Source organism: Dipteris shenzhenensis, chromosome 11, assembly GCF_047967505.1.
Source record: "Dipteris shenzhenensis isolate YYH24624 ecotype China chromosome 11, Dip_SZ_1.0, whole genome shotgun sequence".
Lineage (NCBI taxonomy): Eukaryota > Viridiplantae > Streptophyta > Polypodiopsida > Gleicheniales > Dipteridaceae > Dipteris > Dipteris shenzhenensis.
In genome coordinates, this window is record NC_141606.1 from 10,989,011 (window position 1) to 11,061,099 (window position 72,089).

Sequence of the window (72,089 nt, forward strand, 5' to 3'; positions counted from 1 at the left end):
AGTAAATGTACTATACATCACTTTGGAACGTGGCATAATAGGTATGACATGCCACCACCTATTATTATCCACCATTGGTTGATAGACAACCTAATTCAAACACAAATACAATCATGTTACTTTTCTTGCATCAAATATTTAAAAGCGAGTATTTTTATGTGTGTGCACAGTACCTGTTCACATTGTTGCGGTAGTATTAGTGTGTCCTTCCTACTTTGCCAAAACTTTGTGGAGTCAATAGTTACAAAGCCACTTGCATGGCGTTTGATTGTTGCATTAGGGCCTCTTTCCACCACGTCCTTAAACCACTTTACATTGAAAACATACACAAAGAAGTGTCGAAAGTCAAGCATAATGATATCTTGGATTATGCCACAATAATCATCCATGACTCCATTGGCTCCCTCAAAGCTAGCAATGATGCCGCAATCTTGTGTGTTTCTCTTATCATCAATTCGTTGTGTTCGAAAATGCTTGCCCTCACACCATATAGCATTGAACATAGTGCACTACACCAAGAAAAAATCAATTAAATAAGCAATCTAAATTATAAAAAGCTCCTAACTTATACATAACATTCTATATACCGACCTTGCTCATGCATCCCCTAGCATACTCCCATTCTTCCATTGTGATATGCATCCCCTCGTCTTTCTCTGCTTTCTCCATTTCATCAAGTAGCCAATCCACATGAATATCCTTTGGAAGTGCTCTTAGACGCTGAGGGTATGGCACACGAGATCCGTGGTGTGTACGAAAGAGGGCCCTTTCTTCTTGTCTTCTTGCCTTTGCATCCTCGTATCTTGTCACCCATCTTTTCATCACATCACTATTAAGCACGCAAAATAGGTTGATACTATTACGCAACTCCGTGTCTATTACTTTGTTGTGTCCTTTTCCTTGAGGCACAATAGAGGTCATCCTTAGGTCTTCATCATCTCTCCATAGTCATGGGAGAGAGCTATCCACATCAACAAGAAACTCAGAAATATATACAAGTGACTCTTGTACCAACCAACCCTCGGCCATGCTACCTTCGGGTCTTGCATTTTGTCTCACGAAGCCCTTCAAGGTCTTCATGAAGCGCTCGAGGAAGAACAACCATCGTGCATGTATAGTACCGCATATAGCAATCTTATCCACCAAATGTACTATGAGATGTAGTTGGCTTGTGAGAATAGAACGTGGAAATGTCTCCTCCACTAAACAAACCGCCTCCACCGACATAACTCGAGCATTCTCAAGCGTGGTGGGATCTATTTCCTTTGAGCTCACATACCTCACAAGCTCGCCCATCTTGTAAATACAATCTTTCACGTCCTTTGATGCACTACGTGAAATGCTAGTAGGTAGTATGAACTGAACCCGCGAGGAGGTGGTTGATTAGTTGCTTATAGCTATTCACTCACAAATTTGAAAGGAAAAAGATATTATGCATATAAAATACTTACTTGGAGCATCTTGTGCCAATCATGAGATTTCAAGCCATATAATTGCTCTACACCTCTTTTCTTGCTCTTTGTAAAGGCTCCCTTCAAACACCTCATGCATCCAGTGGGAGTACGAATTGTAGTAATAGCGCCCTTCACCGTCGCCATCTCTAGCTTTGATAACATCCACGGTGCACGAGGTAAAAAAACACGCCCATTTGGTCTCTCTTGAGGCCAAGCTTCACGCATCCTTCCTGTGGTACGTAGATCCTCCCTTATGCCTGCCGAATCTCGTGTCCCATTCAAATGCTCCCAAATGGTAGATGCCACATTCTTGAAGATATGCATGGGATCGAGCAGGTGATTGATCTTGAGGTGGGACCAATATGGTAAACGATAAAAGATGGAGTATCTAAACAAAATATGGTGTTAGCGTGCAATCCTCACTTTCAACCAATATAGCCAATCTTTACTTCCAGCCAATAGTTACAAATCCTTACCGGCTCATGCCAAGTGGTGGAGGAGTCGTGGAACCGTCCCAAATTCTCATCCAATCTCCCGCGGTGAGTGATTGTGGGAGGACTTCATTCCAAGGGGCAACATATCTAGGATGATCAGGTGGGAGAAATCGATGATGATTCTCATAGATGACCTTATTTAATGCGTCTGCCCGTGAGGCAACTAGCGAAGGACCACAAACAGGACATGCATGGTAACCCGATGTAGTGAGACCTGAAACAATAGATGCAATTAAGAGTGGAAGGTGGGTTTAGGGTGCCACATCCTTGCCTATTCATAATTAAAAAATGCAATGCTTACCTGAACACTCGCCATAGCCTGGGAAGTCATGCATCGTCCACATCAAGACTGCTTTGCAGTTGAAGTCTCGTGACGAGGGAGGCCTGCTCACATCATGCACCTCGATACCTCTCCAAAGTATCTCTAGCTCATCAATCAAAGGCTCCAAATAAACATCAGGGTTTTTGACTTTATGCTTCCCTGGAATTAGAAGGGACAGCATGACATGTCCTTTCTTAATAGCCATAGAGGGTGGAAGATTGTAATTCACCAATACCACTGGCCATACACTGTAAGACGTGCTTTTGAGACCAAATGGGTTCACACCGTCCATACCCAATCCAAGTCTCAAGCTCCTAGGTTCTTCCTTGAAGCTTGGCCATGTGTCTTCAATATGCTTCCACGCAGGAGAGTCCGCAGGAGTTCTCCACTTGCCATCGGTTGATCGATGGGAGGAATGCCATGACATGAGCTCTGCAATAGATTTGCACTTGAACATATGTTGGATGCGAGGGATTATGGGAAAATGTCGCAATACCTTACGAGGCACGTCCAAGGTTTTGAGATCTGCTCTATATCTTTCCTCTCCACAAGTAGGACACTCTCTTGCATCCTTATGTAGTCCACGAAACAAAACGCAATCGTTGACACATGCATGGATGCGCTTGTAATCTAATCCTCCAAGAGAGGTCACATGTTGCCTTGCCATATCTCTTGAGGTCGGTAATTTATTCTCCCTTGGAAGCATTTTACACAATAGCCTGCACGTGAAGACCATAAATGAGGAAAAGCATTCGAGTAATTGACCCACGCGCATAATTCACCATGTTTGCAAAATCGACTTTAAAGCTTACTTGAGTAATGCATTCAAACTTGCATTGCTCCATCCATAGATGGTTTGCAAGTTTAGTAACTCAAGGGAGGCACGTAGAACAGAGAATGTGCACCCCTCAAACAGTGGAGTCGATGCTGCGGTAAAAAGATCATCCTGCTCCATGCTATTATCCCTCCCTTGATGGACATATAAATCCCGCACCATATCATCAAACACCTCCTCCTCTACGGCTTCATGAGGTAATGGTGGAGGGCTACTATCACCATCACTCCATGCATCCGTAACGGTCCAACCTGAAGATCCCACCTCATTTCGCCGACGCTTCGCTTCCTCACGACGGGCATAGGGTAACATGTGCGGGTGTGGCACTGCATCCTGTATCAAATTAAAACGGGATCATTATAACTCAAACATATAAACACCCATAGATATCTCAATCAACCTTAACTTACAAATCCTTACCCTGTTTACTGTCACATCCCATTCTCCATACTTTGAGATATGATTGAGCGTAATCCTGCGTGCACGATACATGTTTCCTCGACATCGATCACACAGACATTTGATTTTTTGCTCCAACCACATTTCGCGATGGTGGATACGGAGGGATTCATCCTCACTGGAGCTGCTTGTTGAAGATGGAGACATCCTACAAACAAACAACCCACCAAATTTGCTCTTCTTCAAATGCTTAACTTAAAAAACTCTGTGTTGCGTCTATATTCGCATCTATAGTCGCGTCTAATTCCGCGTCTAAATGCCCGTCTACTCTGTGTATTTTAACGCGCATTTAGACGCGCTAATAGACGCGCCTACTCTGTGTATTCAGACGCGAATATACACGCGCTAATAGACGCGACTATACCCGCGACTTTTAAACATGCTTTTCGGCGCGCCGCTCGCTTTGCTTTTCTTTTAACTACTTAAACTTCGCGAGCGGCTTTCCTTCTTCTTTATTAGCACTTCTATAGATTCGAAGCTCCCATACACAGTTCCAAGCTTTCACTCAAGACAAAAGAGCCGTACATACACAGCTTGCTTCCAAGCCTAAAGAAGAGGAGGAGTACGAACAAGGAGAAGACACAAGCTTGGAAAAGAAAGATCCTTCCATACCTTTTTCCAGGTAAGTCCTTTTGAAGTTGTTATTGCTTGCCTTTTCCAGTTTTGTACTCTTTCGCATCCACGAAACGCAGCATCTAGGTATGAGCGACACGTTGTTTTGTCGGGCGAAACGTCCTTTTCCACTTTTGAGTATTCTCGACTGTCGGAGCGCGTGTATAGAGGCGTCTGAGAGCGCGTCTAAACTGGCGTCTATAGGCGCGTCTATATGCGCGTCTGAGAAAAGCCAGACACTCACAGACGCGAATATAGACGCCTCCACAGACGCCATGTTAAACGAAGTTTTAGACGCGATTTTAGACGCGCTGTGTAACACACTGTTAGACGGATTCTAGAACGGATTGTTAGACGCTTTTTTAAACGGAAAGTTAAACGAAGTGATAGACGCTCTGTTAGACGCGTTTATAGACGTGCAGATCAGACGGGTCTGTAGACGCGCTCTGACAGAGCCTCTTTTTTTTTTTTCCCCCCTTTCTTCTCAGCTCCCAAAGTAATAGATTTGTTTATTTTTTTCCAGTTCAAGATGTGGCCAGGAAGTGCTTCTAGCTCACCTGATCCGCGGGAATCGATATGGAAGGATTTATATAATCTTTTAGGACACCCTCCTAGTCCTGCAGAGTTATACGGGTACATGACGGGTACCCTTAACACTCCCCAGGAGTCGGCAGTACAGACTCCGAGCCACCCCACACCGCCTGAGATCACCCCAGCGGAGTCCGCACAGCCGTCTTATGCCCCGTCTTATGCCCCTTCCCCCGTACCGTCTTATGCCCCTTCCCCCATGCCGTCTTATGTCCCTTCTGCCATCCCGTCTTATGCCCCTTCCCCCATGCCTTCAGGAGGTCCTTCTGCCTCAGCGAGCCGTCGACGTACTCCCCAGCCATCGAGACTCGGTTCTCCAGCTACGAGTGGTCAGCGTAGTCCCGCGCGGTCCCCAGCTACGAGTGGCCAGCGTACGAGCTCGACACGACAGGGTAGCAGGCGTAGTAGCAGGGAGAACGGTGGCGGATGCTGCTTTGGGCCATGTGGCGGTGAGGAGGAGGATGATTCAGATGATTTAGACGTGCCTCTGGGTGATGGTACGATTTATTATGACATCACCCAGACAGGAGGCATCTTGATGGATGCGTGGGGGAAGGACATAATGGCCTTCATGCGCTCTGTAATTGCTAACAATTACAGAGATTGCTTTATCCACTACAAAGACCACCCAAAGAGGTTGGCTGATGAGACCCTCGCTACTGTTCGCGCTAGGTATCCTAACCCCCCCAATCGCCAGTTCACAGATAAATGGGGGAAGTCAAAGATTGTTATGATACTTAGCAATAAAAGATCTTCCCTTAAGAGGCAGGCACTAGCGGAGCTTGCCAGACTTGAGGCAGGTCAACCTCCAAGGGGCCCGCCCCACACCGCTCAGAAGCGTGAGTGGAAGAAGGCAATGAAGTCAGCGAGGGAGGAGCCCAGTCTGCAGCACGTGGAGGCACGGAGGATCCAGATGGAGGAGTATGGGAGCGCGCATTTTGGAGCAGGGGGTGTTGACTCATGGGAGGCCCAATTTGTAAGTATCGATCTCAAATTATATTGCTTATGTAGTTTATTAGGAGGTTGGTTGTTTCTTTGTACTAATTTCTCCACAAAGTGTATCGCGGTCATGCAGCTTGAGATCGTGGGCAGATACCCTACTCCAGTGGAGACAGCCTACCACCGCCACCATCGCAGAGGAGATACATGGAGGCACTTCTATGATGACGGGTTGATTACTGAGGAGCAGTATACCCGAGCTACTGGACAGGCCCCCCAGGTATTTGAAAGTAATTAAATAATGCCAAAATTATAAGTAAAGATTTGATTTTTCATACATTGATATATGTTGTCCCTTGTTTACAGGGCACCCATGCACAAGACGACGAGGAAGACGAGGAAGGAGGTGCAGAAGGCAGCGCAGAAGGCAGCGCAGAAGGGAGCGTGGAAGGCAGCGAGGATTAGCCGTAGAAGTAGTGCTACTATTCTTTTTTGTACTTAAAGCCATTGGCTTGGCTTCGTGCCTCTTGTATATAGACTCCTCATATTTTTTGTACTTGAAGCCACATGACATGGCTTAGCTTCTTTATTCTTTGTACTTGGAGCCACATGACGTGGCTTACCTTTGTGCTATATGTATATACAAGCACTTTTTGAGCTTTCAATTTTATTGCGTAATATTTTATTTGCAATTGTAATAAAAATGCTGTTGGCTGTAAGAATTGAATTACAGAATGTGGATATGGGATTCTTGTAACTATATAGCATACACAACATACACAGTATTCTGTAAATTTTTTTTTTTTTTTTAAAGGCGCGGCTATCAGTTCGCTTAAAAACGCGTTTATATGCGCGTCTGTCTGTTCGAAATGCGTTTATACGTGCGTCTATCACGGCGTTTATAGGCGCGACTATATACGCGTGTATAAGCGCGTCTATACGTGCGTAAGTCTGATATATAGACGCGCTAATAGACGCGGGTCTCCTGACGCGCAAATAGACGCGCACATAGACGCGCCCGTAAGTTTTTTATTTAGTTCATGAAACGCGTCTGTGCGCGCGTCTATGGGTGCTTTGTCTTGTTGTGCTTGTGATACTACCGGTGTAAGTCGTGAAGCTTATACATCTATTTTTAAAATTTTCAAGTCTACTATTTTGGGAAAGTATAAGAAGTCTACAGTGCCCCTACCCACACCTTGGTTTGTGAGACATGCACGGTGAGAAACAAACCAATGTGCAAGAGAAATGCTTGGAGGGTACCATTGCATAAGGGGCACAATGACTTGGAAGAGTAAAAAGAAATCTGGCTTGCAAACCTTTGAGATGAATGCTTTCAACAATGTCTATAAGCTACTTAGATGTTGAGAAACTGCAACAAGAAATGGTCAAATTCTATGGCATGAGAGAAGATGGTATGAGGAAATCCATTATAGCATTGCACTTTACTTAGTTCATTTCGTATATCATGTTTATCCTAACGATTTTTCTCTTTTGTTATACAAATTCCAATGGAAAGCTCATATTTGTCATCAAAATTGGTGAAAGAAAACAAGTTAGAGAGAGTCAGCATCTGCATTATGAATAAAGCCTTAGCCTTTGTTCAAGAGGATGAAGAAGTAGAACAAGATTTCTCAGTGCAATCAGAGAAAGATATATGGTGGCTTGCAGCATTTGAGCCTCCGAAAGAGTGCCATGAGACATTGAAGTGGGTTTTAGATAGAACAGGAGTCCCATCGACCATCCAAAGACAAGAGGAAGGGCAAACATTGATAGTCGATGGCCATGGAACCTTTCAAGTTGAATGGCATCTTGCTGGTGATTTGAAAACCCTCAAGTGCTTGCATGGTTGTGATACAGGGGCAAATGCAATGAACACATGCCTTTATTGCATGTGTTCGCAACGTAAGAAAAAGGCTGGCTTACAATGGAGAATGGCATTTTATCTTGCAGCCAAATGCAAACTCTGAAAGAGTGACAAGAAGGATCCAAAATGGGATCCCGTCTTGCCCATCCCACTTGAGAGAGTACACATATGTACTTAACACGCAGAACTGTGTGTAAATGATAAGTTGTTGTATTTGCATCTTGTTTATGCTTGGAATTTAATTCCGCAAGAAGTATCTACACAGTGCATTGCAGAAGCTGAGAAGAAGTTGTCAGAGATGGGATTCCATGGAGGACATGTCAAACTTAAGGAGGATAAGAAAATGTCTAGGGCAACACAGAATCTTCCTGCAAAATTGTCCATGGGTGGAGGGAAGGCAAAGAGATTCCTGTTGAACCACAATCTCAACAAAGAAAAATGTACATTGTCTCAAGGTAGTTTGGGTTGGGAATACTGGAAAGCATTGTGTGAATTCATGACCAATAAGGCTTCTCATCCTCAAGTAGCAACTTTGAGAGCTAAAGTATGGACAAAGGTAGATGCATTAATAAAATTGTTTTACCAGGTTCAAATCGATGAGATGTATTATGAAAGGTTCAGGATGGCTATGAAAGAGTTTATGCAATTAATGGTGAAAGCATGGGGGGAGTTGCACATTATGCATTACATGGTAATCTTGGCGCCATCGTAATATTTAGCACTTGCTTTATAAATAGTTTTTGTTGCTGACTTTTCTCATCATGTTTGCAGCATATTCTCTATGCACATGGACCATCGTTTGTACAAAATTGGGGTCCCTTGTCAATTTGGAATACACAAGGCATGGAGAAGTCACACTATAGAGCCAAGGTAGCCTACTTCAAGAACTCAAGGCATGGTGGTGGTGTCACTCGCAGCAATGCATTGCATGAGATGTTCGATTGGTTTTTTAGATGTTTACTAGGAAGGACTTTAAAGTCTGAAAAAGCAAAGGCATAAGAACTTGCAAAAGCAGTTCAAATTGTATCAAAGAATAAAAGGCATAGTGCTTGGAAAGCATCCATAGGGAGTCAAGGAGTCACACGTTGGTTGCAAGCTAGAGTGAGAGAAGGGAACAGATGGGTCCAACCACCAACAGAAGCTATGGTGTAATTGTTTACAAATATGAAAGAAATATATTCCTTATTTTGGCCACAATTTCTGTACTCTCTTTAATATCTTGCTTATTTTGACCACAAATTTTGTACTCACATGACGTTGGGGAAAGTGGGGACATGGTGAAGGAGGGGGGAGAGAAGGGAGGGGCGTGGGGTGGGGCAAGGGAAGGGGTGGAGTGGTAGCAAGGGTGGGGTTAGGGGGGAATGGGGGTATGGGGGAGGGCGACGAGTGTGGGCGAGGCAAGTAGGGGGAGGACAAGGGGGGGGAGGGTGATGAAACCCTAAATGTAATTAAAAGGGATGTCAAAACATGATGGGCCCTTATAAAAAGTTAAAAAAAACCCTAACTCTCATTATTCAATGGCAAGAGTGAAGAACACTGCTAGACCCACTGGACGCCGCCTCCACCGTTCCTCCTCTAGCTCCACCACCTCCATGGCATCCACGCACACGAACCTATCCAAGTCCAGTGGTTCCTCCCCTGACTCTCGTGAGTCCTCCCCCAAGTCCTGTGAGCCCAATCCCTAGTCTCTTGAGCCTTCTTCTCCTCCCAAGTCTCATGAGCCCACTCCCCAGCCCCAAGAGCATGAGCCTTTCCCTCAGCCTTCTCCCCAGCCTTAGCTTCCCCTTAGCCTTCCCCTCAGCCTCAGCCTCAACATGACCCTCAAACTTTCCCTCAGCCTGACCCTCAGCCTTCCCCTCAACCTTCCCCTCAACCTTCCCCTTAGCCTTCCCCGAGGCCTTCCCCTCCCCACGATCGAACAAAACGTGCAAGTGGCGCATGATAATACGATGTTGATGTCGTAGTTCTCACTTGCAATGACAATATAACCTCTCCGTAAGCCACTTTGTGCTCCCAAGCATTGGCACATCATCGAACGAGCTTCCACTCGTCCCTTCCATCTGCACTTTTAGCAACTGACCAGCTTCGCTATATAGTGACGCTGTGGGCTAATTAAACCCAAAACCTCGTGACGTGGCACTTTCTTTAGCAATCTCTATTGTAAGAAAAGCAATCTCTCCTCCCACCTCTATTGTGCTCACCTCTATTTTCCACTCTATTCTCCACTCCTCACTACTACTCACCCCTCTCCTAACACTTGTGCTCCCTCTCCACCCTTCTCCCTCTTTGCTTGTGTGAAAAGAAGTTTTTCAAGAAGGTGAGTCTCTTTGAACAATGCAGGCTTGCTTTTTGTAAGATTTCATTTTGTGAGTATAGAAGCATGTTTCTTCTTGTATTGCTAAGGCTATATGCTAGTTTTCATGTTTGATTTTCAAGGATTGAAGACAAAAAATTAGATTTTGTGAAAGAAAGAAGACTCACCTCTTCTAGTCTTTTTTGTATTTCTCTTCCTTCTCTTTCTCCTTGTCTCCTCAATCCAATCCCTTTGAAAAGTTGCTTCTTTAAACTCCTCCTTCCTCTAACTAGTTATTTAAAAAATGGTATGTTTCCTCTCTTTTGTAAGGCCAGTCCACAAAACACCAAGCAAGACTATTCTAGGTAAGAAAGTGCTTTCTCTTTTTTCCTTTTGTTATTTTTGTTATTTGCATGAGCATATGTCTCATTCTCCTATGCTTATGCTTATGCTTATGCATGAGCATGAGCATATGTCTCCTTCTCCTTATCCTCTTTTCCTCTTTCCCCTCTTTGAATCTCTTTTCCTCTTTTCCTCCCTCTTTTCCCTCATCTTTCCCCTCTTTCATGCTCATGCTCTTATGCTCATGCATAAGCATAAGCATAAGCATGAGCATATGTCTTCTTCTCTTATGCTTATGCTTATGCATGAGCATATGTCTCCTCTTATGCATAAGCATAAGCATAAGCATATGTCTTCTTCTCTTATGCTCATGCATAAGCATAAGCATGAGCATATGTCTCCTTCTCTTATGCATAAACATAAGGATAAGCATAAGAGAAGGAGACATATGCTCATGCTTATTCTCTTATGCATGAGCATAAGAGAATAAGCATGAGCATATGTCTCCTTCTCCTTCTCCTTCTCCTTCTCTTTCCCGCTCATGCTCTTATGCTCATGCATAAGCATAAGCATAAGCATGAGCATATGTCTCCTTCTCTTATGCTCATGCATAAGCATGAGCATGAGCATATGTCTCCTTCTCTTATACTCATGCATAAGCATATGCATGAGCATATGAGCATATGCATGAGCATAAGAGAAGGAGACATATGCTCATGCTCATGCTTATGCATGAGCATAAGAGAAGGAGACATATGCTCATGCATAAGCATGAGCATATGTCTCCTTCTCCATCTCCTTCTCCTTCTCCTTCTCTTTCCCCTCTTTCATGCTCATGCTCTTATGCTCATGCATAAGCATGAGCATGAGCATATGTCTCCTTCTCTTATGCTCATGCATGAGCATAAGAGAAGGAGACATATGCTCATGCTTAAGCTTATGCATGAGCATAAGAGAAGGAGACATATGCTCATGCATAAGCATGAGCATATGTCTCCTTCTCCTTCTCCTCTTTTCCTATTTCCCCTCTTTGAATCTCTTTTCCTCTTTTCCTTCCTCTTTTCCCCCCTCTTTCCCCTCTTTCATGCTCATGCATATGCATAAGCATAAGCATGAGCATATGTCTCCTTCTCTTATGCTCATGCATAAGCATAAGCATGAGCATATGTCTCCTTCTCTTATGCTTATGCATGAGCATATGTCTCCCTCTTTCAATCTCTTTTTCACTTTCTCTCCTTCTTTTCCCTCTTTCAATCTTCTCTTTTTCTTCTCTCTTTCCCCCCCTCTTTTCCCTCTTTCAATCTCTCTTTCCTTCTCCTCTTTTCCTCCTTTCCTCTCTCTTTCCCTCCCTCTTTTCCCTCTTTTCCCTCTTTTCCTTCTCTCATGAGCATGTCTCATTTTCCTCTTTCGATCATAAGGATATTGGATTAAGACGCAAAAGAGAGACTACAGAAAGTGAAATTTTGGTGCAGGCTGATAAATGTACATGACGACTTTCCTAACATTGCCCATGATTACCAAAGCACGTAAGTTTAACAAAAATATCAATGCTTTTTGGCAAACTCAAATATACAAAAATAAAGTGAGGTGAGGAGAATGAGACAATATTTAAAATAGTTTTGCCAATATCAATGATGGGATACGCTTCAATCTCATCCTCAATGAGATCAACCCTTGCCAAACTATCTACTTAAAAATCCAAACCAGTGTTGAGATCTACAAATACATTCAACCCACTACTACTTGTGCTACTCATGTGCTCATAGAAATCAGCATCACGCATGGTAGGCTCGTCCTCATGGGTAATGGCCTCAATATCTGTATCTCCTATCTCATGATCATCCTCCTTTCTCATATCACGTTCATCATCACCTCCATGGCCATCATCATCCTCCATATGTCTATTAGATGCGCAAGAAGATGTGCTTTCAGATGCACAAATCAATGCATAGATAGATGTGTATTTAGCATGCTTGCTTTTCTTTAGATACTTTTAATGTTGCATGGCTTGCTTTCCTATTAACAAACACAACTCCGAGAATCCACACTTATCTCCAAGCATCCACACTCATCTCCAAGCTTACACAATCATCCCCAAGCACACAAAAGAAGAGGGTGAATAAGGAGAATAAGAAAGAGAAGCAGAGGGTGAATAAGGAAAAGAAACAACTTTGAAGAAGGACAAGAAGCTTCCATACCACTATCCAAGGTAAGTCTCTTGACAGTTGATCTTCTTTGGAAGCTGCTCTCTTTGGATCGTCCTTTGTCTTATGCAAGTCAAACAGATGTTTTTTGTACTAGTGTGGTCAAACACACGTCTTTTTCAAGTTCTTAGAAAAAGGTGTCTGTTGGAGCACGTCTATAGACGTGTCTAACAACACATCTATAGATGCATCTATTTGGGAAAACAGACAGCCGTGCCTATAGACATGCTCTAATAGTCTTTGTTGTGTTTTCCTTGTCTTTCCCCTTTCTTTTCCTTCTCTTTCCTTCCCCTTCCCCTTCCCCTTCCACTTCCCTTTTCACTTCCAAGAAAAGGATTGCATATTGAATTATGGAAATAAGTGATTGCATGAATGAAGAAAGGGATTGCATGAATGATGGAAAGGGAAAGCATGATTGAAGAAAGCGGTTGCATTCGTGAGAAAATGAAGGATTGCATTCTCTTTTTTCCTCCTTTCTCCTCTCTTTCCTTCTCTTTTCTCCTCTCTTTTCTCTCTTATCTCCTTTCTTTTTTCTCCTCTCTTTTCCTCTCTTATCTCCTCTCTTTCCTTCTCTTTCAATCTCTTTTCTCATCTCTTTCCTTCTCTCTTTTTCTCTATTTCCCTCCTCTCTTTTCTCCTCTCTTTCCTCTCTTTTTCTCTCTTTTTTTCTCCTCTCTTTTCCTCTATTTTCCTCTCTTTTCTTCTCTCTTTTCTCCTCTCTATTTTCCTCTCTTTTATCCCCTCTTTCCTTCACCTTGTCTCTCTTTTTCCTTCTCTCTTTTATCCTCTCTTTCCTTCTCTTTTCGTGGTAATTTTTCTCTCTTATCTCCTCTCTTTTGCTCTCTTTTTTTCTCCTCTCTTTTCCTCTATTTTCCTCTCTTTTCTCATCTCTTCCCTTCTCTCTATTTTCCTCTCTTTTATCCCCTCTTTCTTTCACCTTGTCTCTCTTTTTCCTTCTCTCTTTTATCCTCTCTTTCCTTCTCTTTTCGTGGTAACTTTCCTCTCTTATCTCCTCTCTTTTGCTCTCTTTTTTTCTCCTCTCTTTTTCTCTATTTTCCTCTCTTTTCTCCTCTCTTTCCTTCTCTCTATTTTCCTCTCTCTTATCCCCTCTTTCCTTCACCTTGTCTCTCTTTTTCCTTCTCTCTTTTATCATCTCTTTCCTTCTCTTTTCGTGGTAGTTTTTCTCTCTTATCTCGTCTTTCTTTCTCTTTTCGTCTCTTTTCTCATCTCTTTCCTTCTCTCTTTTTCTCTCTGTCCCTCCTCTCTTTTCTCTCTTATCTCCTTTCTTTTTTCTCCTCTCTTTTCCTCTCTTTTCCTCTTTCCTTCCTCACTTTTCCTCTCCTTTCCCATGTGAAGCTTCAATAGCCTAACATTGAGCAAGCAGATACATACTTCTATCACTCTAATTCAAAGAATGTAGGAGTCTATAAATGCTTGCTCAATGTCAGGCTGTCACTCTATTTTTTTTTTTGCATCTCGTGACAAGGGCATGCTCGATGGTAATCTTCTTGTTTTCTTTTCTTCAGTTCATCATGTGGCCAGGATCTTTAGCCTCACCTGATCTTTGGGATGCCATCTTTTGGGAATTATATAATATTTTGGGGTACCCTCCCACTCTTGCGGAGTTATACACATACATGACAGGTACTACCAACACCCCCCATGAGTCGGCAGTATAGACTCCAACCCACCCCAATCCCACACCAACTGAGTCGAGACAACCCAACTGGCTATAGAGCTGAGCCCCTTCTCCCCCCTGCTGTCAGGTCCTCCTTTTGCCTCGCAGAGCTGTTGACGTACTCCGGCCGTGCCATCGAGAGTCGCTTCTCTAGCTATGAGTGGACAAGGTACTCCCGTGTAGTTGAGAGTCGCTTCTCCAACTACAAGCAGCCAACGTACTAGCTCGACACAATAGGGCAGCAGGCATAGTAGCAAGGAGAGCGGTGAGGGATGCATGGCAGCCTACTTTGGGAGGGGTAGTGGGGTTGGGATGAGGATGATTCAGATGATGCCGACGTGCTAGAGCATGATGGTGTGATTTACTATGACATCACTCAGATAGGAGGCATCTTGATGGATGCACGAGGGAAGGACATTATGGCCTTCATGCACTCTATAATTGCTAACAACTACAGAGATTTCTTTATTCACTACAAAGACCATTAAAAAAACTTGGCTGATGATAACCTCGCTACTGTTTGCTCTAGGTATCCCAATCCCCCCAATTTTCAATTCACAGATAAATGGGCCAAGTGGAAGATTGTTACAATACTTAGCAATAAAAGATCTTCGCTTAAGAGGTAGGCACTAGCTAAGATTGCCAGGATCAAGGGAGGTTAACCACCAAGCTCACAAGCATGAGTGGAAGAAAGCAATGAAGGCAGCGAAGGCGAACCCCAATCTGCAGCACGTGCAGGCACGAAGGATCCAAATGGAGCAATATGAAAGCATGCATTTTGGAGCAGGGGGTGTTGAATCATGGGAGGCTCAATTTGTAAGTATCGATCTCAAATTATAGTGTTTATGTAGTTTATTAGGAGGTGGTTTCTTTGTACAAATCCCTCTGCAAATTATGTCATCTTGCAGCTTGATATCGTGGGTAGGTACCCTACTCTTGTCGAAACAGCCTACCACCGCCACCATCGTAGAGGAGATACATGGAGGCACTTCTATGATGACAGGTTGATTACTGAGGAGAAATATATCTAGGCTACTGGAGCACCCCCCAAGGTATTTGAAAGTAATTAAATAATGTCAATATTGTAAGTAAAGATTTTATTTTTTCATACATTGATACATGTTGTTCCTCGTTTAGAGGACCTTGCAGTTGATCAAGAGGGAGAAGATGAGGAAGAAGGGGGCGAAGAAGGGAGTGAGGATGCGAAGAACTTAGATTAGTCGTAGAAGTAGTGCTAGCTACTCTTTTTTGTACTTGAAGCCACTGGGTTGGCTTCGTGCCTCTCTTGTATATACACTCATTTTATTTTTTGTACTTGAAGCCATAGGACGTGGCTTGGATTTGTGCTATATGTACATAAAAGCACTTTTTGAGCTATGAATTAATATATACTCCTTTTATTTTTTTGGCTTTCAATTTCCTTGTGCAACATTCTATCAATGAATGGCTTGTGAACTAAATGTTTTGGAGTTGTAATGTTTTATTCGGAATTGTAATCATCAGCTATAGAAGTGCTTGCAATTGTGCTTATTAAAATGCGGTTGGTTGTAAGAATTGAATTGCACAATGTGGAAATGGGATTCCTGTAACTACATAGCATACACAACAAACAAAGCATTCTGTTCAACCACACAAAATTTTTCTTTTATTTAAAAAAAAGATTCTGTAGGGTATCTATAAGCACGTTTATAAATGCGTTTATATACGCGTCTCTGAATTTTCTAGCAGAGCGTCTATTTGTGCATCTATATACGCGTCTGTTTGTTTTTTTTAAATTTCTAGTAGGGCGTCTATAATTTATGCGTCTATAGGCGTGTCTATCTGTTATATAGACACCAGTCTGTAGACGTGCCAATAGATGTGCAAATAGACGTGCCTATAACTTTTTTTAAATTAAGGAAGCATGCCTGTGTGCGCGTCTGTAGGTGCTTGGTCTTGTTGTGCTCCTTTCTTTTTTCTCCTCTCTTTTCCTCTATTTTCCTCTCTTTTCTCCTCTCTTTCCTTCTCTCTTTTTCTCTCTTTTATCCCCACTTTTTCTCTCTTTTTCTTCTCTCTTTTCCTCTCCTTTCTCCTCTCTTTCCTTCTCTTTTCTCCTCTCTTTTTCTCTCTTATCTCCTTTCTTTTTTCTCCTCTCTTTTCCTCTATTTTCCTCTCTTTTCTCCTCTCTTTCCTTCTCTCTTTTATCCCCACTTTTTCTCTCTTTTTCTCCTCTCTTTTCCTCTCCTTTCTCCTCTCTTTCCTTCTCTTTTCTTCTCTCTTTTTCTCTCTTAGCTCCTTTCATTTTTCTCCTCTCTTTTCCTCTATTTTCCTCTCTTTTCTTTTCTCTTTCCTTCTCTCTTTTTCTCACTTTTATCCCCACTTTTTTCTCTCTTTTTCTCCTCTCTTTTCCTCTCATTTCTCCTCTCTTTCCTCCTTTCTCCATGTGAAGCTTCAATAGCCTGACATTGAGCAAGCAGATACAGACTTCTGTTACTCTAATTCAAAGCCCGGGGGATTCACTCTTCATTAAAGGGGGACGCCACCTGCATGCATGAACTTCAAGAAAACCCCTATTTAAGATCCACATAGGATGATAAAACACCCCTATTTAAGCTTACAAGATACACCAAAATTCCATTATGTCCTCGCCTTTCCTTAAATCTAAATTCTCTCTCAAGCATTTAGATTACACAATAAGCAAATTTAGGTTACTTTCCCTATGACTATTTAAAACCATACACAAAATCAAATTTGTTTGGACTAGTTACCCAAGGTAACCTATATTATGTCCCCCCTTCTTAAATATGACATGGTCCCTCTAGCTTAAATTCAATATTGGGGAAAAAAAAGGGCCCCCACCCCTAATGTATAAGCTTATGCCTCATTTCAAAAAACCCCCCTATTGTACACTCATGTGATATCATAAGTTTCCCCCTGTGAATCCCTTGAGATTCAAAGAATGCAGGAGTCTATAAATGCTTACTCAATGTCAGGCTGTCAGCCTATTTTTTCTTTTGCATCTTGTGACAAGGACATGCTCAATGGCAATCTTCTTTTCTTTTCTATAGTTCATCATGTGGCTAGAAGCTCTTTAGCCTCACCTGATCTTAATGATGCCATCTTTTGGGAGTTATATAACATTTTGGGGCACCCTCCCACTCTTGCGGAGTTATATACATACATGATGGGTACTTAAAACACCAATCCCACACCAACTAAGATTACCCCAGTGGAGTCGAGACGGCCCAGCCAGAGACGAGCCCCTTCTCCCCCCCTGCGGTCAGGAGGTCCTTCTGCCTCACAGAGCCGTCGGCATACTCCCATGCCATCAAAAGTCGCTTCTCTAAATACGAGTGGCTAGCGTACTCCCATATAGTTGAGAGTCACTTCTCCAGCTATACGAGTGGCCAACATACTAGCTAAACATGACAAGACAATAGGCGTAGTAGCAGGGACAGTGGTGGGGGATGCATGGCACAATGCTTTGCGGGGGTAGTGGTGGGGACGGGGATGATTCAGATGATGCAGACCTGCCAGAGGGTGATGGTACGATCTTCTATGACATCACTCAAACAGGAGGCATCTTGATGGATGCACGGGGGAAGGACATCATGGCCTTCATGTGCTCTGTAATTGATAACAATAACAATTACAGAGATTGCTTTATCCACTACAGAGACCAGCCAAAAAAGTTGGCTGATGAGACCCTCGCTGTTGTTCGCTCTAGGTACTCCAATCCCCCCAATGTTCAGTTCACAGATAAATGGGCCAAGTCAAAGATTGTCATGATACTTGCCAATAAAAGATCTTTGCTTAAGAGACAAGCACTAGCTAACATTTCTAGCAGAGAGGGAGGTCAACCACCAAGGGGCCAGCTCCACACCACTCACAAGCGTGAGTGGAAGAAAGCAATGAAGGCAACAAAGTTGGACCCCAGTCTGCAGCACGTGGAGGCATGAAGGATCCAAATGGAGCAATATGGAAGCGTGCATTTTGGAGCAGGGGGTGTTGAACCATGGGAGGCCCAATTTGTAAGTATCAATCTCAAATTATATTGTTTATGTAGTTTATTAGGAGGTTGTTTCTTTGTACTAACCCCTCCATAAATTGTGTCATCTTGCAGCTTGATATCGTTGGGCAGTACCCTACTCCTGTCGAGATAACCTACCACCACCACCTTCACAGAGGAGATACATGGAGGCACTTCTATAATGACGAGTTGATTACTGAGAAGCAGGATATCTGGGCCACTGGAGTGCCCCCCCAGGTATTTAAAAGTAGTTAAATAATGTCAATATTGTGAGTAAAGATTTGATTTTTCATATATTCATACATGTTGTCCCTTGTTTACAGGGCCCTGTGTCTGATCAGGAGGAAGAAGATGAGGAAGAAGGGACCGAAGAAGGGGGCGAAGAAGGGAGTGAGGATGTGAAGAACTTAGATTAGTCGTAGAAGTAGTGCTAGCTACTTTTTTTTGTACTTGAAGCCACTGGCTTGGCTTTGTGCCTCTCTTGTATATACACTCCTCTTATTTTTTGTAATTGAAGCCACGGAACGTGGCTTGGCTTCGTGCTGCTCATATACATGTACTAGGATAGTGTGTAATAGAGTAAAATTTCCTAAGATGTAGAAAAAAAAGTAAACTAATGTTGTTAGTGGTTTACAATGGTCAATTTCCTTAAGCTTTAAAATAATTTCAAGCAAGGGTATTGCAAACACTATGAATGATTTTGTCGGAGGTGTAGGTCTACAATGTATAGGTCTATAATGTACTTTTTACTCAAGTTATAGGTGTACAATGTACTTTTTATTTGAGGTATGGGTCCACAATGTACTTTTTACATTTTGTTGGATGAGCAAACATGAATAGCTAGAGATCTATTCATGATTAAATGTTGAGAACCCTGATGAAAAATGTGATGCTTGAGAAAAGGAGATTTGAGCATTGTACAAGCCCTAGTATCTTAAGAGACTCAAAAATAAAAATATTTTCTACTACAAAATACCCATTCTCCCAATTGAAATCATGTGGTAGTCTATGCTGCTCACCTAGATCCTCATCATGTGTGGCAAGGAAAAGCAAGTTTGACAACCTAAGGTCTATGTCAAGACTAATGATGTGTGCAAAAGGAGACTACATGAGTGGTACCACATTGAATTGATAGATTGAAAGAGTAAGGATGCAAATTTTGTTTGCCCAAATGTAGTTAGGGTAGCCAACCCTATCATTCTAAAATGGAGGAGCCTTGAATCAGTTGACATTGAAGCTCTTGCTTCCCTGAGGGCTTCTTAAGAACACCCCCCGAAAAGGTGGTCAGTGGCAACAATCTCATTGTTGGATTTTTGTAGGCCCCTTCACACAAAAGGGCTCACCGTTTGGAATGGATATTTATTGGAACCATTTGGGCTAGCACTCTATGTCAAGTGGACTAGCACCAGTACCTTCTTTGGCACCAAAATATGTTGGATCACGAGGGTCTCACACTAGGATAGTCGATGCATATTGGCTAGCCATACATGGATAGTGGTCCCCAACCAAAGCATGGATTCATCTTCCCACAGAGGTAGAGGGAGGGACAAGAGTGCCCCCCTTGATGGGGGAAGAAATGCGGATGCTTGAGACTGACTCTTCCATCCCATATTTTTTTTTGGATGGATTGACAAACCCTATGATCCCCTATGATGGTATGGGAATTTCTCTAATACAAGCGTACCCCTGATGATCTAGAGTATCTGTGATGAGGGCTAAATCCTTCCATTACAGGCATTGTAAAGTGGGGCCATATTAGGTCTCCTCTTGTTAGTGTTTGATAAAAACCCAGAGATACCTAGGGACCTAGACTTGCTTGAGTGGTAGATGATTAGAGTATTATGCAATCTAATTAAGTAGTGGAACATTGACTCATATCACCAGTCATGGTGATATGAGTCATGGCAGTACTAAGTTGATTATGGGAGGGCCATCCCCTTTGAGAGGTGTAGTGAAGGTATAGTGGGATCTGAACAAGTGGTTTTGGTCATCTTGCAAAATAGGGAGCTTGGAAAGATTTTGGAAGGTGTCCTTTTTGGATACATGACATGCATGGATGTTTCTTCCAATAGGAGGAAGCCATTTGGACATGTAAGAGAGAAACATTGCATCAATCAGTGGATGAACCTAAAGGTTATATCCATATTATGGTCACACATCTAGCTAGCTGCCAACCATAAAAGATCTCCTATTTCTTCTATCTAGATTCCCACATGAGGATCTACCCATTGGACCCTAGCTAGAACAAATGCATGCTAATGAGAGATGCTATACTACATAGATGGAGATCTAGAAGCAATCACGTACTATCTCTAGAGCTACCTCATAGCACAAAGGGTATGGCAAGGGGCACTTTGGATAGTGTCTTCATTGCAAAGTTTGGAGATGGATTTTATTTGGGACAAAGAACATTGGGATTGCAAGAGTGAGCATCTTCTTGTTGAGATCAGCACACCTAGTTAGGCAAATGGCTATAGTCAACCTTAGGTGGGAGAAAAAGACCATCCACATTTGGCAATTTTGTTGAGGATAGATATGCTAAAGGTTGAGTGGGAAATCGAGTGTATTGAGTAGAATCTATAGAATTGAGTGCATAGATTCTCGAATAATAGTATATGATGGCCCAAGCAATGCTACATCAATTTCTTCATTTGGCAAACAAGCTCATAATATTTCTTCAAGTAAGCCCAGTCAGACACAACAACACAAAGCACCTACAGATGTGCACATAGATGCGTTTCCTTAACAAAAATGAAAACTTAAGGTGCATCTATATGTGCATCTATCGGCGCATCTACAAAGCCGCGTCTATATAATAGACAAATGCACAAATAGATGCCTTGCTAGAAATTTTTAAAAATAGACAGACGCGTATATAGACGTGTTTATAGATGCTCTTATAAATGCTCTTATAGATGTTCTTATAGATGCTCTACAGAGAGACAAGTATATAAACAAAATTTTGTGTGGTTGAACAGAATGATGTGTATGTTGTGTATGCTGTGTAGTTACAAGAATCCCATTTCCCACATTGTGCAATTCAATTCTTATAGCAACCCCATTTTAACTAGCACGATTGCAAGCACATCTATAGCCGACGATTACAATTCCAAATAAAACATTACAACTCCAAAATGTTTAGTTCACAAGGCATTCATTGATAGAACGTTGCACAAGGAAATTGAATGCCAAAAAAATAAAAGGAGTGTATATTAATTCATATCTCAAAAAGTGCTTGTATGTACATATAGCACAAGCCAAGCCATGTGCTATGGCTTCAAGTACAAAAAATAAAAGGAGTATATATATAAGAGAGGCATGAAGCCAAGCCAATGGCTTCAAGTACAAAAGCGAGTAACTAGCACTACTTCTACGACTAATCTAAGTTCTCCACATCCTCGTTCCCTTCTTTTCCTCCTTCTTTGCCCCCTTCCTCACTCCCTTCTTCCTCATCTTCTCCCTCCTGACCAACCACAGGTCCTATAAACGAGGAACAACATGTATCAAAGTATGAAAAATCAAATCTTTACTTACAATATTGAAATTATTTAATTACTTTCAAATACCTTGGGGGGGGCTCCAGTAGCCCGGATATACTGCTCCTCAGTAATCAACTCGTCATCATAGAAGTGCCTCCATGTATCTCCTCTACCTACAATGGTGGGGTGGTGGTAGGCTATCTCGATAGGAGTAGGGTACTTGCCCACGATATCAAGCTGCAAGATGACACAATTTGTAGAGGGGTTAGTACAAAGAAACAACTTCCTAATAAACTACATAAACAATATACTTTGAGATCGATACTTACAAATTGAGCCTCCCATGATTGAATACCCCCTGCTCCAAAATGCACGCTTTCATATTGCTCCATTTGGATCCTTCGTGCCTCCACGTGCTGCAGACTAGGGTCCGCCTTCATTGCCTTCATTGCTTTCTTCCACTCATGCTTGTGAGCGGTGTGGGGCTGGCCCCTTGGTGGTTGACCTCCCTCGATCTTGGCAATCTGGGCACTGTACATGCACGATGGTTGTTCTTCCTCGAGCTCTTCATGAAGACCCTAAAGGGTTTCTGAGACCAAATGCAATACCCGAAGGTAGCATGGCCGAGGGTTGGTTGGTACAAGTGATGTGGAGAGCTCTCTCTTGCGACTATGGCAAGATGATGAAGACCTAAGGATGACCTCTATTGTGCCTCAAGAGAAAGGATGCAGCAAAGTAGTAATAGACACACAATTGCTTAATAATATCAACCTCTATTGCATGCTTAATAGTGATGTGATTTAAAGATGGGTGACAAGATACAAGGATGCAAATGCAAGAAGACAAGGAGAAATGGCCCTCTTTCGTACACACCACGGATCTCAACATCCAAGAGCACTTCCAAATGATATTCATGTGGATTGGCTACTTGACGAAATGGAGAGAGCAGAGAGATATGAGGGGATGCATATCACAATGGAAGAATGGGAGTATGCTAGGGAATGCATGAGCAAGGTCAGTATATAGAATGTTCCATACCCTCAACATCTAAGAGCACTTCCAAACGATATTCATGTGGATTGGCTACTTGACAAAATGGAGAGAGTAGAGAGATATGAGGGGATGCATATTACAATGGAAGAATGGGAGTATGCTAGGGGATGCATGAGCAAGGTCGGTATATAGAATGTTATGCATAAGTTAGGAGCTTTAATTTCAACAATTTAGATTGCTTATTTAATTGATTTTGTCTTGGTGTAGTGTACTATGTTCAATGCTATATGGTGTGAGGGCAAGCATTTTTGAACACAACTGATTGATGATAAGAGAAACACACAAGATTGCGGCATCATTGCTAGCTTTGAGGGAGCCAATGGAGCCATGGATGATTATTGTGGCATAATCCAAGATATTATTAAGCTTGACTTTCGACGCTTCTTTGTGTATGTTTTGGATGTAAAGTGGTTTAAGGACATGGTGGAAAGAGGCCCTCATGCAACAATCAAATGCCATTCATGTGGCTTTGTAACTATTGACTCCACAAAGTTTTGGCAAAGTAAGAAGGACACACAAGTACTACCGCAACAATGTGAATAGGTATTGTACACACATATAAAAATACTCACTTTTAAATATTGTACTACCTTTGATACAAGGAAAATAACATGATTGTATTTGGGTTTGAATTAGGTTGTCTATCAAGCAATGGTGGATAATAATAGATGGTGGCATGTCATACCTATTACGCCACGCTCCAAAGTGATGTATAGTACATTTGCTAATATGGAGTGTATGGGGGATAAAAATGGCCATGGAGGTGATGACCGTGATACGAGAGGGGAGGAGGATCATGAAATAGGAGATACAGATATTGAGGCCATTACTCGTGAGGACGAGCCTACCATTGGTGATGTTGATTTCGATGAGCACATCAGTAGCACAAGTAGTAATCGGTTGAATATATTTGTAGATCTCAACACTGGTTTGGATTTTCAAGTAGATAGTTTGGCAAGGGTTGATCTCATTGAGGATGAGATTGAATTGTAGCCCATCATTAATATTTGCAAAACTATTTTACATATTGTCTCATTCTCCTCACCTCACTTAATTTTTGTATATGTGAGTTTGCCAAAAAGCATTGATATTTTTGTTAAAATTACGTGATTTGGTAATCATGGCCAATGTTAGGAAAGTAGTGATGTACATTTATCAGCCTACAGCAAAATTTCACTTTTTGTATTCTCTATTTTGCATCTAAATTCACGTCTAAGCCAAAGTGCAAACATGCAAAAAGATGTGCTATTAGACACGCTCGTATTTTTGCTATTCTAGCAATGCCTATAGACACACTCACTATTTTGTGCATCTATCAAGCGCGTCTATAGTTTCTTTATGTTGTTGTGAGAGGACACCTAGCCTTACTACACCATCAAGTCATCGACATAGCTAAGTTAGTAGAAGAGTGCACCATAGGATAACAACACAAGGAACACCTATTATTTTTGCATGACTACTAAGTAATCATTTGATGTTATATATAGAGCTCATAGCATATGCACGACCTTACAAAATGTGGTTTGAGTTATGCTTTCATGACTTGAGTTCTCCGCTCTCAAGGTGGATGGGGGTTGGATGGATCAAAAGTATTGTTATTTGGTGCATTTCACCTTTCTAGGTGGGAAGCCAATGTTTTTCAAGAACCTATGCTATTTCTAGGAGCAATACCGCACCCTTTCTACAATCCTGACTATACCATACTTGTTGATGAAAATGATTACAAGGTGTAGGGAATATGGAAGGGACATTTACCATGCTTCCAAATGTGGAATATTCAGTTCCTAATCATATATGTAGCAAGGTTTTGATTAGATAGGTAGCATCATCAATATGCAATGTTTTGTCATTACAAGATCACCGCTAGTTTGCTTCTATAGACCAATTTGGAGCTTAGATAGACCAAGAAAGCTTGAAAGTTGCAAAAAAGTTTGTCAAACATCCAAAATGGGTGCAAGCCCAGATGGTTGAGCCTAAGAGAACCTAGAGATATGTCAAACCCTGGTGGGAAGGTACTTATTCATGTTATCTGTGTTTTTTCATGTATGAAGTGTATTTATTAAGACATTGGATCATGTACTTTTGAATCGACCCATCCACTATAAACACTCACCCTTTGGATCATAATAGTCTCAGAAGGCTTGGAGCATGTACTTTTGAATCAAGCCATGATTATATCATGTACTTTGTGAATGAGTCATGAAATGTAATTATTTCAAGCAATGCATGTACCCTGTCGGTGTTTGAAAGGAGGCAATGTCTGCCTTGACCGCTGCCTCCTCCCTCGTAGAGAGGATCCACGTTGCTTTCAGGAGGACAACTTTTCCCAAAGCATGCACATGGGGCCACAAACGAGACATCCTATTCATAGCATGCGTCTTCTCGCACTCCTCTTGAGTCCTTGGAACCAACCAAGTGTGCCCAAATAGTAGCCGCCACATTCTTGAAGATATGCATGGGATCCAAGAGATGATTGATTTGTAACTGAACCCAATAAGGAAGCTCATGAAAGATCGATAGCCTCTTCATACCAGGAGGAGGTTCCTCTCCATTTGCCCTCCAAGCTTGAATCCAGTCACTTGCCTTCAAATATGATGGTGGTGGATCAAGCTGACCTCCACGTGCGAGATGGTCGAGCGGAAGGTATCGAGCATGACCTTCATAAAAATTTTTCCTCATATGTTTGGAGTAGCGTGCAAGCAATTTCAGAGCCGGTCCACAAACAGGACAAGCATGGCACCCACTTGTAACAAGTCATGCATGTGTGCATGAATGTGTTAGTACAAGACATGCGTACGAAAGAGAGTCCAAAAAGCATAATCCCTCATTGTACATGTAAAGACACAACCACGTACCTACACACTCTCCATATCCTGGGTAGTCATGCATGGTCCACATCAAGATACCCCTAACCAAAATATCATTGGTATGTCTAGGAGCTCTGGAAATATCAAAGACCTGCACTCCTCTCCATAATATTTGTAACTCCTCTATCAAAGGTGCCATGTACACGTCCCATATTTTTTTCCTTGTACTTTCCTGTCACAAGTAGTGCAAGCATGAGGTGTCCCTTTTTCATTGTTAGCCATGGTGGGATATTGTAATTCACCACGACTATGGGCCATGTCGACCAAGATGTCAAGCGTAACCCAAAAGGATTCACGCCGTCCATGGCTAGCCCAAGATGTAAGTTGTGTGGCTCCCTCGCAAAGTCAGGCCACTGATTATCTATGTGCTTCCAAGCTGCACAATCTACGGGAATCCTCAATGTGTCATCAGTGGACCAATGAGATGCATGCCATGTCATCAACTCCGCTATGGATTTGCATCGGAACATGTGTTGTATTCTTGCAATGATGGGAAAGTGTCTCAAGACCTTTACCGGTATCCGCTCACCCTGCAAGTCATCTCTATATCTTGTTCCCCACACTTTGGACAACTAGCTAAATCTCCATACTCATGATGAAAGAGAATACAATCATTACGACAAGCATGGATGGTATCATTATCCATACCCACCATTGTTAGCATCTTTTTCACTTCATCTCTTGATGCAAGCATGGTATTTGGTGCAGGCAACATCTTCTGGAGCAACCTATGACAATTCAAAACATACATAGGCTTCGAACAATGATGATTCGGTATACACTATCCAAATGATGATTCTCAAAACAATTAATATCCAAATAATGAGTCAAATTAATGCAAGAGCTAACCTCATTAAGGCCGAGACACTTGTATCTGACCACCCATACTTTACTTATAAATTCAAGATTGAGAGACAAGCATGTAGTTTAGACATCCTAGCACCCTCATACAATTGTGTTGATTGCAACTCTTGCATTTTGACCTCAGACTCTGACATCACGTGTACATGGGATGTAGTGCCCCTAAAAATGGAATCCATCATGTCGACCATACCCTCGTCATCATCCGGGAGACTATAGTCTTGCTGAAAGTGAGAAGGTATATGCATACCCTCGTCACCCTCCTCATCTTGTTTTAAGATTTTGTGTAAATATAAGATCTTGTATTTCCTGGTATACAATAAGACTGCGAACTTAAATAGCTTTGACTTACCGATGGTCCATCAACAGGTGCAACACCAACGGTGGGTACTGGTTCCGACTCCTCCCCATACATCCGCAAGTGGCGCATGATAATACGACGTTGATGTCGTACTTCTCGCTTGCAATGAGTGCAATGATAGTATAACCTCTCCGTAAGCCACTTCGTGCTCCCAGGCATTGGTGCATCATCAGACCCTTCCATCTACACTTATAAAATCACAACATAAGCATGAAGAAGAGATATTAATAGTTATAAAATAGCATCTATGAGCTTATTTTCATGCTACAACAAAAAAGTGACTGTAAGCGTCGCTATATAGCGACCTTTTTGCTTTGTTCCATTGCTATATAGTGACGTTTTTAATTAAAAACATCGCTATATAGCGACAAATAAGCGTCGCTATATAGCGACGCTGTGGGTTAAAACTCGAGACTCCCGTCGTGCGGTGCTTTCTTTATCCTCTTCTCTAAACTCTCAAGTAAGCAAGCCAATCTCTCCTCCCACCTATTTTTGATGACCTCCCACCTATTTCCGACAACCTCCCACTCTATTCTCCACTCCTCACCCTTCTCCTAGCTCTTGTACTCCCTCTCTACCCTTTTCCCTCTTTAGTTTCTTGAAAGGAAGTTCTTCAAGAGGTGAGTTTGTTTCAACAATGTAGATTGTTTGTTTGTTAGCTTTAGTCTTGTGAGTGCTTCTCCTTGTATTGCTAAACCTGTAAACTAGTTTTCATGCTTGTTTTCAAAGGATTGAAACAAAAAATGAGATTTCAAGAAAGAAAGAAGACTCACCTCTTTTTTCTGTATTTCTCTTCCTTCTCTTTCTCCTTGTCTCCTCAATCTCTCCTTTCCTTGTCTCCTTAATCTCCTCCTTTCAAGAAGTTACTTTTGTAATCTCCTCCTTCCTCTAACATCTTATTTGAAAAATGGGTTGTTTCCTCTCTTTTGTAGGGCCAGTCCACAACACCAAGTGGGACGTACTATTTTAGGTAAGTGCTTCCTCTTTTTCCCATTTATTATGATTGTTATTTGCATTGGCCTGCAGCTAGTGCCTTAAGCGCTAGCTGCAGTGATGGGCGTAGGAACCCTCTCTTCCCCTCAATCTCTTTCTGTCTTTCCTCCTTCAATCTATTTCCTCCTCTTTGTCCCTCTTTCCTTTTCCTCTTCTTCTCTCTTTCTTTCCCTCTTTTTCCCTCTTTCCTTTCCCTCTTCTTCTCTCTTTCCCCCTTCTCTTGCTTATGCTTATGCATGAGACATATGCTGATGCTTATGCTTATGCATGAGCATAAGCGAAGTAGACATATGCTCATGCATAAGCATGAGCATATGTCTCTTTCCCCCTTCTCTCTTTCCTTTTCCTCTTTCCTTTCCCTCTTATTCTCTATTTCCGCATAAGCTCATGCTCATGCATAAGCATAAGCATGAGCATAAGAAAATGACACATATGCTCATGCTTATGCTTATGCATGAGCATAAGCGGAGTAGACATATGCTCATGCATAAGCATGAGCATATGTCTCTTTTTTCCCCCTTCTCTTATTCTCTCTTTCCCCCTTCTCTCTTTTCTTTCCCTCTTATTCTCTATTTCCGCATAAGCTCATGCTCATGCATAAGCATAAGCATGAGCTTATGCTTATGCTTATGCTTAAGCATAAGCATGAGCATAAGAAAATGACACATATGCTCATGCTTATGCTTATGCATGAGCATAAGCGAAGTAGACATATGCATATGTCTCTTTTTTCCCCCTTCTCTTATTCTCTCTTTCCCCCTTCTCTCTTTCCTTTCCCTCTTATTCTCTATTTTCGCATAAGCTCATGCTCATGCATAAGCATAAGCATGAGCATACGAAAATGAGACATATGCTCATGCTTATGCTTATGCATGAGCATAAGCGAAGTAGACATATGCTCATGCATAAGCATGAGCATATGTCTCTTTTTTCCCCCTTCTCTTATTCTCTCTTTCCCCCTTCTCTCTTTCCTTTTCCTCTTATTCTCTATTTCCGCATAAGCTCATGCTCATGCATAAGCATAAGCATGAGCTTATGCTTATGCTTATTTAAGCATAAGCATGAGCATACGAAAATGAGACATATGCTCATGCTTATGCTTATGCATGAGCATAAGCGAAGTAGACATATGCTCATGCATAAGCATGATCATGTGTCTCTTTTTTCCCCCTTCTCTTATTCTCTCTTTCCCCCTTCTCTCTTTCCTTTCCCTCTTATTCTCTATTTCTGCATATGCTTATGCTTAAGCATAAGCATGAGCATAAGAAAATGAGACATATGCTCATGCATGAGCATAAGAGCATATGTCTCTTTGTTCCCCCTTCTCTTATTCTCTTATGCTCCCTTCTCTCTTTCTCTCCCTCTTTTTTCCCCCTTCTCTTATGCTCTTCTCTCATTTCCCTCTTCTCTTATGCTCTTCTCTTATGCTCTTTTTTCCCCCTTCTCTTATGCTCTTCTCTCATTTCCCTCTTCACTTATGCTTTTCTCTCATTTCCCTCTTCTCTTCCCTCTTCTTCAGATTCCTCTTCTCTTCCTCTTCTTCTCTTCCTCTTCGTCTCTCTTTCCCCCTTCTCTTATGCTCATGCATAAACATAAGCATGAGCATAAGAATGCTTATGCTTATGCATGAGCATAAGAGATTCCTCTTCTCTTATGCTCTTCTCTATTTCCCACTTCTCTCTTCCTCTTCTTCTCTTCCTCTTCTTCTCTTCCTTTCCCTCTTCTCTCCTCTTCTTTTCCTCTTTCCTTTCCCTCTTCTTCCTCTTCTCCTCCCCCTTCTCTTTTCCCTCTTCCCTCCCTCTTCTTCAGATTCCTCTTCCTCTTCTTCCTCTTCCTCTTCCTCTTCCTCTTCTTCCTCTTCTCTCCCTCTTTGCCTATGCCTATGCCTATGCCTATGCTTATGTTTGTTTTTTTGTTTTTTGATTTTGTGTTTGTGTGTACGTTAGACATGGGATCACGTCGCTCATCCGACGAGTACGGACAACCTCGCAAGAAAAGAGCTCATTATCTTTATGCTTCAGAGGACTTTGATTCCTCTCAGGCAACTACCCCGAGGACTACCCCTGGTCTGACTCCTCTCGGACCTAGCACTATGACTACCTCTGGTCCGACTCCTCTTCCACGTAGCACTTGGACTACCCCTCAGGGAACTCCTTTGCTAGCTGTGCATGGCTTTGTCGAGAATCCCGATTCCCGACGAGTTTGTAGCGTAGATGAGCGATGAGGAGGCCACGAGATTCTTCTCTCTGCTATCTCAGAGGACCTTAGCAATTCCCTCCCCTACACCAACGGCTAGACGTACTACCCAGCCGTCCCCTCGTGCGCCTTTGACCGAGGGGTCATCACCTGCACATGCCTCTCATAAGGGAAGGAAGAGTAGGAAGGGCAGCTTATGTTGTGTTGACTCGGGAGATGTAGACGAGTCAGCACGCTCACGTTCCTACAGGTCTCCACTTGGTCCGGAGCCACAGTATCAGTCATGTCCCTTTCCCTCTCCTACTCCCACTGCTACTCCTCACTCCAGAAGCGCTCGCGTAGCTTCCACTCCTTCTGACTCTGCTACCGTCAGTCCTCCTTACTTATCAAGGGATCTCTCCTATCAAATCACAGCTGTCGGAGAGATAATAGAAGATAGAAAGGGCAAAGCAGTGATGGCCACCATGAGGAGGTTGATGAGCCATCACTTCAAGAGCGGCATTACTACCGATTGGCGGTATCAAGATGGCCAAAAGAAGCAAGAAGTCATCGATGAGTTAAAACAAAAATACCCTAACCCACCAAATTGGGAGTTTAATGAGGATTATATGCGAGAGCACATGGGTTTGGTCTTGAAGCATCATAGATCAACCTTGCATACTTCCATCACAAAGGGGTTGGCTTAACCCAGTTGGGCAGACAAAGCTGATTGGAAGTTCTTCAAGAAGCAAAATAGGGACAATCGCGAATTGTTCGAGGGTCAGAGGAGGGCTGCGAAGAGATGGCTGGACGTCGTAGGTACTTCGCACTTTAGTGCAGGCGGACGGTTGGCATTCGAGGCAACTGTGGTAAGTCTACTTCTTCTCATTTAATGTATTGTTCTGTTTTACTACATATTACATGCACTTTAGCTAACTCTAACTCTTGTAAATTGGATCCACAGCAAGCTGCGATGGGTCGTCTTCCTACAGATGCAGAGACGCGACACGCATTTCGGATAGGAACAAAGCCGTGGTTTATTGAGCAAGAGGCAATGGGAGTGATGGTCAATTGGGCTGAGGTGGCTGCTCGCACGGTATAAGTTTACTCCTACTTGTAATCTCACTTTTTAAATTGTTTTATTCTTTAAGTTCCAATCTAATTTTTGATTTATATGGTTCACTCTTAGGGTCAAAGCTCAAGCGTCCCATCATCGGAGGCGAGCGATCAACAGGGCCAGGGATCAAACTCACATGATGAGGATGAGGGAGAAGACGCAGCTGACGAGGACCAAGGAACAGGCCAACAAGACAAGGACGATTCGGATTCGGATGAGTAGTAGTAGTAGTAGTAGTGGTAGTAGCATTTTCTTCGCCCTATATGTCATTTTGTATATCCGTTCGTTTGAGCAATTTTGTATCGCCCTTTCGAAAGGGTAATTTTGTTATAAACAATGTTGTATATGTCCAACATGTATATGCTTTTGTTGCTCGATCATTTCATTTGAGCGATTTTGTATCACCCTTTTTGCAAGGGAAATTTTGTTATAAAAAAACTTTGTTTTGTAATTACCCAAAAAAAAAGGATTAGTGGGGCTAAACAGGGCCATAGCAAGCCCTGTTTAGCCCCACTAACCCTTTTCTTTTAGTTATGTTAATCGTCACTATATAGCGATGTTTACTAGTGTCACTATATAGCGACGATTGATAGTGTCGCTATATAGCGATGTTTGTCATCATCGCTATATAGCGACGCTTTATAGCGACGATTCTTTTCCGACGCTTTTAGCGACTCTTATAGCAACGTTTGTGCCCGTGAAAAAAAAAATCTTAATGTAAAAAGCGTCGGTATTTTCGTCGAAAAATGGCCTATGCCTTGTAGTGAAGCATTTGAGTAATTGACCCACTAGCATAATTCACCATGTTTGCAAAATAGAATTTAAAGCTTACTTGAGTAATGCATTCAAACTTGCATTGCTCCATCCATAGATGGTTTGCAATTTTAGTAACTCAAGGGACGCACGTAGAACAGAGAATGTGCACCCCTCAAACAATGGAGTCAATGCTATGGTAAAAAGATCGTCTTACTCCATGCTAACATCCCTCCCTTTGGATTGATGGACATATAAATCCTGCACCATATCATCAAACACCTCCTCCTCCACGGCTTCACTGAATCATGAGGTAGTGGCGGAGGGCTACTATCACCATCACTCCATGCATCCGTAACAGTCCCTCTTGAAGATCCCACCTCATATCCCCAATGCTTCGCCTTCTCACGACGAGCATAGGGCAACATATGCGGGTGTGGCACTGCATCTTGTATCAAATTAAAATGGAATCATAACTCAAACATATGAACACCCATAGGTATCTCAATCAACCTTAACTCTTTAACACTTACCATGTTTATGGTCGCATCCCATTCTCCATACTTTGAGATGTGATTGAGTGTAATCCTGCGTGCACGATACATGTCTTCTCAACATCGATCACACATACATTTGATTTTTTGCTCCAACCACATTTCAAAATGGTGGATACGGATGGATTCATCCTCAGAAGACGAGGAAGGAGGCGAAGAAGGGAGTGCAGAAGGGAGCGTAGAAGGGAGCAAGGATGTGGAGAACTTAGATTAGTCATAGAATAGTGCTAGCTACTCTTTTTTGTATTGAAAGCCACTAGCTTGGCTTCTGCCTCTTGTATATATACTCCTCTTATTTTTTGTACTTGAAGCCACAGGACGTGGCTTAGCTTCATGCTATATGTACATACAAGCACTTTTTGAGCTTTCAATTTTCTTGTGCAACATTCTATCAATTAATGCCTTGTGAACTAAATGTTTTGGAGTTGTAATGTTTTATTTGGAATTATAATTGTCGGCTATAGATGTGCTTGCAAGAGTGCTAATTAAAATGTGGTTGGCTATAAGAATGGAATTACACAATGTGGAAATGGGATTCCTGTAACTACATAGCATACACAACATACACAGCATTCTGTTCAAGCCCACAAAATTTAAAAAATATTATGTAGCATGTCTATCAAACCATCTATAAACGTGTCTATATACGCATCTGTCTATTCGAGGAGCATCTATTTGCATGTCTATAAAAGCATCTATAAGACCGTTTATAAACGCGCCTATACACGCATTTAACGATGTGTCTGTCTATTTTTTAAATTTTCTAGTAGAGCACCTATTTATGCATATATATGCGCATTTATACACGCGTCTTTCTGCTATATAGACGTGCCATTAGATGCGGGTCTCTAGACGCACAGATAGACGTGCAAATAGACATGCCCGTAAGTTTTTTTTTTAGTTGAGGAAACATGTCTGTGTGCACGTTTGTAGTGCTTTGTCTTGTTGTGCATGAGATAGGAGATACAGATATTGAGACCATTACCCGTGAGGATGAGCCTACCATTGGTGATGCTGATTTCGATGAGCACATGAGTAGCACAAGTAGTAGTGGGTTGAATGTACACTGGTTCAGATTTTTGAAGTAGATAGTTTGGCAAGGGTTGATCTCATTGAGGATGATATTGAACCATAGCCCATCATTGATATTGGCAAAACTATTTACATATTCTCATTCTCCTCACCTCAACTTTTGTATATGTGGGTTTGCAAAAAGCATTGATATTTTCATTAGAATTATGTGCTTTGGTAATCATGGGGAATGTTTGGAAAGTTGTGATGTACATTTATCAGCCTGCACCAAAATCTCACTATCTGTACAGTACAAGGCATAGGCCCTTTTTCGACAAAAATACCCACGTTTTTTACACTTTTTTTTTTAAAAAACAAGCGCAAAGGTCGTTATTTATGTCGCTGTAAGCATCAAAAAAGGTCATTATTTACGTCGCTATATAGCGACATTGATAAACGTCGCTATATAGCAACGATTAACATAAGCTTTAAAAAAACATTAGTGGGGCTAAACAGGGTGACAGCAAGCCCTGTTTTGCCCCACTAAATTTTTTTATTTAGTAATTACAAAAAAAAGTTTTTTATTACAAATTTTGCCTTGTGAAAAGGGTGATACAAAATCACTCAAATGAACCGATCAAGCGACAGAAGCATATACATGTTGAAGATATACAACATTGTTTGTTACAAAATTACCCTTTCAAAAAGGGTGATACAAAATCGCTGAAACGAGCCAATATACAAAAGCATATACATGGCGAAGTATATCCAAAGTACTACTACTACTACCACTGCTATTGCTCATCCAAATCATCATCATCGTCCTCATCCTCGTCTTGCTGGCATGATCCTTGGCCCTCATGAGCTACGCGTGATCCCTGGCCCTCGTGAGCTACACCTAATCCCTAGCCCTCGTCGAAGCTGTGTAAGCCTAATCCCTCATCATCACCACTCACCTCCGTTGATGGGATGCTCGAGCTTTGATTCTAAGAGTCAAACCATATCAATTGGAAAGTAGATTGGAACTTAAAGAATAAAATAGTTTAAAAAGTGAGATTACAAGTAGGAGTAGACTTATACCGTGTGAGTAACCACCTCAGCCCAATCGACCGTTGCTCCCATTGCCTCCTACTCAATAAACCACGGCTTTTTTTCTATGCGAAACCCGCATCTCGCCTCTATGTCTTAGGAAGGCGACCCATCACAGCTTGCTGTGGGGCCAATTTATGAGAGTTCGATAAAGTGCATGCAATATGTAGTAAAACAAATAGAACAATATATTAAATGAGAAGAAGTAGACTTACCATGGTCGCCTCGAATGCCAACCGTCCGCTTGCACCAAAGTGCGAAGTACCTACGACATCCAGCCATCTCCTTGCAGCCCTCCTCTGACCCTCGAACATTTTGAGATGGTCCCTGTTCTGCTTCTTGAAAAACTTCCAATCAGCTTTGTCTGCCCAGCTAGGTTTAGCCCTCCCCTTTGTGATGGAAGTACACAAGGTTGACCTACGATGCTTCAAGACCAAACCCATGCACTCTCGCATGTAATTCTCATTGAACTCCCAATTTGGGGGGTTAGGATATTGTTTTTTCAATTCATCGATGACTGCCTGCTTCTTTCCCTCATCTTGGTACCGCCAATCAGTAGCTATGCCACTCCTGAAGTGGTGGCTCATCAACCGCCTCATGGTGGCCATCATTGCTGCACCCTTTTTATCTTTTATTATCCCTCCAGCAGTTGTGATTTGATAGGATAGGTCCTCGATCGGGTAAGGAGGACTCATACTAGTGGTAGAGTCAGAGCGAGTGGTGTTTGTGCAAGCGCTTCCAGAGCGAGGAGTAGCAGTGGGAGTAGGAGAGGGCAAGGGACCTGACTGGTACTAGGTCTCAGGACCAAGTGGAGACCTGTAGGGATGTGAGTGTGCTGACTCGTCTACATCTCCCGAGTCAGCACAACATAAGAAACCCCTCCTCCTCTTGCTTCCCTTACGATGGGCACGCCCAGGTGATGAACCCTCAGTCAAAGGGTCTAGAGGGGATGGCTGGGCAGTAGGTCCAGCCGTTGGTGTAGGTGAGGGAATTGCTGAGGTCCTCTGGGATAGCAGAGAGAAGAATCTTGCTGCCTCCCTCCTGCCTCCTCATTGGTCATATGTGCCACAAACTCGTCAGGACTCCCGACAAAGCCATGGGCTGCTAGTAAAGGAGTTCCCTGAGGGGTAGTCACAATGCTACATCCGAGAGGAGTCGGGCCAGGGGTAGTCACAGGGGTAGGCCCCTGAGGTGTCGCCTGAGGGGAATCAAAGTCCTTTGGAGAATAGAGATCATGATGTCTCCTATGAGGGTTTTCGTACTCGTCGGATGTACGACGTGATCCCATGTCTAACGTAGACACAAACATGAAAACAAAAAACAAAAAACAAGAGCAGGGAAGAAGTGGAAAGCATATGAGGGAAAGCGAACAGAAGCAAAAGAGAAGGAGAGAGAGAAAAAGAAGCATAAGCATATGAGCATAGGCATATGCTTATGAAAAGAAGAGAAAAAGAGAGGGAAAAAGAAGAGAATGAAAGGAGAAGGAGAAGGAGACATATGCTGATGCATAAGCATAAGCATAAGCATAAGCATAAGAGAAGCAAGAGGGAAAAAGAGCATAAGCATAAGAAAAAAGGAAAGAAAGCATATGCTTATGCTTATGCACGAGCATATGAGCATAAAAGAAAAAGAGAGAAAGCTTAAGCATAGGCAAATACATATGCTTATGAAAAGAGATTGAAAGAGGGGAAAGAGGGGGGGAAAGAGAGAGGAAAAGAGAAGAAGGAGAAGGAGAAGGAGAAGGAGAGAAATGCTCATGCATAAGAATAAGCATAAGAGAAGGAAGAGGGAAAAAGAGCATAAGCATAAGAGAAAAGTAAAGAAAGCATACGCTTATGCTTATGCATGAGCATATGAGATTGAAAGAGGGGAAAGAGGGGGGGAAAGAGAGAGGAAAAGAGAAAAAGAGATTGAAAGAGGGGAAAAAGGACAGGGAAAAAGAGCATAAACATAAGCGAAGGAAGAGGGGAAAAGAGATTGAAAGAGGGGAAAAATAAGAGAAGGAAAGGAGGGAAAAAGAGATTGAAAGAGGGGAAAAAAGAAGAGGGGAAAAGAGATTGAAAGAGGGAAAAAAGAAGAGAAGGAAAGGAGGGAAAAAGAGATTGAAAGAGGGGGGAAAAGAGATTGAAAGAGGAGAAAAAGAAGAGGGAAAAAGAAGAGAAGGAAGACAGGAAAAGAGGGAAAGAAGAGGGAAAAAGAAGAGAAGGAAGAGTATGGCACATGTTTCGATGCAAATCCATAGCAGAGTTGATGACATGGCATGCATCTCATTGGTCCATTGATGACACATTGAGGATTCCTATAGATTGTGCGGCTTGGAAGCACATAAACAATCAGTGGCCATACTTTGTGATGGAGCCACACAACTTACATCTTGGGCTCACCATGGATGGCGTGAATCCTTTCGGGTTACGCTCGACATCTTAGATGACATGGCCCATAGTCTTGGTGAATTACAATATCCCACCATGGCTAACAATAAAGAAGGGACACCTCATGCTTGCACTACTTGTGCCAGGGATGTACAAGGCCAAAAATATGGATGTGTACATGGCACCTTTGATGGAGGAGTTACAGATCTTATGGAGAGGAGTGTGGGTCTTTGATATTTCCGGAGCTCCTAAACATAACAATGATATTTTGGTTAGGGGTATCTTGATGTGGACCATGCATGACTACCCAGGATATAGAGAGTGCACAGGTACATGGTTGTGTCTTTACATGTATAATATAGGATTATGCTTTTATGACTCTCTTTCGCATGAATGTCTTATACTAACACATTCATGCACGCATGCAAGACTTGTTACAAGTGGGTACCATGCTTGTCTTGTTTGTGGACCGGGTTTGAAATCGCTTGCATGATACTCCAAATATATGAGGAAAAATGTTTATGAAGATCATACTCGATACCTTCCATTGGACCATCTGGCGCATGGAGGTCAGCTTGATCCACCACCACCATATTTGAAGACCCCTTTGTATGTGAAAGTGATATGCTTACATATTAGTAACCTCCCCAAGGGAGATGGCTGGGTAGACATGGTGGCATCACAATGATGGCAGGGCAAGGGCAACCCTCTAGTGGTAGATGAGGAGGCATCAATTAGTGGCTTGCTCTAGTTCTAGAGACGAAGTGATTATTGGCACTCACAATGCCACTTCCTTTAAGATGGAATTCTAGCCAGAGTGGCTTGGTAATACCCTCACCAATCTTGCCAGCACCCTCACTTGTGCCATCCACTCTATTTTTCTTCCCCTCCCCTTGTTTCTCTCAACCTCCAGCATAAACCTCCCTCTTTCTCCTCCTCCTATGCCCCTTCTGCCCTCCTCCTCCTTTTCTATTATCAACCACAAAAATTCCACCTTGCTCTCCTCTAAGCCCTTTGCCAACCGCCTTGCTTCCTCCCTCCCTAACACCACAAAGCTCCCAAACAACATGTACACCATTGTCGCCTCCCCTTGCTCCCTCGACCACCTCATGCAGTTCTCTTCCTACTCCTCTCTCCTCTAGTGCTTCCTCTGCTCCTCCTCCTTGACCTCTTTCTCCTTCTTCTTGATGAGACTTTTCTCAATATCAGCTACCCTAGTGCATTTGTTTACATCTCCTCCTCCCTCAACACAATTAAAAACGGCTTCATAAGGGGAGCATTAGCAGAAAGGATTAATCTCTTGATTACAAAGGATTAAACGTGATTTTTTACCTAACCCTCATATGGCCTAGGCAATGGCTCTCATAGTTTTCCATGTTTCACAACTTGTTTGGAAAGTTTAAAAATACCCCCTATTCGTACTTGATGAGGCTACACCATCAAGTTTGAATTCCAACTTCTTAAAGGCCATTTTTGCCATAGATTGGTGCTAAAAAAATAGGGCGCTAGAATGATGGCCCTTCTATCCTAATCATTGTCAATCTCAAATTGTTGAACATCTCCTTTGCGACCAAGAAGAGGACCAGGGTTGACATCTTCTCATTGAGTAGCTCGTCGATTAATTGGTTAGGATAGATTGTCACAGGAAAAGGTAGTCCCTCCCATTCTTCCATCCATTTGGGATGCCTATAGTAAGGGGATGAGAGGTAGAGAGGTTGTCACTAGCAAGAGGGTAGGAGGTACCCTTGAGAGTGCCCAGAGGCCCTACTTATACTTGACACATGGTAGTCACTTGAGTTTACCTAAACAAAATTTATAAATAAGCTACATCATGGAGTCAAATCATAATAAGCCGACACCATGAGGATGGCAAAATCAATTTGAATTGTAGAGTCCATGCATTGATTCGCTAGGAACCATGAAACCTTTATGAAATGCATTAAGGTCCAAGACAAAGACTGATGCCCGATGACGGACGTTACGAGGACGAGTAACCTGACCCGTCTATGACAGGCTAGAGACCCGATCCGCTGGGTCTAAAAGTTGAGAACTTAGATTATGTTTAATAAAATTTAAGGTTTCATCATTTATATATCTCAAACTTTGAGGAAGTTTAAGAAAAATTGTGAAAAACATATACATATGTACATACCAACACACACACATACACAACACCAAATAATAAAATATAAATAAATATCTTAAAAACTCTCTCTCTCCCTCTCTCTACACGTGTCAACATAATATATAAACAAACAAAGAAAAAAATAGACTCTCTCTGTCTCTCTCTCACTCTCTCCCCTTAGCAACATCATTATTATCCCTTTGGATGGAGACTACCATTAATGAATTCGGTGTGCTTTGGAGGGCAAGGTCTTGTTTCCAGAAGTTAAATTGTCTTTTGAAAGGAAGCTTGATCAGATCATTTTCCCACTGACAACAACCTTCCTTGAGTGGAACACTGGCCAACCCTTGTTGTCGCAAACTGTGGTGTGACATGTGGCATAATGATGTTGCAAGTCTTGAATCTCTATAGTGCCTCTCATCATAGATGCCAAGCTGGTCATCCTTATGTAGCAATCATTAAGGAAGAAGCATGATTGCTTGTTTTCAATGATCATCACACAAAAAACATGATGTCAAGCTTTTACTTACACACACACACACACACATCGCTATCACTCTATCTCTCTCTTTATCTCTATACTCTCTCTCTCTCTATCTTCCTCTCTCTCTCTCTCTCTCTCTCTCTCTTTCTCTCTCTCATCTCCTTGAGAAGCCTATAACCCCAAATGATGTGTTTGGTGATTATATGGAGCAGTGATGATGGGTAGATACCCTGATTCAAAACATAAATGCAATAAGGAAGTTCAATGAGGCATGCAAAATTGGAGGCTATCATTGGATTAGGGACAACACGTCTAAGTGGTCGCTTTGTGTGTGTGTTAGCTAAGATTATATGATGAGAAAGTTTAGTTTTCAATGTTGTAGCATCTCTTGATAGTGATAATAGCACCTCCTCTCAACAATAGCATCTCTCAATAGCAACAATAGCGCCTCCTCCCAACTTATAGTCTTCTCATGCTCTCATCCGCTGGAACAGATCAAGAAACCTTTACCAATTTCATTCCTCTCTGAGAGACTTGATTATCAATGGAAGATCAGTGGGCAGCTCGGCAAATTTTCCTTTTCCAAACTAAGTCCACCACTAATATCGACTTTCGTGCCAGAGACCCGCCCACTTTAAAAATCTTGGTGAGGCACTCATTGACATAGCCAAAGGGAAAGAGACACCAATTGCATTGTAAGAGGGGGCTCTGGGGCCAACAAAAGCAACTCTATAAAGGGAAGAAAGGGGGGGGGCAATTTCCAAGGAGGGTGGTAGTGATGATTCATCTAGTGATGTTCTAGGGACATGGGTCTAGAGGAGGAGGGAGAGGAGGAGAAAGAGCAAAGGGGTGGAGGTGAAGAGGTGTCGAGGGTGTAGAAGGGAGTAGTGAGCAGATTGGGGAGCTGCAACATCACCATATACACCCATTAGCTCAAGCTTCCTCTTCCCTTTGCCTAGCATGTGAAACCTCCAGCCTCTACCTAACACACAACGCGTTGAAAATAAGAATATGTGCATCTCTCTCTCTCTCTCTCTCTCTCTCTCTCTCTCTCTCTCTCTCTCTCTCTCCTCAGCCCCTCCCCTCCCTGCGCATTTACTCCCCCCCCCTCACATTTCTCTCTCTCTCTCTCTCTCTCTCCCCCTTTGTTCTCTCTCTCCCCCTTTGTTGTCTCTCTCTCTCTCTCTCTCTCTCTCTCTCTCTCTCTCTCTCTCTCTCTCTCTCTCTCTCTCTCACCTCAGCCCCTCCCCTCCGTGCGCATTTACTCTCCCCCCTCACATTTCTCTCTCTCTCTCTCTCGCTCTCTCTCTCTCTCTCTTTCCCCCTTTGTTCTCTCTCTCCCCCTTTGTTCATAGCAACATCACCATCATCATTTAAGAGGAAAAATCATTCCAACAAGGGAAGAGGGAATTCATCCACCAACGTGTCAAGCATTCAATGCAACTACTATCATAGTTTAAACACTATAAAATAGATTGCCGCAAGAATAAGTATGACTAAAGAGGTCAATCTAGCAGCAATCAAGGGAATTTTTGTGGAAGAGGAAATTAGCTAGGTGGCCATTCAAGTCACAGATAGGTCACATACATTACTCCAATGAACCTCAAAATATGTATCTTGAAAGTGAGGATATGCAAAAGAATGAAATAGTGTACATTGACATACATTGCAATTCCAAAGGGGAATGCAATTATCAGGTTGATCCAGCAATTATCAAGTTGATCAAGTAGATCAAGAACCTTGGTACACCAATAGTAGTGCATCATCTCACATGACAAAGCATAAAAAATGGTGCATAGAGACGAAACCATTAGAATGACCAAAGCATATTGTCTACAAGGTACACAACACACAAACTCTAGTTCAAGGGAAAGGCATTGTCCTATGAACAATTTCACTAGTACAAAAGCATTGGTGAAAGATGTACTCTTGGAACAGATTTTGAAATCTACTAAGGATACATAAAATCCTATAATCAAACACAAGTACTAACGGCAACTCATTGGATCTCTTATTTATCTATCACAATGCCAGATTTTTTGGTGTGTGTTAAGTTCTATTGCACGGTTTATGGCAAATCCAAAACAGTTTCATTGGAATGCAGCCAAGAGAGTCTTGAGTTACATCAGAGGTACAAGATAGTTTGAAATAGAATACAAAGGAAGTAATCCAAGGTTGAAAGAAAACTCTGACATTGACTATATGGGAGATCATGAAACCAGAAGATCCACACAAGGATATGCATTTTTCCTCAGTCAAGGTGTTATATCATGGTTGTGAAATAAACAACTAACTATTTCTTTGTCTTCAACTGAAGCAAAATATAGGGCACTCAAAACAGGTGCATGTGAGGCTATATATTTGACAAGACTATTGTAAAAAACATATTACTTTAAAGAGTTAAATATATATATATATATATACTATGATAATTAAGCATTAGCCTAGTATATCACTCCAAGACAAAGCACGTTGATGTTAGAGAGCACTTCATCAGAGAAAGAGAGTTACTTGGTGACATCACATTGGAAAATTGTGACATAAAAGAGAGTGTTGCATATATCTTTACCAAACCACTTGGGAAAGAGATTTCTTAGAAGCACCAACATGCTCTTTGTTTGATGCAAGGAAGGACATTTCCATTAAAGGGGTGTGATGGAGTGTAATGTTCGGTCCTCCTTCGATTCCCCATAATCATCATCTTGAGGGAAGGCCTGCTTCATGATGCAGTGGATCTTGAGGGAAGGTGTTGAGGATTCATCTCAACATCATGTGATCATATGTGCATAGCACTAACCCAAAAGAGTGCTAAAAAGGGAAGGGTTAGAAACCCTAACCCTAACCCTCAAGGTTTTGTATATATTCTTTATTTTCAACTAAATCTAGTGTATAGTTAGTAATTTGTGGTGTGCTCTCTCTAGTTGTGCCCTCTCTCCTCATCTCCACTCTGCTCCTCTCTTCTCTCCATATTTGTTAATCATTTAGCTTGTGTAAATTACGTCCCATCTACATGCTATAGTGATTTGTTCATCTTCTAGCTTGTGTAAATACTTGCCATATTTGTTCATCACCTAGCTTGTGTGATTGCTATAGTGAGTAAAAGTTTACTTAGTGGAACATGCTATCTAGCCTTGTGTGTGCATAATGGTAGCCTACAATGGTTGTAGAATTATTAGCACCTTATAAATTTCTTTTACTCACCCTACCCCCACCACCATTTCCTATTAACTTAAGAGTTGTTTCAAAAACTTTTCAGAGATGAGACATTTCCTGCAACATCTTAATAAATACACTTCATACATGAAAAACCACAGATAACATGAATAAGTACCTTGCCACCAGGGTTTGACATATCTCTAGGTTCTTTTAGGCTCAACCATCTTGGCTTGCACCCATTTTGGATGTTCGACAAACTTTTTTGCGACTTTCAGGCTTTCTTGATCTATCTAAGCTCCAAATTGGTCTATAGAAGCAAACTGGCAATGATTAGACAGGTAGCATATTGATGATGCTACCTGTCTAATCAAAACCTTGCTACATATATGATTAGGAACTAATTCCACATTTGGAAGTATGGTGAATGTCCCTTCCATATTCCCTGCACCTTGTAAAAATTTTCATCAACAAGTATGGTATAGTCAGGATCGTAGAAAGGGTATGGTATTGCTCCTAGAAATACCATAGGTTCTTGAAAAACATTGGCTTCCCACCTAGAAAGGTGAAATGCACCAAGTGACAATACTTTTCATTGCCTCAGCCCAAAAACCACTAGAAAGACTTGCATTGGAAGGCATGCATTGCAACCTTTCTTGAATGGTACGGTTCATCTTTTCTGCAATTGGATTTTGCTCTGGAGTACAAGGGGATGTGAGCTCCTTCTTAATCCCACGTGTATCACAGAAATGTTGAAAGTCATGAGAGAGATACTCTCCACCATTGTCAGTCTGTAGGCATTTAAGCGTTCTACCTGACTGATTCTCAACCAAGGCCAGCCATTTCTAAAATACCTGGAACACATCACTCTTCCGAGCTATAGCATAAGCCCACACTTTCCTAGTTGCATCATCAATGAATGTCACATAGTATTTAGCCTCGCCTAATGACCGTGTAGGCATGGGACCACATACGTATGAATGCACCAAATCAAGCTTTTCAAACTCCTTCTTTCCCCTTCTTTTATGGGCTTATTTAGTCTGCTTCCCATAGAGACAGTGCTCACAATGTTCAAAATCAGAGAAACTCAAATGCGGTACATAACCCAAATGGCAGAAGAGTTTCATTCCATTATGGCTCATGTGCCCCAACCTACAATGCCACAAAGAAGTGCTTGGCTGCTCGGTTATTGCAACAACATGATCAAATACCCCTAATACATGTAAGGGATACAAAGTCCCACACTTGGCACCCCTGGCCAAAAGCATAGAGCCCTTCTGAATTTTCCAACTCTGAAAGCCAAAAGTGGTGTGAAAACCAGCATCATCTAGCTGACCCACTAAAATAAGACTCTTGGTCAACTTAGGCACATGTCTCACATGTTTCAAAATAAATGCAGACCCATTTGCAAAAGAAAACTTTATGTCACCTACTCCGACTATGTCACATGCATAGTCATTTCCAAGATGCACACAACCTATCTTTCCATTGTCATAAGTGGAGAACCATTCCCTATGGGGAGTAACATGGAATGAAGCACCAGAATCGAAAATCCAATCTTGGGAATATGCATCATCTAAAGTGGTAAGCAACTCTGCAGATAAACTAGACATGAAGAGAATGCCATTGTCACTATCATGTGTGACTGCATTGATCTCATCGATCTTCACTTTTCCTTTGTCCTCCCTTGGACTCTCTTCCTTTTGATTTGCACCCCAATTTGCATTTTTTTTCTTATCCTTTTGCTCTTTTTTCAGCTTGTAGCAATCCTTTTTCATATGGCCCTTCTTGCCACAGTGGTAACACTCAATGTTCCATGCCTTGGATTTGCTACGAGACTTCCCTCTTTCTTGGGACTTCCCCCTGAACTGTGATCTGCCCCTTTGCACATTTAACGCTGCATCCTGCTTGTTGCCATCCATATACTTCCGTCTAATCTCCTCGGCCAACAAGCTACCCACAACATCATCAAATTTCAGTACTCCACTAGGTGCAGAGTTACTGACAGTTGTACGGACGGTGATGCCATAATGCAAATAAAGCAAAATCCCAAATGCTAGTGCCTGTAAGAGAGAATCACATCAAATACCAGGTGCACCCAAATGTGTATGCCACAATAAAGTGAAATATCACCAAAAATCATGTCTCAAAGCATCTGACTCATGTGCATATACTATGCATCCATATGAGCAAATCTGGCCCAAAAGAAAATGCCAACTGCAATGGCAATCCAAAATGGCAATAAGTGCCAAATGACTCAAGCATAAACACCGTCCACTGGCATATGCATTAATAATATCTCATCCAAGAGAGCATAGCACTATCAGTGCATCACCTGAAATGTGTCAAAGCTGTCCCTCAGCATAAAATAGCATCCATGTGCAAAGCGTCCATAAAAATAGCATCCCACAAGGCAATTTGGGCCTATCAACACATCCAATAAGGACCGCAATGCATCCAAATGGCCTATAAATCATCCAATGCAACCCAATGCACACCACAAATGAGCGTACACTGCTCAAACTACAACCAGAGTGATCTGCATAAGGTATGCTCAAGAAATCATAGTCCCACAGTAATGACCGCTACTGAAAATCGAACCTGAGATGCCTCAAAACATGGGCGCCATTGCATAATCGGACTCAGCAAGAAAATTTGCAAATATCTCTCTTCTGCCAAAACTCCAAAATCCCAACCGATGAGTGAGAAATGGGAGTCAACACTTATCCACTGCCATGCATAAATCTAAGGTTTCAAAACCTTAGAATGAAAAATGCATAACAGAGAGGCAAAATTGAATACACAGAGATCTATAACTCTGAAAATCCTCCACCGAATCACGTAAGAACGGACAGGTAGGGGTTTTTGGGCATCCGGAATGCAATGGGCAGATGGTTTTGGAAACCATGGTCTCAATCAAGATTGCAGATGAGAAGAACGGAGTAAAGAAAGAGTCTAGCAACAGCGCGTAGGCAGTACCAGTAGAGTTGTTCGTAGCAATTCGGAGGCAGTTCATGTACCTACAGATGAACCTTGGATTATTGACAGTGGTGCATTGCGCCACATGACCAGTCTGAAGGATTGGTATACCTCTCTACATCTGGTAGGGAATGGCATCCTAGTAGCAGTCGGCAATGATGCAAAATGTCCAGCAAAAGGAAAAGGTATGATTTCTCTCAAGTCAGATTGAGTTGTAAAACAGTTGTCCGATGTTCTTTATGTGCCAGATATCAAGAGGAACTTGTTTTCCGTTTCTGCGATCACGGATCGGGACCTCAAAGTTCACTTCGATAAGAATGGTGCACAGATTTTGAATCTTCAAGGGAAGGTCATTGGTAAAGGTACACGGCGCAACAACATCTACGAACTCTCAGCTTTCAGTGCTCAAGCTGATGTGAGCAACACTAAGATGTGGCATGAGAGGTTTGGTCATCTAAACCTTAGTTCTTTAAAGGAGATGCATAAAAGTGGAATGATTGCAGACCTACCAAAAATTACAGATCTGCCCGATGTATGTGAAGCTTGCATGATGGGCAAGTAGCATCGGCAGCCGTTTCCTAAAGAGGCCAGCATGGCAAAGGCTCCTCTAGAGCTCATTCACACGGACCTCTGCGGAGAGATGGAGATGGAAGCTTTGGGTGGTTCCTACTACTTCATGATGCTAATCGATGACTACAGTAGAAGGTTATGAATATACTTCCTGAAGACTAAAGATGAGGCTTTTAGTAAGTTCAAAGAATGGCATGTAATGGTCGAGAAAGAAATGGGAGGAAGGTGAAGAAGTTGAGATCAGGCAGAGGTGGTGAGTTCGAATCAAGTGAATTCGAAAGTTACCGCAAAAGTCACAGGATCAAGAGGAAAAAACCTCCGCCACATACATCACAGCAAAATGGAGTAGCAAAGCGCAAGATGCATGTCATCTACGAAATGGGTAGGAGTATGATGAAAGGGAAAGATTTGCCAAAGAATTTCTAGGCTAAAGCATGTAACATGGCAGTTTACATTCTGAATTGTAGCTACACGAAGGCTGTGAACAGGATGACTCCAAGCCTTTTCTAGTAAGAAACCTTCAGCTGCACATTTCAGAGTTTTTGGATGTGACTGTTTTGTGCATGTCCCCGATGCTAACAGGACCAAATGGGAACCGAAGAGCCGAAAATGTATTTTCTTGGGCTACAGTGAAGAGGCGAAGCGTTACCATCTCTATAATCCTATTACCCGGAAGGTAATAGTAAGTCGCGATGTGGTCTTCTTAGAACAACTGCATCAATTGGAGGAGGATGCTTCCTTCCTAGACAACCAGGACCATGATATCCATCCAGTACAATCACCAACAGCAGACCGAACTCCCCCAATGGTGCTTGGGAGGATTTAAGATAAAGAAGAGGAAGAAGAACTTGTAGAACCACAATGGCAACGGCCATTTTCGAAGTGGGTAAAGCAGCTTTTGGACGGCAGAGAACCTCTAGCCATTGAGGAGGAACCATCCGAACACCACCCGTCCAAGAGATTAGAGGAGCAAAGAAGGGCACAGTAACACTTGGTCAACTATGCTTTGATGACAGAGGTGATTCGTGCTAAAGAACCCAAGTGTCTTGAAGAGGCACATGGTGATGATAGGTGGATGGAGGCTATGTAGTCGGAGTATGGCTCCATAATGAAGAACAACACATGGGACCTTGTGGATCGACCACCAAAACGCAAGGTAATTGGCACCAAGTGGGTGTACAAGACCAAGTACAAGTCCGACGGCACGTTGGATAAGTACAAGGCTCGGCTCATGGCAAATAGATTCGCACAGGTACATGGTTTTGATTATCAGGATACTTTTGCTCCTACAGCTTGACCAACCACAATTCACAGTGTTTTGGCTTGAGTAGCACATGAAAGTTGGCCCATGTTTCAGATGGATGTAAAATCCTCCTTTTTGAATGTAGATCTCAAGGAGGAGGTATACGTGGACCAACCACCAAGTTTTGTGATCCTTGGTTCTTGAAGGTAAAGTCTGTAAACTGAAAAAGGCACTTTACGGGCTGAAACAGGCCCCATGAGCATGGTACCAGCGGATCGATGCCTACTTTCTGCAAAACGGGTTCAGGAGGAGCCCATCTGATGCAAATTTGTATATCTACAGAGAAGGAGGCGGGTGTATGATCAAGGTCCTTTATGTGGACGACCTTGTCATAACAGGGAACCATGAAGAAAAGATCTTGCAGACAAAGCAGTTGCTAGGAAGAGAGTTTGAAATGATAGACCTCGGACTCATGCATTTTTTATTGGGGATTGAAGTTTGACAAGAGCCAAAACAGATCTTCATCTCACAACTAAAGTATGCTAGAGAGATACTGAAGGCATTTGGCATGGCTGAGTGCAAGACAGTTGGCACCCCTATGGAGGTTGACAAGAAGCTCTCAAACGAGGATTCATCACCACTGGTAGACGAAGCAAAGTAGAGAAGGCTTGTGGGCAGTTTGATTTACTTGTGCAACATGTGGCCGAACATCATCTTTGTGACTAGTGTACTAATTAGTAGGTTTTCCAATAAGCCCTGGGAGAACCATTGGCAGGCAAAGATGCGAGTGTTGAAATACATCAAACGCACACTTGATTATGGCATCATGTATACCAAGGGTAACATCTTGACCAGATTCTGTGACTCGGATTGGGCGGGAGACGTGGACAGCAGGAGATCAGTGACAGGTTACTATTTCTCACTTGGATCTAAAGCTGTGTTATGGGTCAGCAAGAAGCAACCCACAGTTGCTCTTTCTTATACCGAGGCTGAATACAAATCAACATGTTTTGCTTCTTGTGAGGCAGTGTGGTTGAGGAGGATCTTAGGGGACATGGGTGTGGTACAAAACAAGCCTATGCAGTTATCATGTGACAATCAGAGTTGCATGGCGATTGCAAAGAACCCTGTGTTCCACACTCGCACAAAACACATTGAGATTCAATATCACTTTGTACGCGAGCTCATCATGGATGGAGAGGTCGACTTGCTGTACTGTCCGACTACAAAGAATGTTGCAGACATCTTCACGAAGGCTCTTGGAAGAGACTTGCTAGAGTGGCATCTTCATCAACTTGGCATTCGGCCGAAAAAGTAAGTTCATTTGTGGGTGGACATTGAGGGGGGGTGTTAGATATCAATGCTCCACTCTTGTGCAACTATGCAAGAACCAGTTAACTCTACTTGTAAGCCCCCCATATGAGGAGAAGGCGTTTGAGTAGCTTGGTTATCCGGTAGGTCTTGGTTTGGACACCAGATGGGGGCCATGTGTGGCCTGATGGCTGGATGGCTTTAGATAGAGTTGGCACACTGCCAACAAGGCTAGATGCAAGTGCAGGAAGGCATCCCATGATTGACCGCACTGAGGGTAGATGGAGCATTTCTCGGGGCAGTCCACTCTCAGGTTACGGGGCCCGTTTGGATCCCCAGATGATCCCGGATGGCTCTGGGCTGAACAGAGTCCGTAGGTTAGTTGCTCTATTATGCACCACGATTCTAATGTGTGGTCAATGGCTTATTTCGGTACCGACCTTCAATTGTCCGTTTTGGGCCGACTGGGTCGGTCTCCCAATTGGGTCTAATCGACTATGACTGGTGGCTATATAAGAGTAAGCCCGTGAAGCCCATCATTATCACTAGCTATAGCAACCCTGATTCCTTAGCATCCAACCTCCGTCCTCTACTGTTTCGAGTAGGCCATCGAAGCTTCTCACACAGGAGCACACGGCTAGGAGGTAGCACCATCTATTGTATCAGTTTTACAGTAATCAAATTTTTAATTCTCCATACTATATGCTTTCCTCTCTTGCATACGAGATCCTATTATCTGTTGAGCACAGACGTTGTATTATTTTCTTACACTAACCACCTTTGTGGGGCGTGTTCTTAAGAAGCCCTCAGGGAAGCAAGAGCTTCAATGTCAACCAATTCAAGGCTCCTCCATATGCATTTTAGAATGATAGGGTTGGCTACACTAACTACATTTGGGCAAACAAATTTTGCATCCTTTACCTTTCAATCTATGCATTCAATGTGGTACCACTCATGTAGTCTCCTTTTGCACACATCATTAGTTTCCACATAGACCTTAGGTTGTCAATCTTGCTTGTCCTTGCCACACATGATGAGGATCTAGGTGAGCGGTATAGACTATCACATAATTTCAATTGGGAGAATGGGTATTTTGCAACAGCAAATATTTTTATCTTTGAGTCTCTTAAGATACTAGGACTTGTACAATGCTCAAATCTCTTTTTCTCAAGCATCATATTTTTCATCATGTTTTTCAACATTTAATCACAAATACATCTCTAGCTATTCATGTTTGCTCATCCAACAAAATGTAAAAAGTACATTGTGGACCTATACCGTAAATAAAAAGTACATTGTACACCTTTACCTTCAATAAAAAGTACATTATAGACCTATACATTGTAGACCTACACCTTCGACAAAATCATTCATAGTGTTTGCAATACCCTTGCTTGAAATTATTTTAAAGCTTAAGGAAACTGAGCATTGTAGACCACTAAGAACATTAGTTCACTTTTTTTTCTACATTTTCAAGCTAGCTAGACAAAATATTAAGAACATTAGATCAATGTAAGAAAATCCATAATGCACACAAAATATATTTAGAATCCTTATTGTTTTTGGCCACCAAGTTGGTCCATAAATCCGTGGGATAGCGATAAAGGTTTGCAAGCTAGATGTTCTAATTTCCAAGCTAATTATAACAATCACAATAGTGGGCCAAGTAGATTTTTTTCCCAACAACAGAGGTATTTGTCCAAGCATCTTGTTGTTATAACTAGCATCACCATAATGGCTGGAATAAACCTACTTTTTCTAGTTCAACATTGGCTAGCTTAGCTTTGTTATTTCAACCCTCCCTAGGGCGTTCACTATGTGAAACTCCCCTATATCATGTGGGTTCAGTAAAATGGGTTTTAGGTATCCCTTATACCACTTATGTATATATATTTATTTAACTCTATAGGAAAATTAAAAATTTTCTAATGGACACATGCTATCTTACATAGACTTTAGCAAACCCCCTAGAAACCAGATTTCAACCATCGAATGATTGGATGACTAGCTTAGCTTGTTATTTCAACCCTCTTTCAAACAACCATGAAGCTTATTTCTTGCAAAATAAGATCTCTCTCTCTCTCTCTCTCTCTCTCTCTCTCATATGAGACCCAAGCGAGTGAAGAAATGAAGGGTAAGCAAAGAGTTAGTTATCTTAATAGACTTGTTTTTTTACAGTTTTCCTTAGGATAAGGAGCTGTAAGATGATAGCAATGTCTAGGATACAACCCATATCAACAACAAGAAGTTATACATCATTCTAGGTTTCAATTTTTTTAATAAAGTATTCAAGAGAAATATACACATTATCAATACGTGCAAGTAGGCATTTCATGCCAATTATGTTGATAAAGACTTTCTATATTTGATGGAGATGTAGATATAGATATACCATACTAGTTAGTAACTTCTTCTTTGGCCTAAAATATTATGTTTCTAGTAGATCAATAAAGACCAATGTTACCAAGTTTATTATAGAAAAAACTAAATGGTTCTCAAAATGACACGTATTTATTGATCAAGGCTGGTCTTCTTCATACTAATGATGTTATAGAGTTTTTGGTACGAAACTAATCTTAATTTGAAACATATATAAATGCTCTCGAATAGTGCTAAGAGAGAATTTCTTGAAAAGATGGTTCTTTATCAAAAAATTATTACCTCAGGGGGCCGGGGGGGCTATATGTAAACCCTCTATATCATGTGCATTCAATGACTAATTTTAAAACCCCTTATTTGGTAAATTTTTCATGAATAAAACATACCCTTGTTCTACTCATTTTGTGAATATCCCCTTTATTTAGTGGCACCCTTCTGTATGTAAAAAATTTGTTAAGAAAAGTAATTGTAAATTCCTTCTGTTGAACCCACATGCTCTGCTTACATATTTATGAGTGACCCTCCCGAGATTCTTATAAGTTACTGACTAATGTTAGTGTTAATCTTCTCCTTTCTTTCCATAATAAGTGTAAAAGATTCAAATAGTACTTATGTACAAATGTCACATGTGGTAAATTGAATAACTACTAGAGTTATACCTAGCCAACATGACCAAGTGTTTCAAGCTATAGGTTTAGAATTTTACATTAGCCTAATATGTCAAAAGGAGATGATCAAAGTGGGATACTGCCACCTTTTTACATACTTGAATCATCGATATATTTTCATAAAAAATATATTTGTAGTTCATCATAGAAGAGAATAAAGGCAAAATTTTTGTTCCATTGTGAAACGAATAATTATTTTATACTCATGAATTATCTCTAGATTAACTACTTGGGAGGTCTAACATCTTTACATTAGGGGAGAATTGGGGTCTCAAAAAGGCCTCCAATTAGTGTTTCCTAATTTCAAGGGATTAGAGAGTGATTTGAGGTGTACCAATGAGAGTGCTAGAAGGTGTGGGGCAATGGTATGTTGAGGTGGAGGGTGGGCAGGCCTACAGAGAGCCCCTATTGGTTGCTCCCCTTACACTAGGGACCACCCAAACCATCCCCCCCCTCTTAACCCATGTTTGACCCTCCTACTAGGTGCACCTCCCCCACATGAGCCCAAAACTGCCTTCAATGGGATGGTAGGGCCCTTATGGCAAATTTTTCTTCTCCTCTCCCTCTTTCTAGGGCCTCTACCCCCCACTGTTTTGGTCCATCCTGCCAAATCACTCAGATTTGAACCAAATCCCATGCATTTTTTCTCTTCCCCCTCTTTCTTTGCTCCCTCCTACTCTGGCCTGCTTGTTGCAGCTCCTCTCTCTCTCTCTCTCTCTCTCTCTCTCTCTCTCTCTCTCTCTCTCTCTCTCTCTCTCTCTCTCTCTCTCTCTCTCTCTCTCTCTCTCTCTCTCTCTCTCTCTCTCTCTCTCTCTCCTCTCCCTCTCCTATGCCTCTATTGGAGCTGCTCTGTCCCTCTTCTTCTCCCTCTCCTCTGCCTCTGTTGCTGTTGCTATGTCCCTCTCCTTCTCCCTCTCCTGTGCCTCTGTTGCTGCTGCTCTGTCCCTCTCCTATGCCTCTATTGCTACTACTCTGTCCCTCTCCTTCTCCCTCTTTTGTGCCTCTGTTGGAGCTGCATTGCCTTGTGTAGAAGTCCCATTTTTGCTATTGCAACCTCTGCAAGCATGATGAGGAGAAAGGCTACAATACCACGCAATGTTGTGACCTCTTGTATCTTCCACAACACCAAAAATGCATTGGATGAGTGGATCCCTTGCACCTACATCTTAAATGACTGGATAGTGATGAAAGGATCGGCCAAAGGTCCACATAAGCTTCCCAAGAGCAAGAGAGGTGACATCTTGCATGAGTGGAAGGGGCGCATCTTGAAGTTCAAGTTTGGGAAGAAAGGATGGCTCGCAAAAGTGCAACATGTTTACATGGGAAAAGATATGCGGCTTCCTCCATCATTCAATCAATCTAGGATACCATCACACTATGAGCCTTTCTATCTATGTACCTTTTTCACCTGTAAGTGTAATGAGTCCATTTGAAAATTTTGTGTTTTATTTCTAAGAGCCCTTATTCATGGTGGTAGATGTTTTCCCTTCGAACCTCGAGCAGTGGGAACCAGTTGAATCATTCATAGGCAAGTTCACTACGATTCATGAGGATTTAGGTGAGCAAATGCATGCTGGGGAGAGGTTTGCGAATCAAGAATGTGTATTGGTATAATGCAACATACATCACTCCAATGACATCATCAAGCTATGGCTGTCTACAAACCATTGCACCACCACAACTTCAAGACATGGATTGCAGCAATGTGGAATTGAGGACATTGCATTTGTACAAGGACAAGATTGCAAAGGATGTAGGCATGGCCATGAAGTTTACATTTGGATCCAAATGGGCAAGGTTATCTTGGTTTATTCCTCTGAAGATTTTTGCTTCTTCATTTTAGAATATACATATGCATAGAACAAAAACTATGTGGTCCTGCAAGCGTGTAGATGAAAATGCTCTTGAAGATTTACTTGGGGTGAATTGGGGAACCAGGTCAATTGACCAAAATGGTGATGTGTTTCAATGTCACACATGTAAAGTAATGTGGTTATTAGATACCATTTGTCATGCCAAATGTTGTATTTAGCTTTTCAGTATAGGCACTGGAATAAAACAAATGGCTGGTGGCTTCCCCTAGACTCTAATGATGAAGAAAATACGGGGGTAAGTTTGTCTATTGATGTTGAACAGGGAGATGTCAAGAATGTGAATGTCACATCGCAATGGACTCTAAGGGATGTGCGAGAACACCTATTGGTCATGGAGGATGGCATGTCAAATTCATTCTACTTTACCTTAAATGGTGGTAAGATCAGCTGCCATGTGGAGAAGTGCATGCATAGTGCCAATTTCATTCTCCTGCAACTTTGAAGATTGCTAACAATGGCAAAAAGAAGGGCTAATTATATTAATTTCGAAACAAGGATTACAAGAGACTCAACAGCAATGCTGGAGCAGAGGGATAATTCCCACGAAACTAAAAGCCTCTCAGGGCTAAGCATCAAACTGTTGCATAATGCTGTCAAAACAAGAAGTCCTAGTCTGGGTCTTCTGAGAACCAGTAAACCGCAAAACCAAAAAAGCTACGGATCCCTGATGAAGTAAATCTTGGAGATACTCATGATCCAAGCATGTATGGATCCCTCCTCCATTGAGCTCCGGTCCATCAAGCCCGCCTGAGGGTGCCAATAGGAAGCGACCCGCCTGCATGAGCAACCACCATCTGACGGGGGGCGAGTCCACACTCCAGTAGCCCACTCCACGCATCTGTAGACCTCAACCCACTTGGGGAGCCTCCTAGTATGACAAGAAGAAGTAGAGCCCCAAGAGAAGGGACCCTAAGGATAGAGTCAAGAGCCGCCGCCCTGTGGGTAAAGAATCTTTGAGAAAAACTCTGAGTCTTGATAAGCTTGGAGACCCAAGCAAGGAGGCCACCAGCTGACGCGACCCCTCTGGGTTGTTGTCCAAGGGCCAGGTCTTTCCAGCTCCAATGCACCACTCATGGCAAGACGTGCTGTTGGGATGAGGGCATCATAACCACCACCACGGGGAGGCATGAACTGAACGGCTGGGGAATGGCCATGGTTGATGTCGCCAGGGCAAAGCTACGAGGAGAACTCCAACTCCAAAAGAACAAGAGAGTGTAGGGAAAACCTCCTCCCACCATAGAAATGCCACGGGGAAGGGAGAGACGCTTCCTGAAAGCTCCCTAAAAGATGAACCTACTGCTATTGTGAAGGTGCAAAGGTGGAGGACCGCCAGGGCAAGGGAGACGGCTGAAGCCGAAGATACTCCCCTCCGAAGAAGTGCAAGGCCCCATGCCAAAAGTGGCTTGACACCTCCAAATGCATGAACACCCCCAACCCAAATGCTTTCTACTCCACGGAGAGGGAGAAGGGTGCAAAAGACCAGCCTGGAAGACAACAGGAAGATAACACTGCCAGGGGAAGGAAGCCACCAACAAGCAGGCCACAGCTGGGGAAGCACTATCCAGGAGAGGCTCACGGTAGATCTTGAGCAGGAGGGGCAGCCGGTCAGCAGGGAGCGCTCAACCATCGGACGGGGCTTGCAGCAAGGCGAGCAGGGTGGCGACCAGGGTGCGAGGGGAGGGCGCGGGGAGAGAAGGGTGGGAGATTGGAGTGGCAAGGTGGAGCCTAGGCAGCGCGAGGGGCGAGGGCAGCAGTGGGCGGGGTGGTCGCGTCTGTATAGATTGCTAACAATGTGTTTGACTAGTGTAGCATTTAATTTTTTGTCTGTCAAATCCTAGTTATTGCTTCAAAAGATGATGGACAATTAAATTAAAATGTTATTTCTTTTAATGTTTTCTCCTTTCAGTTCATGGTGGTAAATGTTTTTCAAAAAATTTAGGGGTTTTATGATTAATTTTAATTTTTAGGGTTTTGTTATATATTAAGGGGTAAGAGCCCTTTTTACATCACATTCTCACTTCCTCCATCAACTGCTATGTGACGCTCCAATTTTGTATATGAAATATTTTGGAATATATATCATAGATAGTGTTCAAAAAGGATGGTTTTGATGTTTTGAAGGTTTTGGGAAAGTTTGGTGTTGGTCGAAAAATTTTGGTTTTTGTTCATTATGGTGTCAGCTGGATTTTGCGGCTTGATTTTGAGTTGGTTAGAGAAATAATTTGAAGAAACTCTGTATGAGAAAGTTTTAGATCTTGTTGAGCACACGCTAAAAGAAGGTGAAAAGCACACGCACACTTTTCGAAAAGTTGTTTTTGGCCAATTTTGGGGGCTTTTGGCCGCCTTTTTGGGAGTCGTGAAAGGCTATAAAAGAAGAGGAGATCGTGAGAAGGAGAACACACAATCCAAAGCATGCATATCGAGGCTGTGTAAAAGAGAAGAGAAGGCACGCATCTCAAGGTTGCGCGAGCGAAGAGGCACGCATATCGAGGCGCTACAAAAGTGACAATAGCGCACGCGAATCCAGGCAGCGCAAAGAAGAAGATAAGATCGATATATTTTGAGAGTGAGAGTGAGAGTGTGATTGAGATTTGATCATTAGATCATCTGATTTGAACATCTTCATGCGAGTGAGAGTGAGAGTGAGAGTGAGATAGCTCGGGGGTGGACGGGTGGTATCGAGCTCCTTCACGGAGTGATTCTTCTCCAAAATTATTATAAAGACTCATCAGTTTGATTCATATTGCAATCTCTCTTCTTGTTCATTCGTGATTATTATCTTGCTACAATTTTGATCGTGATTGTGAAAGAACGGTGCGTGACATGCTATTTGCCATGGATTCAGCTAGAACTGTGATCCACGACTTCATCTCATGAACTACATTTGCAGATCGTGAGGAAGAGCTATTTTTAGTGTTTGATAGGACTTTAGATGTCCTAGGCACATATATGCGAGCCAAGGATGACTTCTCAGATCTCATCCTTTACATGCAAGATAATTTCTCAAATTTTGCCTATACACTTGACCACACTTCAAAGAGATGGGTTCCCATAGATTACATAAAGTATCTGTTCGTAGAGGAACCCAAGTTTGTAGAACTTGGCCCGCTTTTGTGACATCCTTACAGATGAAGGGTTTAGGACAGTCAAAGTTCAAGACATCCCAGATGCAGGGATCACAGGAAATACAAGCACCAAATTCCTTTCATGGGAGATGACATTCATCTTCCTTCTCCAAGAAGGAAATTTAGAGGAAGAAGCCTCATTGTCTAGCACCCCCTCTATTAGAACTGCTGATCTGGTCGTCCCTAGACTAGACTTGGACATCTACATGAAAGAGAGTCTTGAAGATCCAACAGAGGAGATGGAAGTAGCTCAAGCATTGAGCCTACTTCAAGAGCCCCCAATAGAGCAAGAATCTGCATCAGAGACCATTGACCTAGACTCTAAATTATGGTCCTTGTCCCCCCTCATCATCGATGGAGAAGAGTACATATTCCTCCATGACATAGAGATTCTTTTTTGACTACAAGAGGATGAGGCACTCGAAGTCCTATCGGGGTTTGATGTTGACACAAGTGTCAAAGATCTCGGGGTTTTAGGTACTGAAGACCAGACAATGGAAGACTTTCTCTTAACGACGTTGGTTTCAATGAGGGATGTAGACATGTCCATATACGATGCACAACCCTCTCATGCAGAAGCTTCCACCTCCAACACAGGTCAGGAGAAAGCGCCCACCTCCCAAATGGAACATCACAGAGCACCCGGTTCCATCAACATTGCAAATGAGGAAGGGATAGAAGCCAATGACACTATAGTGGTAAGTTCGAACAATATTTTTATTTTGATGCTCTTTCAATATAATTTGTTTTGTTGGTCTTCTAATGTTTGTTGAATTGTTGCAGGATGCGTTCAAACTTGATGAATTCTCATCTTGATGGGGTAATGTTCGCAGCACATTTGGGCAAGATCATTCTTTGGCCCATTACCTTGGCAAAGTCGCAAAGCATATCATGGTCTTTCACGGCAAATTTTCTCCTCGAGGTCCTTCAGAGCTACTGAAGTGCAAGGCATTGTCACACTCTATCGGATACTCCAACATTATTCGGAATGCTAACAAAGTCATTTTGGTACACCGCCTAGCTACTATCAATGCCTTTGGATCAAACATTCATGGTAGGGCATTGAGGGCAATGGCTATGTCTTTGGCAGTAGGAGAGGAGGATGTTAGTGCTGTTGTAGCTAGATTTATATCTAGGAATCCACTAGGGGATTCAAAGACCCCTATTCTTGATGTACTTGAACTAGCCAAGAAGAAAGATAGCCTGTGAGGCCTTTTGTATATATAAACATATCTTTAAATGGATATTTCAATGGATACATGACTACATGTCTTTATTATTTGTTTTAAGTTATCATTGCTCGTCATAAATTCCATTGTATTTTGTTTAAGTCGTTGATGATATATTTTCTCCATCAGTTTAATTATGTTAATTTAATAAATTTCTACCCAATTTAGTATCATTTTCACCAATTTTGGGTATCAAGAGTTCATTTATGTCAAATCCTGAAGGAATTTCACCGTGACGCATGGTTTTGGGCTTTCTGGGGTCCTGGTGATGTGCCGGACACTTTTCCCTTCTGCACGATGGTGAAATTCCTTTAGGATTTGATAGAATTCAAAACTTAACTTAAAATTATCATTTACTATAAGCATTGAAATGGAAAATATACAACAATGCGATAGTGTAGAGAATGTCAATATGTTTTATTTAAAAAATCAGTCCTTGGGCCTTAGATACAAGATAGTGCCTTCAAGGGCAGGGGGTGGTCTGTCCTAAGAGTGGGCTGTAAGAGAATCTAGGGCTTCAAACTTGGGTCACTTCATAGCCGCTTCGCCAGAGCCACGTCCTTTTCCATGACCGTGACATGCTTTGCATGGATGGCACACAAGTTGGCATTCTCGAATAGAGTGGTGGTCACTTGCTCTGCAACCTCCTAGAGCGCCCCCATAGCTCCTATGCTAAAGCGCACATCATCCTTGTATCCTTGTGCGATCTCCCGTACCACACATTGGAAGGGAGCACATGGGATCAAGTTGTCAGTGGTCTTTTGCATTTGCTTGATCTCCCTCAGGGCCCGCACTCCTAGTTTTGCTCGGTACGGCTTCTTGACTCTTGGTGGGGGCCTTACAAGTACCCGACCACCTTCCCACGGCCTCTTGTCTGCCTTAAACTTCTTCCACTACTCTTGTCTACGTTGGTCCTCCTTCGAGTCCTCCTCTCGCTGACATCTAGAGCTTTGGCCTTCTTTGGTATGGGGCTTCCTTGGAGTCTACTTTACCCTCCTCATGGGCACAAGGGTGATCTTTGCCATAAGTTGTATCTCCGGTCTTCAAAGCTTCTTCCCTTGTGTAAGCCTAGAGATAAGTGTGGGTGCTTGGAGATAAGTGTGGATGCTCGAAACTATGTCTGTTAATAGCAAAGCAAGCCGCGCGATGCTAAAAGTATGTGAAGAAAAGAAAGCGCGCTAAAAGTAGGTTTGAAAATCACATCTATAAGCACGTCTATAGGCACGTCTGATTGCACATCTATATACACATCTAAATGCGTGTTTAATTGCATGTCTAAAACATGGTTTAGAGGTGCCTATAGACATGCACCACAGAACAAACAGACGTGGTTTTAGATGCCGTATTAGACGCGTTTGTAGACGCACACCACAGAACAAACAGAAGCAGTTTTGGACGCAGTATTAGACGTGCCACAAAGTTTTGAGATTAAATATTCAATACAAGAGCAAATTTTTTGGGTTGTTTATTTATAGGACGTCTTAATCTTCAACAAGTAGCTCCAGTGAGGATGAATTCCTCTGTATCCACCATCGCAAAATGTGGTTGGAGAAAAAATTCAAATGTATTTGTGATGGATGTCGAGGAAACATGTATCATGCACGCAGGATTACACTCAATCACATCTCAAAGTATGGAGAATGGGATGCGACCGTAAACATGGTAAGTGTTAAAGAGTTAAGGTTGATTGAGATACCTATGGGTGTTCATATGTTTGAGTTATGATCCCGTTTTAATTTGATACAGGATGCAGTGCCACACCCGCATATGTTGCCCTATGCTCGTTGGCGATATTAGGTGGGATCTTCAGGAGGGACTGTTACGGATGCATGGAGTGATGGTGATAGTAGCCCTCCGCCATTACCTCAGGAAGCCATGGAGGAGGAGGTGTTTGATGATATGGTGCCGGATTTATATGTCCATCAATCCGAAGGGAGGGATGATAGCATGGAGCAGGACGAATCTTTTTACTGTAGCATCGACTCCACTGTTTGAGAGGTGCACATTCTCTATTCTACGTGCGTCCCTTGAGTTACTAAACTTGCAAACCATCTATGGATGGAGCAATGCAAGTTTGAATGCATTACTCAAGTAAGCTTTAAAGTCTATTTTGCAAACATGGTGAATTATGCTAGTGGGTCAATTACTCGAACGTTTTTCCTCATTTATGGTCTTCACGTGCAGGCTATTGTGTAAAATTCTTCCAAAGAAGAATAAATTACCGACCTCAAGAGATATGGCAAGGCAACATGTGACCTCTCTTGGACGATTAGATTACAAGCGCATCCATGCATGCATCAACGATTGTGTTTTGTTTCATGGACTACATAAGGATGCAAGAGAATGTCCCACTTGTGGAGAGGCAAGGTATAGAGCAGATCTCAAAACTTTGGATGTGCCTGGTAAGGTTCTACGACATTTTCCCATAATCCCTCGCATCCAACATATGTTCAAGTGAAAATCCATTGTAGAGCTCATGTCTTGGCATTCCTCCCATCGATGAACCGATGGCAAGTGGAGAACTCCCGCAGACACTCCTGCGAGGAAGCATATTGAAGACACATGGCCAAGATTCAAGGAAGAACCTAGGAGCTTGAGACTTGGATTGGGTATGGACGGTGTGAACCCATTTGGTCTCAAAAGCACCTCTTACAATGTATGGCCAATGATATTAGTGAATTATAATCTTCCACCCTCTATGGCGATTAAGAAAGGACATGTTATGTTATCCCTTCTAATTCCACGAAAACATAAAGTCAAAAATACTGATGTTTATTTAGAGCCTTTGATTGACAAGCTAGAGATACTTTGGAGAGGTATCAAGGTGCATGATGTGAGCAGGCCTCCCTCATCATAAGACTTCAACTATAAAGCAGTCTTGATGTGGATGATGCATGACTTCCCAGGCTATGGCGAGTGTTCAGGTAAGCATTGCACTTCTAATTATGAGTAGGCAAAGGATGTGGCACCCTAAACCCACCTTCAACTCTTAATTGCATCTATTGTTTAGGTCTCACTACATCGAGTTACCATGCATGTCCTATTTGTGGTCCTTCGCTTGTTGGCTCGATGAGAATCACCATCGATTTCGTGCACCTGATCATCCTAGATATGTTGCCCCTTGGAATGAAGTCCTCCCACAATCACTCACTGTGGGAGATTGGATGAGAATTTGGGATGGTTCCACGACTCCACCACTTGACATGAGCTGGTAAGGGCTTGTAACTATTGTGTGCTATATTGGCTGGAAATAAAGATTGCCCGCTAACACCAGCTTTTATCGTTTACCATATTGGTCCCACCTCAAGATCAATCATCTGCTTGATCCCATGCATATCTTCAAGAATGTGGCATCTACCATTTGGGAACATTTGAATGGGACACGAGATTCCGTAGGCATAAGGGAGGATCTACGGAGCACAAGGAGGATGCGTGAAGCTTGGCCGCAAGAGAGACCAAATGGGCGTGGTTTTTTACCTCGTGCACCATGGAGGTTATCAAAGCTAGAGATGGTGGCAGTGAAGCACGCTATTACTACAATTCGTACTCCCACTAGATGCATGAGATGTTTGAAGGGGGCCTTTACAAAGAGTAAGAAAAGAGGTGTAGAGCAATTATATGGCTTGAAATCTCATAATTGGCACAAGATGCTCCAAGTAAGTATTTTATGTGCATAATCTTTTTCCTTTCAAATTTGTTAGTGAATTAGAAGCAACTAATCAACCACGAATCAACCATTCCTCATGTGATCAGTTCATACTACCTACTAGCATTTCTTGTAGTGCATCGAAGGACGTGAAGGATTGTATTTACAAGATTGGTGAGCTTATGAGGTACTTTCAATGATACAAAATGTGATGCGTATCAATGCTCCATGCAAGGTGTTCATATTGCTAATATGGTGTACTTTTTCATTTCTAGGTATGTGAGCTCGAAGGAAATAGATCCCACCATGCTTGAGAATGCTCGAGTTATGTTAGTGGAGGTGGTTTGTTTAGTGGAGGAGACATTTCCACGTTCTATTCTCACAAGCCAACTACATCTCATAGTGCATTTGGTGGATGAGATTGCTATATGTGGTACTATGTATGCACGATGGTTATTCTTCCTCGAGCACTTCATGAAGACCTTAAAGGGTTTCATGAGACAAAATGCAAGACCCGAAGGTAGCATGGCTGAGGGTTGGTTGGTACAAGAGTTGCTTGTATATATTTTTGAGTTTCTTGTTGATGTGGATAGCTCTCTCCCACGACTATGGAGATATGATGAAGACCTAAGGATGACCTCTATTGTGCCTCAAGGGAAAGGATGCAACAAAGTAATAGACACGGAGTTGCTTAATAATATCAACCTCTATTGTGTGCTTAATAGTGATGTGATGAAAAGATGGGTGACAAGATATGAGGATGCAAAGGCAAGAAGACAAGAAGAAAGGGCCTTCTTTCATACACACCACGGATCTCGTGTGCCATACCCTCAGTATCTAAGAGTACTTCCAAAGGATATTCATGTGGATTGGCTACTTAACGAAATGGAGAAAGTAGAGAAAGACGAGGGGATGCATATCACAATGGAAGAATGGGAGTATGCTAGGGGATGCATGAGCAAGGTCGGCAGTATATAGAATGTTATGCATAAGTTAGGAGCTTTGAATAATTTAGATTGCTTATTTAATTGATTTTGTCTTGGTATAGTGCACTATATTCAATGCTATATGGTGTGAGGGCAAGCATTTTTGAACACAATGGATTGATGATAAGAGAAACACACAAGATTGCGGCGTCATTGCTAGCTTTGAGGGAGCCAATAGAGCCATGAATGATTATTGTGGCATAATCCAAGATATCATTAAGCTTGACCTTCGACGCTTCTTTGTGTATGTTTTGAATGTAAAGTGGTTTAAGGACGTGGTGGAAAGAGGCCCTAATGCAACAATCAAATGCCATGCAAGTGGCTTTGTAACTATTGACTCCAAAAAGTTTTGGCAAAGTAAGGACACACTAGTACTACTGCAACAATGTGAACAGGTACTGTACACACATATAAAAATACTCACTTTTAAATATTTGATACCTTCGATGCAAGGAAAATAACATGATTGTATTTGTGTTTGAATTAGGTTGTCTATCAACCAATGGTGGATAATAATAGATGGTGGCATGTCATACCTATTATGCCACGTTCCAAAGCTATGTATAGTACATTTACTAATATGGAGTGTATGGAGGATGATCATGGCCATGGAGGTGATGATGACCGTGATACGAGAGAGGAGGATGATCATGAGATAGGAGATATAGATATTAAGGCCATTACCCGTGAGGATGAGCCTACCATTGGTGATGCTAATTTCGATGAGCACGAGTAGCACAAGTAGTAGTGGGTTGAATGTATTTGTAGATCTAAATACTTGTTTGGATTTTGAAGTAGATAGTTTGGCAAGGGTTGATCTCATTGAGGATGAGATTGAACCGTAGCCCATCATTGATATTGGCAAAACTATTTTACATATTTTCTCATTCTCCTCACCTCACTTAATTTTTGTATATGTGGGTTTGCAAAAAAGCATTGATGTTTTTGTTAAAATTATGTGCTTTGGTAATCATGGGCAATGTTTGGAAAGCAGTGATATACACCAAAATCTCACTTTATGTATTCTCTATTTTGCATCTAAATACGCGTCTAATTCTCAGTGTAGACATGCTAATGGATGCGCTAATACACGCGCAAATAGATGCGCTATTAAACGCAGTGATAGACAAGCTCGTATTTTCTCAGTGTAGACACGCTAATAGATGAGATAATACACACGTAAATAGCTGCGCTATTAAATGCGCTATTAGATGCGCCCGTAATTTCTCTATTCAAGCAACGCCTATAGATGCACCCACTATTTTGCGCATCTATCAAGTGCATCTATAGTTTCTTTGTGTTGTTGTGTATGATGACGGGTTGATTACTAAGGAGTAGTATATCCGGGTTACTGGAGTGCCCCCCCAGGTATTTGAAAGTAATTAAATAATGTCAATATTGTAAGTAAAGATTTTATTTTTCATACATTAATACATGTTGTTCCTTGTTTACAAGACCTTGCTATGATTAGGAGGAAGAAGATGAGGAAGAAGGGAGTGACGAAGGGGGCGAAGAAGGCAGCGAGGACATGGAGAACTTAGATTAGTTGTAGAAGTAGTGCTAGCTACTCTTTTTTGTACTTGGAGCCACTAGCTTGGCTACATGCCTCTCTTGTATATACACTCCTCTTATTTTTTTGTACTTGAAGCCACAAGACATGGCTTGGGTTCGTGTTATATGTACATACAAGCACTTTTTGAGCTATGAATTAAAATACACTCCTTTTATTTTTTTGGCTTTCAATTTCCTTATGCAACGTTCTATCAATTACTGCCTTGTGAACTGAATGTTTTGGAGTCGTAATGTTTTATTCAGAATTGTAATCATCAACTATAGATGTGCTTGCAATCATGCTAATTAAAATGCGGTTGGCTGTCAGAATTGAATTGCACAATGTGAAAATGGGATTCTTGTAACTACATAGCATACACAACATTCTGTTCAACCACACAAAATTATGCTTTTATTAACAAAAAATATTCTGTAGAGCATCTATAAGCGTGTCTATAAACGTGTTTATGTATGCGCCTCTCTGTTTTTTTTTTAATTTCTAGCAGGGCGTCTATTTGCATGTCTATAGGCACATCTATAAACGCCTCTATGTATGCGTCTGTCTATTTATTCATGAGTTGTTCTCTCCTTGCTTCTCGTGTACGGGTCCCAATATTGCCCTTGTACTTCTTTCCAGCATATTCCACATGATATAGCAACCCTACAGCTACTACCAACCGCACTTTAAAAATAGTGCCATGGGATCCTGAGTCGATTTTGTCACCTACATGGATCTCCCTCTCTGTGACATAGGCCAAGAATGATAGTCTATCTATGGTACTAGCCATGTGTTGTGCCTTTTGAACCTCATCACCTCTCAATGGTTAAGAGAGTGTAGAGTCTAGCTGCTCTTCTCCTATAGCCAAGGACGTAGCTCACCCATAAGCTATTGTAGCCTTCTTTTCCCATCTCTTAGCCACTATGACACGACAATCTGACACAATGACCTTACTATTGACCTTGGCCCATACACTCGTCCATTGTGTCAATTGGAAGACATCAAACTCTTGTGCAAGAGTAGGGTCTGCATTGCATGCTTTGTGGAAGCGGGTCTCTGCATTCCCAATAAATCTATCAACTTAAAGCATGACAGGTCATTATGACCTTCAGACTGCAAACTGGTCTTAGCATCACCAAGAATCCTCCTCTTCATAGTGCTAACTCCATCTAAACTAGATACGATTGATTCCATCTCACTCTCCTCCATGTTGCACGCCCTAATAAAAAAGGCATCCCGAATGCTCCTCATCACTCTCTTGCGCTTGCCCTTACTTAGCTCTTCCCCTACTTTTCGCTTAGTGCTGGCGGTTGAGGCCATGCTTGCAATCAGATCCTACTGTGTATGTGCATAAAACTTTCTCGCGTGACACTAGCAAATATCTACAATTGCCGCACAATAGTGAGCAGGCAGGCATCACAACAACACAGCACCCACAGACGTTTTTCCTTAGCTTTAAAAAAACTTATGGTCATGTCTATTTGCATGTTTATCTGCATGTCTACAGCCCGCATCTAGAGGTGCATCTATATAACAGATATACATGCTTTTAGACGCTCTGTAGAAATTTAAAAAAAATAGAAAGATGCATACATAGACGCACTTATAGACGCTCTATAGAATCCTTTTTGTAGACGCTCTTATAGACGCTTTATTGGCTTTGACCACACAGAGTGTCAAATTGAAAAATATGGACATACCATAGTAGTTGCTCCTCAGAATGGTAACCTCTTTCAATTTTCCTTAAATGATGATATTGCTAATGTGGTTACAGCCCTTGGTGATCTAGACTGCAAGCTATGGCATCATCATTTTGTTCATTCAGATTTTGCCAAGCTACTTGCTATAAATCATCATGATCTTGTGGATGGTATGAATCTCCCAGCTCGTCCTCACATGGGCCTCTGTGAATATTGCGCTCTTGGCAAGCATCGTCGAAAACCTTTTCATGCATCTACTTCAACTCATTCATATGCTTTATTGGATCTTGTTCGCACTGATATATGTGGACCTTTTCCTCCATCCAAGTCTTTCTACAAGTATTTCATCACTTTCATTGATGATTGGTCAAGATATACAACTGCATTTCTCTTGCGACATAAGTCAGAGGCCTTATCAGTATTCCAGCAATATAAAACTACTGCGGAACTTCATACTAGTTTTCAGATCAAGACCCTTCGTAGTGACAACAGTGGAGAATATATTTCTAATCTTTTTAATGATTATTGCATTGAATGTGGCATTCATCGTGAATATACTATTCCATACTCTCCTCAACAAAATGCTCATGCAGAGCGTAAGAATCGCACTTCTCTTGATGCTATGCGATGTATGCTCCTTCATTCTGGATTATCTCGAAGCTTTTGGGCAAAAGCACTTCTGACAGCCATCTTTGTGCAAAACCATCTTCCTACAACTACACCTTCTGGTCAGATACCAATCACAGCTTGGACAAATGAGACTCCTTCTGTATCACATTTTCGAACTTTTGGTTGCATTGCTTATATTCATGTACCAAAAGAGACACAGAAAAAGCTAGATCTTCTTGGCAAAAAGGTCATATTCATTGGATATTCTCCGAATTCTAAAGGTTATAAATTCTATGATCCCTCTTCTAAGAAGGTGATAATCAATCGTGATGCCATATTCAATGAGGAGTTAATGGGAGGGGCATGGTCTACCGAGGATGCAGAGGACACTGAGTTCTTAATTTCTAGCTTTCCTTTTCTATTTGATAATGATTCCACTTCTGATGTCATTACTACTCGTTCATCTGATGGCATCACTGCTCTGCACATATAGAGGCCTCTGATGATAGTGTTGATATTTATGTTGATCTGCCGATTGATTTTGAACATGGAGCTACTCATGATTGTGTTGATGACTTTGAAATCATTGATCATGCAATGGTTGCTCATGAAGACCCTACTACTTATACAGAAGCTATCTCTTCTACACAAAAGATTCAATGGCAAGAGGCAATGGAAGCTGAATATGATTCTTTGATCTCTAAAGGCACATGGGTTCTTACTGAACTACCTCTTGGTCGCTCTCCTATCAAATGCAAGTGGGTTTATAAAACCAAAACTAAAGTTGATGGTTCTTTTGACAACTTTAAAGCTCATCTAGTTGCAAAAGGATACTCACGAATTGCAGGAGTTGATTATGATGATACTTTTTCACCCATTGTTCATAGCACAAGTATTCGGGTACTCTTGGCTTTTGCTACTCAATTTGATTTGGAGATTCATCAAATGGATGTGAAAACTACTTTTCTTAATGGAGATATTAAAGAGGAGATTTATATGGAGCAACCAAAAGGGTTCATAATACTTGATCAGGACCATCTTGTTTGTCGCCTTCATCATGCTCTTTATGGTCTAAAACAAGCTTCCCATTCTCAGTACATGAAAATTGACCAGTTTCTAACATCTCAAGGTTTCAACTCTTATTTCTCTGACCCCAAATTATATGCCAAACATGATGGTGCTCTTTTTGTCATTCTTGCTCTTTATGTGGATGACACCATACTTATTTCCAATAATCTCGATTTCTTGCAACATGTCAAGAAAATCTTATCCTCAGCATTTGATATGGTTGATCTTGGTGACATTCATTCATGTCTTGGTATTCAAGTTCAGTGATTTCGTCACAAGGGAATTCTGCTACTTGGACAAACAAAATTCATTCAAGATGCAGTTCAAAAGTTTGGCTTGACGAATGCTCACTCTGAATGCTCACTCTGTGACCACTCCTTGTCTTCTGAGCTCTATCAAAAATACTCATTGCTCATGATGTTGAGGTTTCACATCAACCTTATGCCAATCTTATTGGGTGCCTACAGCTTGTCAGTTTGAACACTCAACCAGATATTCTTTTTACTACCAATTTTCTAGGTCAATATCAGGCTACTCCCTCAATGTAACATTAGTCTGCAACAAAACATGTTCTAAAGTATTTGAAAGGCACTTCTAATTTTGGATTAGTTTATTGACGTCATACAAAATCATCTTCTATGATGTCTCTTGATCTTTTGGGATATACAGATGTAGATTGGGCAAGCCCTCACTTCTCTATGTGGTCTACAAGTGGTAATTGCTTCTTTATCAATGGTTGCTTGGTCTCTTGGGCAAGTAAGAAGCAACGTTGTGTTGCTGTTTCTACCACAGAATTTGAGTATGTAGTGGCTCTCTAGCAGCTCGAGAATTGGTTTGGCTATGACAATTGCTTGCAGATATTGGTCATCGTCCATCATCCAATACTCCTCTTAGATGTGATAATCAAAGTGCCATATGTCTGGCTAAAGACTATGTTCAGCATAACAAATCCAAACATATTGCTATTCATTACCATTATGTCATAAATGAAGTGAAGAAAGGGATGAGAATGATTTAACATTGTCCCACTTCTTAGATGATTGGAGATATTATCACTAAAGGACTTAGTGAGGCACGCTTCACAGTGCTATGACCAGAACTTGGAGTTCTTGCAGCTTCTCTCTTCCAAGATTAACACACCTATGGGTGACCTTTTGTATATAAATGCGCATCTACATTACATACTTGTAAATAATTGTACAAATAATCAACTTGTATACTTGTATATAGGAGCTCGGGTGTTTCCCTTGTGCTCCCCAAGAGTTTTTTCATCCGTAGCTAGAGACCTTTGTTTGAGTGGGGGTGTTAGAGCTATATATAGCTTGCCCTAACTTGAACTAGGTCTAACCTATATATATGTAACTAGTGATCAATATGAATCAGTCTTTGGGAGTCTATTTGGTGTGTCTATCATCTTTTCTTCTTCTCTCTCAACATAAAGGGTCGAGTCATGCATAATTTCTTTTGGTAAAAGAGGTACCCATCATTGCATGAATAGTCCAACATAGGATTCCAATTATTATTTTCTAATTTGTTCCATACATCAAAAAATTATGGATCCCCTTGATAAGAATTCTTCATACCTTCGAAAGACTAGGTCTCTACAGCAGTGATGTGATTAATACTTGCTTTCTGCTAAGAGCATTAGCAACTACATTTTCTTTTCCAGTTTGATACTGAATCATGGGCTGAAAACTTTGTATAAATGATGCCCACTTGATGTGCCTATTGGATATTAGTGGCTGAGACAAAAAATGCTTGATACTTTGCTGATCAGTTTTGATAAGAAACTCAACTTCCACCAAATAATGTTTCCATATGCGTAGGGCATGCAGAACAGCGGTTGATTCTTTATCATATGTGCTATAATTGCATTCTGCTAGTTTTAATTTTCAGCTCTCATATGCTATTGGATGTCCATCCCGCATAAGCACGGCTCCAATTCCATATCCACTAGCATTGGTTACAACTACAAAGAATGGTCTAGAGAAATCGAGTAGTTGCAACACAAGAGCTTGTGTGAAATCTTCTTTCAAAGCTGTGAAAGATTTATCTTGACGCTCGGTCCATAAGAAATGCTTAGCTTTTCTAAGAAGGTCTGTCAATGGATGTGCAATGTATGCGAAATTCTTGACAAAATTTTTGTAAAAGCTACACAATCCCAAGAATGATCTTAATTCATGTATATCTTGGGGTTTAGGCCATGCAACTATGTACTCAATCTTCTTTGGATCTACTCGAATCCCATCCATGGATACAATGTGACCCAAATACTCTATCTCACAACAAAACAAAGGAATCATAAACACACTTGATAGACATGCAAAATAGCAGGCACGTTTATAGGTGTTGCTAGAATAGTAAAAATATGGGTGCCTCTAATAGCGCGTCTAATGGTGCATCTATTTGTACATCTATTAGCACATCTACACTGTGATTTAGACGTAGATTTAGATGCAAAACAAAGAATACAGAAAGTGAAATTTTGGCGCAGGCTGATAAAGTACATCATTGCTTTCCTAACATTGCCCATGATTACCAAAGCACGTAATTTTAACAAAAATATTAATGCTCTTTGGCAAACTCACATATACAAAAATAAAGTGAGGTGAGGAGAATGAGACAATATGTAAAATAGTGTTGCCAATATCAATGATGTCAATCTCATCCTCAATGAGATCAACCCTTGCCAAACTATCTACTTCAAAATCCAAACCAGTGTTGAGATATACAAATACATTCAACTCACTACTACTTGTGCTACTCATGTGCTCATTAAAATCAGCATCACCAATGGTAGGCTCGTCCTCATGGGTAATGGCCTCAATATCTGTATCTCCTATCTCATGATCATCCTCCTCTCTTGTATCATGGTCATCATCACCTCCATGGCCATGATCATCCTCCATATGCTCCACATTAGTAAATGTACTATACATCACTTTGGAATATGGCATAATATGTATGACATGCCACACCTATTATTATCCACCATTGGTTGATAGACAACCTAATTCAAACAAAAATACAATCATGTTATTTTCCTTGCATCGAAGGTATCAAATATTTTAAAGTGAGTATTTTTTATATGTGTGTACAATATATGTTCACATTGTTGCGGTAGTACTAGTGTGTCCTTACTACTTTGCCAAAACTTTGTATGGAGTCAATAGTTACAAAGCCACTTGCATGGCGTTTGATTGTTGCATTAGGGCCTCTTTCCACCATGTCCTTAAACCACTTTACATCCAAAACATACACAAAGAAGCATCCAAAGTTAAGCTTAATAACATCTTGGATTATGCTACAATAATCATCCATGGCTCCATTGGTTTACATCCAAAACATACACAAAGAAGCATCCAAAGTTAAGCTTAATAACATCTTGGATTATGCTACAATAATCATCCATGGCTCCATTGGATCCCTCAAAGCTAGCAATGACACCGCAATCTTATGTGTTTCTCTTATCATCAATCCATCATGTTCGAAAATGCTTGCCCTCACACCATATAGCATTGAACATAGTACACTACACCAAGATAAAATCAATTAAATAAGCAATCTAAATTGATGTTGAAAGCTCCTAACTTATGCATAACATTATATATACCAACCTTGCTCATGCATCTCCTAGCATACTCCCATTATTCCGTTGTGATATGCATCCCCTAATCTCTCTCTGCTCTCTCCATTTCATCAAGTAGCCAATCCACATGAATATCCTTTGGAAGTGCTCTTAGATGCTAAGGGTATAGCACATGAGATCCGTGGTGTGTACGAAAGAGGGCCCTTTCTCCTTGTCTTCTTGCCTTTTCATCCTCGTATCTTGTCACCCATCTTTTCATCACATCACTATTAAGCATGCAATAGAGATTGATGTTATTAAGCAACTCCGTGTCTATTACTTTGCTGTATCCTTTAATCCCTTGAGGCACAATAGAGGTCATCCTTAGGTCTTCATCATCTCTCCATAGTTGTGGGAGAGAGCTATCCACATCAACAAGAAACTTAGAAATATATACAAGTGACTCTTGTACCAACCAACCCTCAACCATGCTACCTTTGGGGCTTGCATTTTGTCTCACGAAACCCTTCAAGGTCATCATGAAGCACTCAAGGAAAAACAATCATCGTGCATGTATAGCACCGCATATAGCAATCTCATCCACTAAATGCACTATGAGATGTAGTTGGCTTATGAGAATAGAACGTGGAAATGTCTCCTCCACTAAACAAACCACCTCCACTAACATAACTCGAGCATTCTCAAGCATGGTGGGATCTATTTCCTTTGAGCTCACATACCTAGAAAGAAAAAAGTACGCTGCCATATTAGCAATATGAACACCTTGCATCTTGTAAAGTACCTCACAAGCTCTCCCATCTTGTAAATACAATATTCACATTTTGTATCTTGTAAAGTACCTCACAAGCTTGCCCATCTTGTAAATACAATCCTTCACGTCCTTTGATGCACTAGAAGAAATGCTAGTAGGTAGTATGAACTGAACACATGAGTAATGGTTGATTAGTTGCTTCTAATTCACTCACAAATTTGGAAGGAAAAAGATATTATGCAAATAAAATACTTACTTCACTACTACACACGG